Source organism: Juglans regia, chromosome 1 (genome assembly GCF_001411555.2).
Source record: "Juglans regia cultivar Chandler chromosome 1, Walnut 2.0, whole genome shotgun sequence".
NCBI lineage: Eukaryota > Viridiplantae > Streptophyta > Magnoliopsida > Fagales > Juglandaceae > Juglans > Juglans regia.
The window spans coordinates 9379219-9446072 of record NC_049901.1 but is presented as its reverse complement, the minus strand read 5'-3'; the positions used below and the strand labels follow the sequence as shown (position 1 = coordinate 9446072).

Genomic DNA, 66854 nt, shown 5'->3' with positions numbered 1-66854 from the left:
CCAAAGGTAAAAGTGGTTTATGATGCAGCTTTAGAGTTTGTGCAAATGAAATAACATTCATGATTTTGGTTTGGATATATATTTTTTTTATGGGTCATATTTTTCTTGAGCAGTTTTTCCAAATTCTGGGTTTTCTAGACATGTTGAAAATGCAACTAGCGCGTACAGCTGTTGAGGTTGTGAAAACATTAGATTTGAAGAAAAAGAAAGAGAATATAATAAACGCAGGAGGAATTTTGGGTTCTCGAGTTTCCTCCTCTATTTGTTTGTGGGTCATTTTCTATCCGAGTTGAAGCACACTGAAGACAAACGCGCCAAAGAGATCCTTGGCCGGAAAGGAATTGAATCAATACAAAACTAGTTGTTAAATCATTCTTCTTCTAAAGGGATGACTTGAAAACCATCATGACGTGGATCTGATGTGAAAGCATATATACTCAGGACAATTACCCATATTGCGTCTTGGACGTTGATATCTGAATAAATAAATTACTCAAGATCACGAGAGCGAGATTCCACTAGGCAGGCTTTGTTTATCACGCTGATATGTCATTGCATTAAGTTTGGTTTGGCATCCACTGATTCGCAAAGCAGCCATTGCCAATGGAGAGTGGCCCTCTGTCGAGAAGAATGTTTAAAAACACCTTGTCATGTGGCCCTGAGTTCTGTTTCACAATGTCCTGATTTGCGGAGTTAGGTTGTGTTTGGATGTTGAAGTAAGTTGAGTTGGTCGAGTCGAGTCGAGATGATAAAATATTATTAGAATATTATTTTTTAATATTATTATTTTGAGATTTGAAAAAGTTGAATTATTTATTATATTTTGTGTTGGAATTTGAAAAAGTTGTAATGATGAGTTGAGATGAATTAAGAGTAGTTAATCAATCAAACAATAAATCTGCTCTCAACCAAGTCCTTTGGTTCGGAAAAATTAATGTGGCATCTCTTGTCATGTTGTTTACAACGACATCGTTCATATGAAATTGAATCATCACCGTCGAAATTATTGATGGGAGACGGGATCTAAGCTGAATCCTTGCCAGGGTTCTCAAAATGAAAAGGAGATGATAGGGAGTAATCAACTACCAGTTGGTACCGCAGGAGTGGAGATGAAGACTCAAAACAGATTATCTAAAGAGGAAGGGGGAGGCGGAGGAGATCAACAAACAAAGTCGTATGTAATCTTTTCTAGTCAGCCATCGAAGTTACGTCACAGGCCCAAGATAAGATGCCGATGCCGATGCCGATGCCATGACATGCTCGAGGGGGGACACATTAGAAAATCAAGCAACTTGTTGACAGCTTGCTTAGCTGGGAACGACTCAAAATAGAGATGCGTAATGTGATGAGTTATGTAAATACAGCCTCTTTCGAAGACCCCAGCTCTTGGCCAGCAGCATGGTTTCTGACCGGACTCTAAAGCATGCACGCTTTAGATTCCCCATCCAATCATAATCAAATTTAACAAAATAACAATATCACTCGTAATAATAACCGCCACCGCCTTTGCTATGTCACAACACTCGTAATAATTAAGAAAGTGACTATATTAATGTATTGATATATTTTTTAAAAATATTTTAAAATAATAAAATAAATAAATAAATTTAGTCAGGCGACAGAGTAACACCGTAGCAATGAGAGAAATCGTGAAACAATTAGGCTTTTATATAAGGGCCTAACGGGAAAACAACACTCACAAGGCCACAAGTAGCACATGGGGTTAGGCATATATACAACCCAATTTAAATAAGATAAATATGGACGAAAGGCCCATAGACAGAAAATTGACCCAAAAGTCATGGGACAGTAACTCTTCTCGGGACACTGAGTAGAAGGGAAACCGGATGAAACTCACCGGCATCGTGGCTGTTGGAGCAGGAAAGATAGCCTCGGCCAACCCAAGTTTTCTGTGAAGTGGTTGTTGCACATCCAGGCGAACCCAAGTTCAACTTTCAAGGCTATGTGCGAGAAGCTGCCACATATGGCCGTGTAAAATTTCTGCTATTCTATAAGTGCATTTTCAAAGACAAGGACTATCAGGTTCATATCCCTATAAGTTGACAAATAAATCCTATACTAATTCCTTACCCTGCTGTTGCTGTCATCATCAGCAGCCCCTGCTACAGCCAAAACTCCACAAATTTCTAGAGCCATTTAATAACGATGTTGAACTTAAATTACACGTCAGCCTTCTTCCAATGCTCATTTTCAAATATTATTATCTCACTTCATTAAAGCGATGGTTTACTTCTGCATTCCCCGTCGAAAAGAATTTCCCACTAAACATCTTCTCGCTTTAAGCAGTTTAAATAGAAGTTGAAAGAGTGGCAGGGAAACAACGGCATACACAAAATTCTCATATGATCTCGTTTAATCTCATCACATTTTATTTCAAAACATAATTCAAATACAAAATTTTTAAATTAATCATTACAAGTTTTTTAAATTTTTAAATAAAAAATAAAAAACAATTTTAACTTTTTCAAATCCCAAACAAAATAATATTATAAAACTATATTATTACAATATTTTAATTTTATAATATTTTTTATTCAACTTTTTCTCTTTCCTCTCTCAAAACTCAAAAAATACTCAACTCAAACAATTTCATTACTATTCACAAATACTATCTTATTACTATCCACAAAATTTTCATCTCCTCTTACTCTCCCTACAAGCCGCCCCTTGGGGACTAATTCAAGCTGTTGTCCTCTTTTTCGACTAAAATATATGTAACATGAATGTAAAATATACTCCCTTAAAACGATAGCAGCTAACTCTTCGGCGTCTTCCAAATCAATCCTGATTCTTAGTTACTAAACCCATGCGGTTTTACAAGACAACTAAATCCTGACCTTGAAACCACAATATGGCTCTGACATGATGCTCCACAGGTAGCTGCCTGGACGTTTTGCTCCAAGCTCCTGTCTGCGGGTAAGCAACGGTTAGACACTACATAGGTAAGCAGTAAGATCGCAAATAGATACGCATGTACGTTCATAGTCTACTCCACCGGGTTATTATGTGAATGAACAAAGAGATCTCAACATTGGAACTTAAAAACTTGTCGGGAAATCAGTCGTGAGTATTTATTACATGTCTATAAGCTAAAAAGTGAGAAGTTAGGTGATCATTTGGAATAGAATATAAGCAATGACTGGGTAAAATGTTAGTAAAAATGCTTATGCAAAGCAATAGCCAAAAGGTAACTCCATCACAAACTTCCAGACATAGATTTTAAAATTCACTGCAGACACATGCTCACTTCAGGATTGCAGGAGTCAACCGATGATGACTGGGTTGATGCCAATGGAAAATTCAGCATTGCCCGGAAATTTTTGCTATCACTTCAAGTGGAAGAATACATGGGATAACTGCATGCAAGAAATGGAATATCAGCTCATTTAATAATTTCCAAGTTTTATTATGGTCATATAAACTAGAGCAATTAAACAAATGTATGTATCAGATCTTGAAATAAACTCCTTGCTAATGTAAGAGAGAAATCTTCAGAAATTTTCAATGCCATACACATATAAACCTCAGCAATTAGTTGGCTCTTCCTTTCTCTCTGGCTAAGGCTGGAAACTTTTTCTCAATAAACAGTATTACTTACCCGACGTCGTAATGTAAATTGTGTTGCATGTGTAATGCAGTTTCCATTAACAGCATCTTTGTGAAATGAGACTTTTAACATCGTAAAAAAATTGCAATATTTCTTGCAAACTACTAGATAAGTATTGGAGACTAGATGATTGTTGGGATGTGACCCTATTAAGTAATCATAACGAAAAAGACAGACAAGGCTCACAACACATGATTAGGCATGTACAAACTAGAGTTATCAATGCTTACAACATCACCAACACAACTATAAGCAAATTAAACAATTACTGAATTCAACAAAAACAGACACTCATGTAGTTTATGAGTAACCCCTGCAGCCAAATCGAAGATGAAAATAGTTCTCATGAGGGCATTTTCACCTTTTCAGGAGGGCAGACTTCAGACAAGTATGTAGTTCCTATTTTATTTTTTTTATTATTTGTTACATTTAGTTTTTCTTGTGTGTACTTTCTCAGATAGATAGATAGATATAAGAATAGATATCAATCCATAAGAATTGCATTGTCATTGGTAATATCAGAAGAGTAATGCTACATACAGTCGTAGAATGCGCAAATGCCGTGCAGTCGCTTTAAAAAATAGTGGGGTCCATTATTAAAAAATTAATTTCTATTCATGTGGGTCTCATATTTATTCACTTTTTTCAAAGCGACTGCACGGCGCTTGCACACTCACGACTGCAAGTATAATTTCTCTACAGATTTTCAAAACAATGAAGCATAAGAAGAATGAAAACTCAACTGAATTGATCCAATACACCATATGAAACCAAAAAAAAAAACTCATTAAAAAAAATGGACAAACTGGCTCTTTTCTATATTCCAATCTCTTGAAATGAAAAGGAGAATAATAATGTTAGAGAAAAGAGGTTGTGCGTACTTTTTACTCTTTTTGCTTCTATGATAACAACAGCTGAGAGTACATGGTGTCGACTGAGCTGGATGAATTGAATAAGTTATGTTCCTATGAGGTTACAAGAGAATAATCTCCCAATAAATATTCTGCAACTTCAGCATCTCCTATATTTCTTGAACTTCGAGAGAAGATGAACATACTGCCCCTTTTCCACCATATGTCTTATTACATCATGAGCTTCAGAAAGTTTTCCAGCATTTCTCAAATTACTCACTAGTGTGCTGTACACAAGGAAATTTGGATTACAACCTCTAGATTCCATTTCCTTAAGCATTGAACATGCCTCCTCAAATTTTCCTGCCATACAAAACCCACGAATCATGGAATTGTATGTGAATACATTTGGAAGATGTCCCTGGATTATCATTCCATCAAACATTTCCTGGGCTTTTTCAAACTCCCCAGCCACAATATATCCTGTGATCATCACAGTGTAACAAACCACATCTGGTGTACAACCATTCTTTATCATTTCAGTGAAAAAATAGTTGCAGGCATCCAGATTTCCAGCCCGGCTAAGTCCGTCTATCAATGTAGTGAAGTGAAGAACGCTTGGGTCAAAACCCACTTCCTTCATGTGATTCAATAGATTAAGTGCTGCAAGCGGTTTGTCTCCTTTACCTAGAACATGAAGAAGAATATTATACGTATGAAAGTCTGGAGAATATCCACTTCTACCCATTTCATCAAGCAGTCTATGGAACTGATCCAACTTCCCCAACCTATACTTTGCACACATGACAACATTATAAGTTAGGATATCTGGAGAATGACCCTCACCTAACATATGTTGATACACCCAGTCAATCAACTTGTATTGGTTTACCGTGAGAAGGGAAACTAGAATTGCATTGTATGAATGTTTAAACGGCCGATAATTAAATGTCTTTGATTTGATGAACCTCTCCACAACTTTCCTTGCCAATCCTGCCCCACCACAAGTACATATCAATATGTTAAATGTTCGTGCGGTAGTTGGAAACCCATTTTCAGTCATCTCATCAACTAGCCTCCACATTGCCTTAAACTCCTCACAATCTGCAAATATCTTCATTATTAAATGGTAAGAATTCAACGTGTGCCTGTAATTCTCCTGCTGATCAGACCACACGAAAAACTTATACCCTAATTTCGCACACCGCAACTTATTAGAATGATTTACATTCCGCAAAATCCCCAATAGAACTTCCCTGACGAGAAGCCCCGAAAGCCTTATATACAACTCGTCTAGAGCCAATTTCGTATCAAACCCTGGGCCATCTTGCTCGAGAACATCAAGAACCCTCCTAGCATCAATCTTGACATTATCAAAGAAAACCCGCCTCGCTGAGAAATGTCCCCGGACACGCGTTTCATCCACATTGGTGCTCGGTTTTTCTTCCGAAATAGGATCAAAATCTGAATATCTCCACGCTCTTTCCAAGGGTTCCTCAATTAATCGAAACCCATTATCAACCTTATCACCATCAAAGCTGCGATCGCAGAACTCCCGAGAAATTACCAAAAAGTAGGATATTTTGCGAAAAACTCTGGGACCAAATAGATAAATAGAGTTCATTTCTAATACCCATTATATCTGGAACTCTACAGTACCCAACAAACTGAAGAAGCTCACTAAAAGATCGAGAATTCTTAGTATATACAGATCCAAAAGGTTTGTACAATCAAATTTCGGGATACCAATTAAAAACGATAAGGCCCAGATACATAAAATGTGTTGACGCGAACAAGAAATGCGCATTGAGCAAGGACCTCGCTTGTGAAGTATATACTAGAGTCCGATCGGTGAAAAGGATTGGAGCTAGTGAAGGAAACAATGAATTTACCTGTGATTGAGCTGTTTGGTAGGGCGATATGTCTTTCTGAGCTAGTCCCGCGTGAGGCTCGGCTGCTGTGAAAGAGGAAGCGGAGGCCGCTATTTGGGAGAGAGAGCAGCTGCCCTCCGTGCGAGGATAAATGGGAAGGACATTTCGGTATTTCCAGTAGGAGTTCGCAATCAGAGCAAGCCAAGTCGTTAAGTTGAAGTTGAGTGGAAAACGGATTTAAAAATGAAAAATATTTACATAGCTTACTATTTACATTAGCCTCAACACATTTAGTATATTGAGTGAAAAAAAAAAAATCATAGTGTGTAGAATATATAGAGTGTGTAGGCTGATATATAGCATATCTCATTTAAAATTTGGAAAAAGAGCGGTGCTACTCCCTCCCATTGGGCTTTCGCTGGTTGTTTTTGGATGAATTTTTTTTTAATATTTTTTAACACATTTAAATATATTTTAAAAATAAAAAAAATCATAATATTATTAAAAAATACTTATTTAGTCATTAAATAAAAAAAATATTAATAAAAAATTCATAACAGTAGAAACTACTGATAAGAGTAATATTTTCTTTGAAAAAAACTACTTTGCTCGGTAAAATTTATTTTTTTTATTTAGTGATTATGAAAGTCATTTTAAGTGTATTAGTATATTTTTTTATTTTTTTAAAATATTTAAATATATTAAAAAAATAAAAATAAAAAGTTACAAAACAACTAGTAAATCAAGAAGAGTTAAAAATTTTACTTTTAAATTAATAATATTGTTTTACACAACAAAGAAATGATACCCTCACTTCACTTACACAACAGTATACAGAATAGCCTTACATGACATTTATCTTCTTCTTCTTCTTCTTTCTTCCCTTTCTTTTTTAAGTAATTTTAAGCGCTCGACTAAAGGTTTGGATAAGAGTACTCAGAATATCTCACTATTATTTATTATTTTATTATTATTTTTTACATATTGTTTACTACTATTCACTTCTATTCAATATATTTTTTTATTATTTTTTCACTACCATTTACAGAATACCTGAAGTACTCCCACTACCCAAACATAACAGCTCCCAGCGTCATTTCTCTTGGCCTTGTCTCCCCCAAAATCTCAAACCCAAATCCGATCACCACCTAGGTAAGTCTCTTTGCTTTCATTGTTCTCTCTCTTCTACAAAATCCTAATTTTTACTCTCAATCGTTGATCCTATTACGTCTTTATTCGAAAGTCCCCATTTTGGAACCGGAGAGATAGCAAAACAAAGGTATTTTGCACTACATTGATTGTCTCTCCCTCACTCCCACTTCTTTTTTGGTTTTTCCTTTTTTTGCCAATAAACTTTTTACATATGAGATATAAGATATGAAATAAGATACAAGATGAGATGAGATGATATACGAGGTGAGATAAGATAAGATAAGATGAAATATGAGATGAAATATGAGATGAAATATGAAATATGAGATACGATATGAGATGATGTAAGATATTAGATGATAAATGATATGAAAGATAAGATATGAGATATGAGAGAAAAAAAGAGATATGAGATAAGAGATAAGAGATGAGAAACTAAGACATGAGAGACGATAGATTATATGAGATGAGATAGGAAAAATAAACAATATTAAGGTACAATGGGTTAGAGCCACAAAACAAATTTCCCAGTTTTGTCAAGAATCCTTTACTTTGAAGTCCCTCTATTCTGTCAAGAACCCATTACTTATAGATACCCCGGGGAAAAGCTTTATTGCCACCACTAACTCTTAAACACTCTTGAGCACGCGCACACACTAGGACCAAATATTCAGATAATTTTCTTCATGCAAAGATATGAGAACCAATCTCATGAGTACATTAAAAATTTTGTTTGTTTCGACTAAAAATACTCAAAACGAAAAATCTCCCAGAAATACACACATACATATATATAATATATATATGTATATAGGTGCACATAATAAGTATGTGAAACGCTAATAATTTAAAAAAAAAAAAAAAGCCAAAAAAAGTTTATCGGCAAAAAAAGGGAAAACCAAAAAAGAAGAGAGAGTGAGGGAGAGACCTGCAGTGTTGTGCAAATTAAATACCACTATTTTTTTACTTAATGGTTAAAAAAGTAATTATTAGTAAAGTTGTATATTTTTTTTAATTTTTTTCTTAATAATTAAAAATGTTAAAAAAGTATTTAAAAGAAAATAATAAAAAAATAAAAATTTTAAATATACTATATATATAATTATAAAATGGTCGTACGAAGGTAGTAAGTCTATCGTTATAATAAAATAAAAAAATAAAACATATTATTGTATAAAGTGAAGTGGGGTATCATTTATCTTCCTATATATACACATTGAGTTATTAAGGAGGTCGTACTCATGTATATTATATAGTACTTTTCATTGTTATACGTGATGGTTGTGTGAACGCTAGCTTATGAAATTTAATGGAACAAAAATAGTTTTATTGAATGTTTTTTTTTTCTCGATCAAAGATGTAATAGGCTATATATGTACTAAGTTTTATTGTTAAAAAATGTTACAGATACAAAGAGATTATACGAAAATATATTCACAAACTGATATTACTTCACGTGAATAATTAGATCTAAATTAAAAGAAAAATAATTTTACAATTACACGTATCAAGACAAACTTAATTGTTATTAAAGAAAAAGTAATATCAGTATAATATGTCTCGAGGATGAACAAAAGTGAGGAACTAGCGCCGTCTAAAACTTGAGAATTCAAACTTGCCTAAACTGAATAAACCAATAACTAGCTGATGAGGAACTTGATTAAGTTCGAAGAATGCATTATAGTTGAGGGATATGTAAATAGTATCTCCAAAACCTCTTTTTAAGAAGTAGAGATAGAAAATTACTATAAGACAGTAATTAAAAGGAATTATAAGTAGCAACATATCTAGAAAAGAAACCTCACACATTAGTGTCTATGTATGTTTCTGTTGATCGGTATAAAACAATCTACGTTAGTTTTATTATTCTGAACTAAACGGTGAATTGGGCTAAATACACTTGGATTCCAGCAGCTTAGATCAATTTATTTATCAGAGAAGATATTAGCTTCAGAATTACACGTACAAAAGCACCTTAAATCAATTTATATTTGCATAGATGTGGAAATATAGTTACAAGCATCTTCCATGAACTTAAGTCTCACTACATATTATTACACACACCAGCAGCAGAAAATCTCATGCCTTACTGTTTTATTCACAACATCAAACCACGCATTTGAATGTAGAACAGACTTGAAAAAGGATCCAACTCTTCTGATCAAATCTCCTTGAGTCTTTTTCCCTCATCTGCTGTGGGGCTACTGTTTCCTCCATCTCCATTAGCAGAACGGGAAATAACCTCATCGCCTGCAAAGACACAGGATCAGGAGGAAATATAATTATTCCTAGATTGGACACACCCAGAATATTACTAAACGCCAGCAATTTTTCTGTTTGAGTACTTCAATTTAGACAAGACACAAAAGGCAGTAAAACTTCGATGACCTAAATCCTCACGAGTGCAGATGCAGTACTTTGTTACCAAACCTAGAAAACCATAAAAGAAAGCTTAGAAAATTACCATACGAGGAACCATCATGGGGTTGTGGAGAAACTTGGGGCTGAGATTCTCCCCCAAGCCCAAACCATGAACCGACAGCACCTTTAAACTTATCCACCACACCCTTCTCCTGGCTATTATTTACGTCGCTCGATTGCATCCCTTGGCAAGAATTGTCTTCCTTAGTGCCCAACTGCCTTGCCACCTCCTCTGACTCGGTCACCTTGCCCATAGGCCGCATCTCTCCTTCCCCTGGCTTTTCGTTGGGCTTGTGTAAAGTATCCGAGATCACCTCAGCTAACGCCCTGTCCTCATCGCCAGGCCTGGACTTCTCCATAAAATAGTCTTTCACTGACACTCCTTTGTCTTGTCCTTTAACGTCCGAACTCCGGGATTCATTGCCAATACCAAGGTCAGTGTCAGTAATGCCAGTGCCATGCACTTTTGAAGCAGGCTTTTCGTATACTGGGTTTTGGTTCTCAGTCTCCGTCGCAGCAATTTTCTTCCCATATTCCGCTGGTGAAGACTTGGCATTATCTCCACTCTGGCGGACTTCAGTCCCGGATGTCATATCCTTATCTCCGTATCCAAGCTTTGAAGCAACAGCATTCTTCGCAGATATTGCTTTGTCAGCAATGGTGGATGTGGCAGGCGAGACTTCCTCAGTGGAACTCCTCTGGTTCATTGGCTCCTCAGATATATCGCGCGAGTCATCCGGCAGTTTTGTTTTCGTAGTAGGTGAGTCATCGTCTGGTCCAGTTGGTTTTGGCTTCGGTTCACCGTATCCGATCTTTGAAGCAACAGCATTCTTCGCAAAGATTGCTTTGTCAGCAATGGTGGATGTGGCAGGTGAGACTTTCTCAGTGGAACTCCTCTGGTTCATTGGCTCCTCAGATATATCGCGCGAGTCATCCGGCAGTTTTGTTTTCGTAGTAGGTGAGTCATCGTCTGGTCCAGTTTGTTTTTTTGGACTCTGTTCACCGTATCCGATCTTTGAAGCAACAGCATTCTTCGCAGAGATTGCTTTGTCAAAAATGGTAGATGTGGCAGGTGAGACTTCCTCAGTAGAACTCCTCTGGTTCATTGGCTCCTCAGATATATCGCGCGAGTCACCGGGCAGTTTTGTTTTCGTAGTAGGTGAGTCATCGTCTGGTCCAGTTGGTTTTGGACTCTGTTCACCGTATCCGATCTTTGAAGCAACAACATTCTTCGCAGAGATTGCTTTGTCAAAAATGGTGGATGTGGCAGGTGAGACTTCCTCAGTGGAAGTCCTCTGGTTCATTGGCTCCTCAGATATATCGCGAGAGCCATCCGGCAGTTTTGTTATCGTAGTAGGTGAGTTATCGTCTGGTCCAGTTGGTTTTGGCTTCGGTTCACCGTATCCGATCTTTGAAGCAACAGCATTCTTCGCAGAGATTGCTTTGTCAAAAATGGTGGATGTGGCAGGTGAGACTTCCTCAGTGGAACTCCTCTGGTTCATTGGCTCAGAGTCACCGGGCAGTTTGGTGGCGTCAAAACTATGCGGGAGTTGAGATTTGTCTCGGACGATTTTGACCTCCGGAGGAACTGTCTCTGGAGAGAACTGGTCAGGGCTCCTGGTAGGTGATTTGGTAGACTGTTGTCTTATCGTAGTAGGTGAGTTATCGTCTGGTCCAGTTGGTTTTGGACTCTGTTCATCGTGTACTTTCATTTTTTCAAACGACTGAAGAATTGGGTCGATTCCTGCCTCCTCTCCGCCTGGTGCATTTTGCATAATTCAGTAAGATGAGAACTAAAAACTCGATTGAGTTCCTAAGACTACATAGAACATAAATACTTTCGGAATTTAAAGACAAATCTGTGGAGACCATATCATATCAATCAAATAAACGAGCAAGCCTGTTAATGCAACTATTGCAGTATAGAAAAAGTGGCCTGACCTGTGCCCTTGGGATCAGTGACTTTGGTCCGATAATTTGCAGGATTGTGGGGTTCAGATCTGTCCTTAGGCGCGTGACGATCCTCCTCCAAGCCCATCGGTCTTTCCAAATTGACTTTAGGTTGTCCCGTACCTCCTCGTTCGCCAAGAAGAGAGGTTTTAGTTGGGTCAGTGGCTTTAGTCCCATAATCTCCAGGTGGACGTGATACAGGAGTATTTTGCGGCGCGTGAGGTTTTTCCCCACTGACTATTGGGTTTCCAAATTTGGAAATGGGTTGATCTGTATTTGGCTCAATGCCCTTAATTGGCTTGATTATTTTGCTCTCGTGTCTCTCTCCTGGGGATGGAGCGTCTTCCCTCGTGGCTCCTAACCTCCCAAAATCGAGCTTGGATTTCCCTGAATTCTCAGTCTCTACAGGGATAGCACTCCTATTAGCAACAAACTCAAATTCTGCAAATAAAAAATCTATTTTTGCAACATTTATGAATAACAGAAATTTGTTTTACTGATTAATTCATTCCATAGAAATTAGAACATGCAAGTGCAGACTTTGTTAGCAAGTATTCTACTATATCAGACACCACCAAGGATCGATCGATCGCTCCGATAATCATTATGAGAATTGAGAAGACTAGTTGCGTCAATTCATGCAAGGTTCATACAAAATCCTACGTGCATATATACCATCCAAATTCCATATATCAAATGAAACGATCTATGACAAATTAGATCGGCAAGAAACAACAGACAAATCAAGTCGATCAACCATGGTAAGTTAATTGCATCTAATTAAGTATGCAAAAGAAATATACCTGTTCGGGGATGAACTTCGGGATCCTCAACCATTTCCTCATCCTCATCATCTTCCTTATCTAGATCATGATCATCAGGGATAAGGCGCTCGTCAGGATGATTTTCATGATGATCTTGGTCGGGACCTTGGCCATGCTTCTTGAGCGTATCCTTCATTCTCTTCGCCTTTGCCTTTACCTTCTTAAACATCGACGTCTTCTCATGGGGGTGCTCATCTTCACGACCTTCCGCTGCTGCAGAACCGAACACACACAGTCACGCGCACAAAAACCGAGCACACAGATGTTACATGCATGTTTACTTCCAAGAAAAAAAAGGAACTTACAAGGATGTTCTGTTCGTGAATCCATAATTAAAAAAAAAAAAAAAAAAAACTGCAATATCCAGAGAAAATGAAACGCTTGGTCGTTACGATGACTGTCACAATAAACAAGAGAGTGCAAGTAAGGAGTTAAAAAAAAAAAAAGTCGGAAGGTTTATATATAGAGGGAGCCAAGACACAGCAGTTTGCCACCTTCGCATGAATGTGGCGCTTTCAGGTGAGGACACGTGTTAACACACCGACATGTCTCCTATATGTGACACGTATGACATGAATACAAGTAAACGTGTCAGAAAATTGTGTGGTAAAAATTCTCTCTTTTTTTATTTGTTTGTTGTGGATGATCTTATCAGAGCGCATGGAATAACTCAAGACAGTTGTGCGATTATGCTTTGGCAATCAATGGGTCCCATACGGAGTTGTACGTTTAGGCTTCTGAGAACCAAGCGTCAACGAAGCATACATAGACCAATCGGATCTGTTTACTGTTTAGTAGACTATCTCGTCATCTATCTCCTGTGAAAGATATTAACGAAGTGATAATATCTTTGTTGGTTGTTAAGAATAATATCTTTATTAACAGTACGACATTCGTGATAATATCTTTGTCGGTATTTGTTAATATCTTAATTAACAGTACGACATTCGACACATCTGTCGGTATTTGTAGGCAAAAATATCTTTCTCAAGAGATAGATGGCGAAGTGATAATTCTACTAAACAGTAAACACAACTTTCTGACAAGTTTACTAGTATTCATGTCATGCGTGTCACATATAGGAGACGTGTCGGTGGTGTTACACGTGTCCTCACATGTAAATGGGTGAGGATTTTACTAACTTTGAAATTTGCATTCGGGAATTTTGAATTGTAATTTGGCTTGTGTTATGCCACGGGAATCTTGGCTAGGGTTTCTTAGGATTAGATTTGGGTTGCTAAGTGTTTAGGTCTCCTTGCCCCTTGGGAAGGAAGTGGCCGATCATGTAGGGTGATGAGTCTTGGGGTCTTGATCAAGTATGATAGTTTAGTGTGCATAGAACATTGCTTTAGGAAAGAATTTAACACGTATATAGAGGGTGTTTGGATAGCTTTAAGACTTTGGGTTTAGATAGAACTGGATTAGTTTGCTGCTTGGTTTTCTCAAAATATGCATAATATAAGATGAAGCCTTAGATGAAATCAACATACGAATAACTGATTTGAAGATGTTGGTTTTGTTGGGTTTAAGATGGTATTTGGATATGTACAAATGTCAATGTTTTATGGGAACTTGAATTCAAAACAGTGTGCTGTGCAGAGTGAGTAGTTGTCGAAGTAATTCATGAACAGTGTGTTGTTAGCTATCAAACGCAAAAACCAATGATAGATATTATCCAATTGATGGGTTTAAGTAATTTGCAACGCAAAATGGATTTTATCAAAACAAAGGATGATATGATCTATTTTTTGAAATGAACACTGAATATATAATGTGCTTTCTACTGCTTGCATATGTATTCTAATTAAGGTCTGCAAGGGATGCCTTTTTCACTTGCCTCATTCTTTCCAACTCAATTATATACAATGTCTTTTGCACTTGCATTGTATTCTGTTCATCTTATGAATGTCAAGTTTTTCCTGAATCTATTTTCTTGTCTGCATATCAGAATCTGTTTTTGTTTTTTAGTTTTAAAATAGGTCTGTTGTTGGACTGATTTTGTGTGCATAGCTAAGATACCATTTATTTATTTTTGCTCACACATTGCATCATTATTTTTCCACAGTGCTACTGACTTTATTCTATATAAGCTGAAACTGATGGGGAGGATAATTGCTGCTGAATTTATTTTACATGAGTTGAAACTGGTGGGGAGGATAATTGAAGCCCACAGTGCTGCCGAGTTTATTCTATATTAAGCTTAAACTGATGGAGAAGATAATTGAAGAAGATATTTCACTTGTAAATTTGTAATGGAAGAGTTTGAATATCTGGATGCTGATCTGTTTGGAACTCTGTCAGTGGGCTGATATAATGCTTGCTCAATCATTTACTCTGGTCAGGTGACCATACCATGAAAACTTGGTAATTGGTTTGTATACGTGTATGAAATACTTCTTGTAAAATCAACTTTTCATCATGAATATGTACTTGATCTTGGAGATGAACTATAAGCTGGGTTAGAATCATTTACCAAATGGGATTCTTGGAAATTGTATGCAGATGGACCACCAGTGCACCACAAATAAAAATTTCGAATTATTCACCTCTCTCTCTCTCTCTCTCTTACCCACTTCAACTTGCTCTGTTTTTGGGAAACAATAAACATTCATATTTGAGGCTGGCAAGAAAAGCCCGCTTACTTCCAACCTCTTGAGATAATTAATTGATGAGCATACGAGTAGTGGTGTGGTGATACCCACCTTCATTCATCTATTTTTGCTAATTTAACACTTCTCATAACCGTTCTACACTATCAATATCACGTGTTTTATATACATTTATAGGACCTATTTATTGCATTAAGGATTGCCTTTTGGAAACTCCTCTTCTCATTTTAATTTCATTTTATTTTATAAAATCATTATAATGCTATCACTATCATATAAACAATGTAATATGTGCTTTTCATATAAATATTGTAATATTATTTTATAAATAATATAAACAATTTTATTTTATAAAATTAAACAAATAGAGTTTGAATACTACATCAAACTTTTTTCATGAAAAAATATTTATAATATGTAGGCTTTTCTGTATAATAATAATCCTAGGTTTTTAAAAATCCGGATTCATCCGTTTCATTTGGGGTTCCGGCCCAGGTTTCGGAACCTGGTTGAACATTCTTATCAAATTCCTGACAGTGTCTCCTACGCTAGATGTTTATCACAAATGAGTGATCGGTAGAGGCCGGGCCATGCAAGCAATGTGTTGATAATAATATAGACTAAATATATTTCTCTTGATCACATCTACTGGATTACGGATCCTTGATCCTCTGCTGAGCATATCAGGACAATTCATTGATTTCCTGGGTAATCTTGTCCTGTCCCTGAACGGTGGGATGAGCAATAGATGCACGAGGAAATGTTACTTTTTATGTACTTGATATTGCTTTCTTGACCATGTCCTGCTGCTTCACCAATGAGTAGCTCCGTGCATGGCCCTGATATTCCATTATAGAATGCTAATTCTTCTTACCATTCTTGAGGTTGCGTACAGTCATCACTAGTTGTTGCCTTTCACCCTCTACCTCTGCAAATCTAAGACTTATTTCTGAATATCTATCTTCCATTTCTTTCAGCTCTTTTTCCATATATTTGTTCCTTTCCTTCAGTAATGCCACTTCAGAGAACATGGTGGCAGCGTTACAGTCATCCTTGGTATAGGTGCAGACTTTCAGCTCTTTCTCAGGGTGAATTTCTATAATCCTGTTGCAACACAATTAAAAACAAAAAAATGAAAACAAAAATAACAGGAAAATAATATGCAGACTCAACTTTGTCACCTATGACAAAGGGGCACCTAGTACAAGTTTAATGTGCGAGCGCTTAAAGGCTAAAGATATTGGTAACAGTTTCAGTGCTTGTACCTTTCATGTGATGCTACATTTATTCCTTTCTGCAATGACATGCCTTCTGTAGTGCTCATTTTAGAAAGCAGTAACTTTTCTTTGACATTTTCCTTTTTTTCAGACTGTCCATTGCAATTCATGAGCTTCTTCTCGATACTGGCGATTTCTTCTTCCTTCTTCTGTAGCTGATACTTCAGTTGAAATATCTGTTTCCTTAAGTTTTCTTTCTCCAATTCTTCTCTTTCCAGGCCATGTTTTAACTCATCATGTCGGGCTTTCAGCTTTTCCACTTCTGACAGCAAATTATTATTCATCGCTTCCTTCTCATCTTTTGAGGACCTCATGGTAATTAATTCTTCATGCATTTTTTCTGCTTCCTTCTTTGCTAAAGCTATTTTTTTCTCCAAATCATCCTTTTCTTTGTTCCAAATTTGCATGTGCATCTCTTTGTCATCAATTGGCTGATCAAAGAAGTTATACTTTTCTTTGGTGAGCCTTTCTACTTCTGCTCTAAGCATTTGGATCTCCATCGAGATAGCCTCATGGTTTTCTCTCTCATGATTTTGTGCAAATTCAAGTTGCATGCACTTTTGGTCTAGTTCCAATGATATCTTCTCTATTTCCTTTTCATTTAGATGTATTTGGTTCAGAAACTTTTGCTGTTTTGCTTCATTCTGATCTTTGATTACTTCAAGCTCTTCATTAGCTTTCTGGAGCATTTCTTCCAGAGTTCGTTTCTGCAGACGCAACTCATTGGCTTCTTTCAATGCTTTCATGGCCTGCTTCTCTTGCTCATCAAGCTTAGATGCCATTTCCACAGAAATACTTCTCAACTCCTCCTGGAGACGCTCAACCACAACAGCATTGTTCCACCTTGTCTTCCTCGAGGCCTCCTCTGCTCGGATGGCTATCTGCTCCAGCTCAGTTTTGGCACATGTCATGGCATTTAGATCTTCTTCAAATCTCTGAGCCTGCTTCTCCAGTTCTTTCTCTAAACTCTCAACCTGACCTTCGAGTTCATTTATGGAGATCAAAGATTCTGAGAATTCCTCTTCCTGCTGCTTGATTTTTCCTTCTAATCTCCCTATCTTGGATTCAAGTTCTTTTATTGTAGCCAAAGACACCGCACATTCACTCTGTGTCATCTGTTGTTTTATTTGGGTTTGCTCTAAATTCAATGAGATATCATGGTTTTGCTGCTCCAAAAGCTCATAGTCCCAGATGAGCTGTTTCATGTGCATGTCTAGCTCTTCCTTGTGTTTCTTGTAGAAGTCTATTTCACCATTCAGGTCTGTGATATTCTGCTTCAACAGGTCTACTTCCTCCGAGTAATTGTACTCTTTGGCCACTTCTTCCAGTGTAGGATTTTTATCCCCATTCAAATTGGTAGTGGAAATATCAGTAATTTCCCTATTTTTTCTCTCCAGCATTTCTTCGAGATCTCTCACTGCTTGAATTAACTCAGAGTTCGAGTCTTGTGTCTTCTGCAGCTGTAACTTAAGATCCTTGCTTATGTTCTTTTCATGATTAAGCTCTTGTCTCATTGCTTCTAATCGAGCTCTTGCATTTATGATCGACTGTGATGTTTTTGGAGCTTCTGCCTCGTTACTACGTTTCTGCACTGACTTGAGTTGTTCACATTCTATTTTGAGAGCATCTTTCTCCTCTTTAAGACTAATCATGTTTCTTGATAGATTCTCTCCTTGCTTCCTCTCTTTCACAACTTGTCTCCGAAGCGATTGCACTTCAATTTCAGATAATTCTGCTTGCCTCATCAGAGTTGCAATTTCATTTTCGAGTTTTTTTATGGAATCATGATCTGAAGCCTCCTGCAACTTTTCTCTTGGAAGGTTGTCCTCAAGGCTGTTTATTGAGTCGACTAAACTTCCATCTGAAGCTGAATCCACTGAACAATCCGTGTTCCATCTTCGATGTGCACGGTCTATTGTGGTGATCGAATCAACAATTCCCTTCTGATGCATCGAATTTTGTCTGAAATCTGAGGCAGGTTCATTATGGACGCGATTACTTCTGAATCCAAGATCTTGTTGTGTACTTTGTATAGGGCTGATATCCCAGCATGATGCTAATGTAGCACTAGAGCCAGTAGATGCTCTGAAAATGCCATTTTGTTCAGCAATCTGAGATGTGGTTTCATTCAGATGCTTATGCTGTACAGCATATATCAACAAAATGACAATCATTCCGGTGATGCCATTCGTTTATACTATTTTGATATTGTGATGTTTAAGCTTAATGAAATTGTTGTTCTTTCTACTCCCGAACTATGTTAAAATGAAAATACTAAAGGATATATATATATGGTATGAAACCTTACCTCAGCAAAATTGTAATTGTTTTCGTCTGCACTGCCATCGTCCGGTTGGTTCTTCAAGTTTTCATCGTGGGAAAGCGATGCAGCTCCATACTCATCACCATCTCTGAGTTTGGAAGCGTAAAATTTATGTAAATTTTCCTTCCTAGAGTAGGAGAACGGCAAACAAACAACGAAAGAAGGGAAGCAGAAAAAGTTCACTAAATTAAGTTCTCTGTTGATTTTATTTCCTACTTACTTTTGATCAGTAGGTTCCTCCATCTTCTGAATTGTCACCTGCGTCAACGATAAATTCAAATTGGAGGAGCCGCATAATTTTGATATTCATATCAGAGCTCATACGAGAGAGAGAGAGAGAGAGAGAGAGAGAGAGTTACATGGAGAACAGCGCCAGAGTTCGCGAACTTAAGGGGCAGAGAAACAGTCGATGGTGTGGACTCTGCAGCAAAATCTGAGAAATCAATGGAGCTTTCTCCGAGATAACCAGATTTCGATGATCCCTGCAATAACACATGAATTTCTATGAAAACTCGCAGAGAAATTATAGAAAAACAGAGAAGCTGCGTCCACTCCATACAGTTGAAACAATGAAATGGTAAATCTTCTCGTGGAGTTTTCCTGTTTTGGTATCCCTGATGAGCTTCACTTTCTCGTAGATAGGATTCTCCCATGAACACGTTCCATCCAGAACTGCAGTTTTCTCTAGTCTCAGCGTCGGCTTTCCAACATCCTCTGGCACCAAAGATATCATCAATGTAGATTTTTTCAACTTTGGCACCTGAAAATGGAGATACAAAACAAGGTAAGATGCTGTCCCAATATAATATGCTAATTGCTCCATCAAATTCTCTACACTATATACGTTTTCCACATTTAGGTATATATATCAGGGATCAAGTAAAACCAATCAAAATGCAACCTTAAAAAAACCCATCCGAACATATGGTAGCAGGAAGAAACATTGTTTTCTATAAGTACCTGAGTTGCCTGAAACTCCAATTTGAACACTGCTTTGACCTTCTTCTTCTTGCTCCATGACTTGAACATGTTTTTGGTTATTTAAGTACACTCAGATCTCAGAAAATATTTACCGCAAATCTCCCTCACTTCTCTGGGATTTAGGGAAATATGCTTTGCTAAGGTTATAACCAAAGAATGTCTGGTTTTCTCCTCCCGCGCAATACAAGAATATCATGAAAGCAAACAAAAGGCGGTGGTCCTGTTAAAGCCTATTTGCAGCCCAAAACAGTAAAAGATTCAGTCAGAATGTCTGAAGGTGAGAAGTTGAAGATGGTCTGGAAAATGAAGTGGTGGCAATATAGCGTTGCAATAAGGGAATGGCGTAGGAGGCTTCTCGTTATAATTATGTCAATCAAACCATTATTTCCATTTTCTAAGGTAAAGGGGACATGACTGAATTACTTCATGGTTTACTTTTTTCCTGCATAGGAAAGGAACAAGTCTCGGAGATATTAATTTCCATAAATAACCCTGTATTTCGATGGCGCGTCATCTTCACTTGCTAAGAAAGCCATCTTCTTACCGTTGTTAGTTAGGGTGTTAATGCCCCGCCCTTTTTATTTGCTATTTTTTTGTAATATTCTATCGGGAATTAGTTTTTTTTTTTTTTTTTTTAAATAACCTAAAATGGGCTTAATATTTTTTTAAAATAAATATCTCATCTTAAGTGATATAATTATAAAGAAAATGCATAAGATATCTTATATTAAATAATAAAAAGAATAATACTAGATACAATTTTTAACATAAATTATTCCTCTTCTCTCTTTCAACTTCTTTTATTTTTCTTATTCTCTTAGGATTTTGGGTGTGTGAAGCCTGGGTAAAACACAGAGAGGAGGTGATGATTCGGGATTTTGAGTGTGTGGTGTGGAGAAATTAGAGACCTAAGAGTAGAATTACTCATAATTGAAACATCCATCAAATCCTCTCCAACATAGCAATATACATAAAAGGCACTTTATTTTCTGAGAAAGATACATATAAGGCTGTTACAATTTATTATTTGGTGCCTCATTTTGGGGTCAACCACCACTTAAACTTGCTTTTTAAATGAGTGTGAACATGGCAACATGTGCTCTGTCTCTCACTCTCATTTGGGAGAACATGTGCTCTGTCTCTCACTCTCTCTTCCTCTACAAGACAAGATTTTTTTTCTTTTTTCTTTTTCTTTTTTGATGAAAATTCATTTTTCACTTAAAATTCGTATATAGTGGGATTAAATTTTAATCTATCAGCTACATGTTTTACACGCATCCTTGTCAGTCTAGATCTGTGTTTTAAGCTGGCTTGATTAAACAAGCATGAAAGCATATCTTTGATCTGGGATCCATTCTTGACTTCAAACGGAGGGTACCCAAATGATAGCTTTGTTCCTTTCTTGAGGTACATAAAGAACCAGAATGGCTTTGATTTTTGAAAATAAGAAAATTCTGTGCATCGTATGACATATATATGTAGGTTGTGCTTCCCTTGTATCAGTGTCGGTGCAATGTTGGACCACCACACCTTGGTTACCATCATTAAAACTTATTGGTACCATATATGGGTCATGAACGTTCGTTAGTTCTTTTCCTTGCTTTGGTGCCATTTCCGGCTCATCATAAACGTTTTTGTTTGGTGCTTTCTGTGGCTGTATTTGGGGCTGAGTGAGTGAGGTCCATTATTAATTTATTATTGGAAAAAGCCTAATTAATGGCCAATTTTCAATAATTGTTTGTTTGAGAGCAACCTTTTTTATTCATTGGCTTCGTATATTAAAAACTGATTTACACATAATATTTTTTATAATATTTTCTACAACTATATTTTAAATGAAAGATATTTTTATAAAATATCTTATAAAAATACCTTTATTTCGTAATATTATTATATAATATATTACGTGTATATCATTACTCTCGTATATTTGTCCTAACCTGCAAACAACTTCCGCTCAATCGTCACCCCTCTCCCTCCCCACATAAAAAAAAAAAAAAAAAAGTTCATAAAAACAGGAAAAATCTTTTTTCTTCTGGTATAAATTAGAGATTAGAAGTACTCTTAAAGCGAAAAATGACCACGAACTAAAAACATAAGAATCAACGTCGTTTAATTAATGAGTAAGGTTAGAGCACAGCTAACTAGTTTGACCTTTTAATTGCATTTCAGTTCAGCAACCAATTCATCATCCCCAGTGACTATAAAATAAAATAATAGGGATTCCTTCATTATATATAGCTGACAGCTGTCACTCAGAGAAGTAAAATTAATTAATAAAATGTGGTCAGAGAAAGAACACCGCATTGCTGTCAGATGTGAACCAATCATGAGTGAGAGCAAAAGCCCTCCAAAAAATAGAAAACAAAGAATCAAAGTTTTCTTGGTTGACCTTACTCATCTATCTTATAACAATCACTGTGATACCTTATTTCAATTAGTGATAACAAAAAATTGATGATATATCAAATCCTATATTATTTTGAAATAAGAAATTTTTATTCTTTATAATATTTCAATAAATTTTTAATTGTATCATTTAATAATCTTTTTACAATATAAATCATGTAGTTAAAACTCTATTGAAGCGTTATAAATGATATCAAAATTTATCTTAATTAGAAATGTGAAATTTGAGTTGTGTCACATATAACGAATTTGTATAAAAAGGACGCGAGGAATATAAAAAAGGTGATTGTGATACTCCATTCTAATAAGTGATAGGAGTAGATAATATATGTAATTCTACATTATTTAAAAATGAAAAATTTTTACTCTTTTTAATGTTATAATGGAACTCTAATCGTATCATTAATTAATATTTTTAGAGTATGAGTCATGTGATTTAGATTTTCTATTAGGACACTATAATCACAATTTTTTTTTTTTTAAGAAAAAAAATGTGACATGTTTTTTTTTTTTTTTTTTATAAAATCAGCTTTAAATAAATATATTAAGAGAAAAAAAATTAAAAAAAAAAAGACATTTTAAACTGAATTTCAAATTAGTAAAATATTTACACGTTTAAAGAATTCACGAAGAAAAAGCCAAGCAGTTAGAAACAAGACCATCCTGTCTAATGGGATGAGTTAAAGCTTTGTTTGAATATTCCCAAACATATCCTAACTGTAGAATGAGTAGATAGCCAGGCCTAAAAGTCTCTATCCGGATTTGTCAGTGTCTCCAGTGAATGCAGTCTCGGATTTACTCACGTGGGCTTCAATTGGGCCAAACAGAAAATTGATGGTGAGCTTGTACTCCAAACTTCTTTTTTCTTTCCAGAAACATAAAATTGAAGGCATCCCTGCTGGAAGTAAAGCTGGGCAACAAACCATATCTGATTTGGCGAAGTGTGTGGGAGTGCTACCGGGTTTTTAAATGAGGGTTTGAGAATGGAGGGTTGAAAATGGCGACAACATCAGGATTTGGAGTCATAAATGGTTATCCTCCACAGCCTCCTTCAGGGTACAATCTCCTATATCGATCTTGAATGAAAATGCAAGAGTAAATGAGTTTATTATTTAGCAAAAAGGTGAATGGAATGAATAATTGATAAGGAACATCTTTAAGAAGGAGGAGGCAGAACAAATCTACAGTATTCAGTATTCCATTAAGCAATATGGATGCATAAGAAAAACTTATCTGGGGTCCCTCAAAGAAGGGTCTATTCTCAATTAAAGGTACATACTATGTGGAAATTGAAATGAAAAAAGCCATACAAGGTGAATCATCATGGGAGAGTGAGATGGACAGTAGATGGAAGAACATTTGGGGCTTGAATGTTCATGGGAAAGTGAAGATTTTCTTATGAAAAGCAGGGAATGACTTGCTTGCTACAAGAAGGAATTTGTTCAACAAAAGATTTGTTGAAAATCCCTACTACCCTATTGCCTCCAAGAAGATGAGTCTGTGATGCATGTCTTATGGTAATGTCCTGAAATTAATGATGTATGGGCAGTGGCCATGAATCCAGCTCACAAATGGAAAATTGCAAAAAAAAAGACTTGCTTGATCTATCAGAGAAGCTAAAAGTGAAGCTAAATAATTCAGAATTGGAAGAAACAACTACAATAATGAGGGGTTTGTGGATTAATATGAATGAGTTTATTTTTTATAAAAATTTTCAAAGTCCCAGTAGAGTGATCAGATCGTCAATGAAAGGACTGCAAGAATTTCAGTTAGCCCAACAATCCTTTAAGAGTCCCAAAAGACCAACAAATACAAAGAGAAATGATCTGCAATGGAGAATTTCGTAAAAGTCAATTGAGATGTAGCTTTGGATAAAAAAAAAAAAAAAAAAGTAAGATGAGAATAGAGATCATCATCAAAGATGAGAAATGGGAAGTGATGGCTACAGCGTGTGACCAAAGAAGATATGTTGAGAGCTATGCTTTATGGAGAATAGTGGAATTATGCAAAGATTTGAACTTTACCAAGGTTATCTTAAAAAGGGACGCACAAGTTATTATCAATGCAATTAATAATGATAATGAAGGTATTTCATACTATGTGAACATTATACAAAATGTAAAGAATTTCCTTTATGATAGAACTGATTGGCAGGTGAGGTTTATACATATAGAGAAAAATACAGTAACACACCTTAGCAAAACACAACTCTATACTTAAACTCTGAAAGAGTGTGGATAAAAAAGGCTCCAGAGTATGTGACAAGTTGCTTAGAGAAAGATAAGCATTGTTATTAATGATTTTACAGTATAAATACAAGTGGTTTCTTACTCCAAAACAACAAAAAACCAACGACGTAATGCGCACACAGTTTTTTGGAACATAATTGTTACGGGCCTTCACAAGAGTGTGTGATATCCTTATTTCTTTGTGTGTGTGTGTTTTTTAAACATTGCACTATTTTAAAGAAGTAGAATTGAATAAATCGACAAGATTCATAAATCCATGACCATCAATTAATTTTTAAATGAAAATTTAATTATTCTTAAACATATTTTTCAGAAGAGAAGTGATAGAGTTATTAACTCTTTTACAATTTTTCAACAACCTTCAAATAAAATTATATATTTTTACATTTTTTTTAAATTTGGTTTTAATTTGATGTATTTGAATTTTAAAAAAAATATTATTTTATGGATAAATGGTAGGTAAAATGTAATTGAGTTGTATCTCTATCTACTAGGAAAAATTTTACTCATCATTTTCACACCACATATTATATATTATTTTTTATTTTTTATTTTTACTAAATATATAATATATGAATGATAAGTAAAAAAAATTAATTTTTAAAAAATAAAATAAATATAAATATAGTATGTAATAGCAGCACTGCTAAATTTACCAATTAATATTGACCCAGAACATTAGAAAGCCCAAACAATTTGTGGATAAAGGTGGCGCGCATCATCATCCTCACAGCGATGCTAAGGACCGCAGGATGTCTGTCAATTGAGATTTGATAGGACCCCACCACACCCAACAAAGCTCATGACGTCACAGATGACCTAAGCTGCAGTCCTCTTTATCGTAAAGGAAAATGCTAGAGCTCCCGCTGGGAGCTCCCGCTGGAGCTTTAGTGTATTTTTTTATGTGTATTTTTTAATTCTTTTTTTTTATGTAGATATTTTTAATGATTTTAAATATTTTTAAAAAATAAAATAAATTTATAATATTATTAAATAATACTTGCTTAATCACGAAGTAAAATATAAAATATTTTTATATAATTTTTTATTTTACTTCGTGATTAAAGAAGTATTTTTTAATAATTTTTTTTTACTTCTTGATTAAGAAAATGTTTTTAATAATGTTCTAAATTTATTTTATTTTTTAAAAAATATTAAAAAAATTATATAAAAAACAACTTAAAAAAACACATATAAAAATACACTACAGCCCCACGGGAGCTCCAAGCGGGAGCCCCCAGCGGGGGCTGTAGCACGATCCTTATGGTAAATTTGTCCAGGTCCACAATCATTCACCTGGTGTCGAAACTTAGGACATATAAAAAATGATAAAATGGAGTTAAATTCAATAATTTTATTTATTTGTTCGATATATATAAACAAAACTATATTATTTGTTTATTTTTGCTTAACGATTTATATTATTTATTCAGATGCGATTCCAACAACCTATAAAGTTGAGCAATATTTTTAGAGTTATAAGAGGTAAAATAAGGAATACCACATCGAGTCTTTATAAATTTAAAAGTAAAATTAATTAGAAGATTTAATTTAAAATAAAAAAGTTAACATTTTAACGAAAAACATAATCTAATTAATTAGCATAAAAATCTAATTAATTAGTTATAAAATAAGTAAACGTGTGGTATATTTTTTTTCTTATTATTATTAAGAGATGTGATATATACACAAAGAAATTATATAAAAATAAATTTATAAATTGATGTGATTTTATAAGATTCGTTAGATTTATTTTACAATAAAAATAATTTTACAATCAGACGTATCATATCAAACCATATCAATTTATGAATTTATTTTTATTTAATTATTTTGTATCTAAAGTATTTTCTTATTATTAATCCATAAAAATATATCGATTAAACTTTGAAACTTGAAAAGCAAGGGCAAACGGTAACAAAAAATTTACGCAACTTCTTATTATTTACATAACTTTCAAACATCATATTTTTTTTAATTTTTATTATTTTTTTCTTTTATCAAATATTTAATATATGAATAATGAATAGAAAAATTAAATTAATTTAAAAAAGTAAATTTTTAAAAATTTTTAAAAATTTTAAAAAAATATAGCGTATAAAAATTAGAAGGTTGTGGTATTGCTCAACCGGTAAGTAGATCGCGAACGGTAGACGAAAAGAGACGAAGCAGGGAAACACGTGGGTCCAGAAAGTCTCCAATCAGAGTGAAGAACGTGGCACCTGGTAATGAGAGAGATTTTCGTCTTAAGGTCAAATCGGCTTCAGTAACTGGCCGGATAAACGACAGGCTGCACCAAGCTTCAAATTTATATACGTCTCAGTTTGGACTACCATCCATATTTCTTTCTTTCAAGCTTGGAGAGAGAGAGAGAGAGAGAGAGTTTTAGGAAGAGAAACGATGGCACTGGGTGTGAAGGCTATTCCATTCACCTTTGTGGTACACGTGCTGGGAATTGCAGGTCTGATTTTGGTGTTGGTTTGGACCATAGATTTCAGAGGCGGTTTAGCATGGGAATCTACCAACAAGAGCCTCATCTTCAATGTAAGTCCAATCTCTCTCTCTCTCTCTCTCTCTCTCTCTCTCTATATCTCTGCGCTTCATGTCTGTATGATTTTTATAGGTAAAATACTCTCGGAAATGGTTCTATCTTTCTTGTTCTGGTTTCCAGTATCTTCTGTTTGGTAGAAGGTCTGTCTGTGAGTGTTTGCGTGGGTGGGTGCTGGTGTTGTAAATTTGTTGGAATATGGGCGTTTTCCCGAGAGGTAGGTCATGTCTATCGAGTAGGATTGCTGTTTATCTGTTTGTTTGCGTGTAGGGATTGGGATCGTAATGGTTTTTGGTTCAGGGATTTGGGCACCCCTTACTTCAATCATTTGGACCCTTCTGTAGAACGAACACAAGAAATCGCCCTAAGATCTCACTTTTACTTTATAGAAATGGCTCATGAAGGAGAATTTTGGCTTTTTCTATCTGCCGAGCCGGGGTGCCCTAGGTTTTATTCCCCATCCTTATTGTCATTTGGAATTTTAATGGATTCTCTCTCATTGTTGAGAATGGTATTTTAATGGAGAGCAGTGCTCCAACTGGCTTGGACTGTTTCAAACTTTGAATCACATATACTCTTTGGTGGAAAATGCTAATATGCCGTTTAGTTTTTTCCCTTTATTTTGACGGTTCATACTTTTAAATTTTTTTATTTAATGATTAAAGAGTTGATATTTAGTATATTAATATATATATTTTTTATTTTTTAAAAATATTTAAAGATGTTTAAAAAATAAAAAAAATAAAATAAAATATAAAATTTGTAATAGTGGGCACACTAGCATCATTCTTTGAAAATTTAGGTTTAAAGTGGTTCGCACGCTTAAACAAATGAGTGATAGGGATTATATAAAAATAATTTTATAAATTGACATAATTTTGTTAGATTCATTAAATTTGTTTTATAATAAAAATAATTTTATAAATTATGTTAAGTCACGTCAAGTTATACTAATTTAAAAGAATTTTTGTTTGGTTAAAGTAGGTAGCATTTTGCCGGGGGAAATATTCACCTGCTCGAGGCAACACGAGTCATCGTCCACTCTGTTCTATTCTGTTTGCAATTACTAGCAAAATTCCACTCCATCCCGCTACCCTTCAAACAAAAATCTAGCTACCGGTCAAATAATAGTTAAGACTTTTAAGAGAGAATTTGTTGTCTTTACAATTGTACGTGTTGTTAAATTGTTGGAGCACGTTGCAACCCACCCTTCTTCATGTACGATAATTAAGGAGGTGTCAGATTTCTTCACGATCGACCACATGGTCCCCTCTGCATATGCTTGTCTCTATAGGAATGATACACCTTCCATTTCTATAATTATTTTATAATTCATCTTCAAATATTTAATGAAATCATATCACTCCATTAAAAATAATTTTTAATATTATAAAATTATTATCTATTTTATGTAGAATTGTAAACTAGTTATAAAATAATTGTGAGATTATCATTTTCCTTATCGATATGTCATATGTTAGATTTACTTTTTAAATATATCAAATTTTTTTTTTTTTGTCTTAAAACATTTTTCTTTTCACATTATTCAATATTTTTTAAAGCATATAAATCTTCGGTTTACATTATTTTATATAAAATCATAACATAAGTTTGGTAATGGAAAAAGTGTCACAAAAAATAAGATTTTGTTTATGTATACCTAACAATAGAAAAAAGTCTGATGACATGTCCATTTGTTTGTACAGATCCATCCTGTGCTTATGTTGATAGGCTTAATCATCATAGGGGGTGAAGGTAATTAATTAAATAATGGAGGATCGTTAATTAATTTCTGACAAATATGAACTAATTAGCTTTGGTGGAAACATGAATTGCAGCCATAATCAGTTATAAATCACTTCCTTTGAGTAAAGAGAAGAAGAAGTTGGTACATCTGGTGCTCCATGCTATTGCTCTGATACTCGGTATCATCGGAGTTTATGCTGCTTTCAAATATCATAACGAGAGCTCCATCGCTAATCTTTACAGCTTGCATTCCTGGCTTGGAATTGGTATTATTGTCCTCTACGCTATTCAGGTAATTAAACTACTACTGCTCAATCCTAACTCTACTCTTTGTTTATTTTCGATTATTTTACTTCTTCAAAAGATAGCAGCTGATCATTGCAAAGGTGCTAATCTTAGTGCTCAAATATGATTGGCATAATCATATTGCAATTTGCATGTTATACTTTTTGGTGGGCCTGAGTGTTTTGTTATGGGTTTGGAAATGGGAATGTGACACAAAATATAAAATAAAATAGAAATTGAAAGAAGATAATATAAAATCAGATATAATATTTTAATCATTATAAAAATCAGTTTTTTTTATAATAATCACAAAATGCGACGGAGATCTGTATAACTATTAACATACGCATGTAGCTTTCTGGATTGCTAATTGGGCCTAATAGTGTGGACTCCAGTCTCAAACTACTGGGCCACGTTTTTAGTCAGGGGCCTGCACAGTAAACTCATTCAAATGGTCTGTGTACGTTTCTTTTGGATATAATGGATTTTTATCATGAGTACACACCTGCCGGACTGAACTCACTTGGAAATGTAAATTGTAGTGGATATACGGGTTCCTGGTCTTCTTCTACCCAGGAGGATCTGGTGAGCTTAGGAGCGCCTGTATTCCTTGGCATGTGGTATTTGGATTGGTCGTGTACGTGCTGGCGGTGGGCAATGCTTCATTAGGGTTCTTGGAGAAGCTTACTTTCCTGGAAAATTCTGGGGTCGCCAAGTATGGCTCGGAGGCCTTCCTTGTCAACTTTACCGCCGTTATCACGATATTGTTTGGTGCCTTTGTTGTGTTATCTGTGCTTTCTCAGGCTCCAGCAGAAGATGACCATAGCTATTCGGCTATTTAGTGCATGTGTCATGTTTTTTTTTTTTTAAGCGCATGTGTCATGTTTTTTAGTATTGACCGATCGATGCAAGGATTTCCCATGTGGTTTGATTATTAGTAAAAACGATGCGTACTTAAATATATATATATATATATTTATCTGTATTCTGTGGACATTAAATTGCGACCTCTAATAAATAAAATGATTATTGTTCATTGTCTTGTGGATTGTAGATTTAATGCATTAATGACCCTTAGCAACATTGTAGATTTAATAAGAGTCTCAACCTTACCATGCTCCCTTGAAATAAATAGACATAAAATCAATCATGTTTAAGATATGCATGATAAATATATATTTGGGCGTAATTACAATTAGCATCAAGGAAAGATTGCTAATTAAGCTATTTTTATGATTTTTCTTTAGGGAGGTGTCAATAAATTAATAAATCGCTATTTCCCCTGTTTTCGCGTACAATTACGCCACTGGTTGCTTGAGTTGAGTACGTAGTGGAAAGAGCAGAAAAAATTAAGCCACTGGTTTCGATCATCCTCGAAGGATATCAATTAAAAGGTCTGAACTCTAAAGCCTCGTTTGTTTTATAGAGGTCAGTTTCATTTGGATTTTCTTAATTTGTATGCTTGAACTTTTGAAATTCGTTAAAAGTAACCTTTTATTCTATAAGGGAGAAGAATATCGGTTGGGAATTAAGATGGTAAGGAGTCTGCACGCATTATATAAAGGGGTGAAAGGCAACTCGATTTGTTGCCATAAATGCATTGTATCCAAATCCAAAATGTAAATGATTAATCATCATCATGTGTATAACTTTTTGTAGTTCTTAAGATTGACAATAATATTTCATTGCCCCCGGTCGAGCTGAGAAAGAGCTAACCATGGCTGAGGCAATATTACCCGATTGAAGAAGATGAAAGCATCTGATCATCTAGAAGCCATGCATGGAGATTCGAGAAGCAGCTTGAGGTAACCATCTCCATTGGTGAATTGGAGAGTGGATGAAGGTTATATCTATAAATTTCTGCTAGAAATTAATGCTAAATTATTAATGTGGCCTTCATCACCATGTGATGAGTGGATGAAGGTTAAGATGCACTGAAAATTTGATGCTTGACATATAATTTTACACGTACATGCAGGCCCCTTTTTCTAATTCGCTAGCTCAAGATTATCACTGAAAATTTGACCCAATTGAATCTTTCAAATTTTTCTTTGAAACCATCCGATCGAATTGAATACAGATACAATTAATTAATTTAATGATATCATGAATGGCCGGCCTATGTTTCTCAGTCATACTTTTTCTTAATTTTGGTCTGTTGGTGCAAGAACTTCCAAAGAAAGCTTACTTGACAATAAGGCGAAAGTGAAAGAAAATGATGTTAGTGTGCAAACAAAGAAAATATTGACTCTCTATTAAACTACACACGACTTTAACTTGCTTATCCTAATATTTAAAGTGAGTAAAGCTTGCTTTATGTGAATCACTTTTTAATGGTTTTGTTAGATTAACAAGCCAAGTTAAACCCTTTATCAAAGAGTCAAAGACTATCAACCATTCGTTAAATATACTTGTATGCATAATTATTTCATTAAATATTATATAAGAAAATATTTAGGAAACTTATATTCTTTTTTTTTTTTTTACATAATGTGCATAAATATATTTATATAGGGATTAGCTAACTCCACTACAATAAATTAGACTTTTTCCTGCGAGCGATTTTGTAACAATTAGTCCATATTTGTGTCAAAAATGGCTTTTTTCCGCCACTTCGAGTTGTAACTAACTCCCCAGAATTACGTCTTAAGATATAGTACTTAATCGTGCGAGCAAAATGTTCCTATGAAATAAGAGTATTTCCTGCGATTCTTTTCCTTGCAAAAGTGCAAACTTTCATCAAAAAAAATATGCCAACCATGATTAACTAGGGTTGGAAATACTTATCTGACGTGGTGGAAATAGCAAGAAATATGGATTTGCGACCAAAAAAATATTTCCAGCCATTTATGATTGCCGAAAATGGTTTTTTATGAAATAAAAAAATACTGTTAAAATAATATTAGAACTTTATACCTAAAATATAAAAAATGTGAATAATATATTACCAGTACCAATAATATTTACAATTGTAGAAAAGTAAAACTAGAAAAATTTACAACTGCATTTGACCACATTGACTAAGTACACATATATGGAAATCTCTAGACCTACAAATAAGAGACGACAACAAATTGGAAAAAAAAAAACTACTTTGAACACAAATTAGATAAATGAAGTACTTCGATTATCGGGTTGGCCCACCTTGATCCCTCTCATATTCCCACTTTGATTGCTAGCTATCGACTGCAATAGTCCTTACACCAAAAAAAATAAATAAATAAAGAAAAAAAAGCATTTTAATTAAAAAAACTTAATCACAATAAATGTAAAACTTTCAAACTAACTTTATTGATGTTCAATTGACATTGACCATCCAACATAAAAAATAGGAGTATAAAAGATGGACTAATATACAAGGCATAAACATGTACAATTTAGCATCTAAAACCAAATAAAAGGGAAAAAAAAATCTAGCAACTATTAAATTCGAAGATTAAAACAACCCAAGCTACAACTTTAATCAATAGGATTTATTTTTATCCCAATCTAGATTATCAGAGCACAATCCATCATTACAAAAATAACTAACACAATAAGAAATTAGTCTTAAGAGGGCTGCTTTATTATAAGTGATTAACTTTACTTCTAGATTTTTACCCATTTCTCGGTTATGATCAATTTGAGCCTAAAACCTGTATTGCAAAGATATTCTTCCATTACCAGGGACAAAGTAACTAAGATTTGATCACAATAAAAGAACATGCAAGTTTGTTTGTGCACACAACATCATGTCATCATATTCAACTAATCATTCATAGTATATACATATTCAACTAGCACAATTAGAGCACACTATTCACATATGCAATTTACAACGTAACATAACTTATGAAATATGCATGAAATGCATTAGACAACATTAACAAAATGATAATAATTCATCAAGAAGCTTAACTTGTTTTGAAATAGTAATGGTTCTACAAATTTCTTATCCACACTAAAGATTTCATCTGCACAATTCACCACACAATAAAAAATGAGTGTGATAGAACTACAAAAACAAAATGGGTGGTGGATGCCGTGACACACATAGGAGAGGGAGAGAGAGGTATACACAGATCTGAGAGGAGAGGGGACTCGGGCTGGCCATGGGGGAGTAGAGGGGTGCCAGTGGATGGCTAGTATCCTCGAGGAGGTGGTGCGGCAGGCATTGGCGGCCGATCTAGGCCGTGCGACGGCATAGAACATGTGTAGAGAAGGGGCTTGATTTGGTGAGGAGAGAGAGAGAGAGAGAGAGAGAGAGAAGAGAATGCATATGCATATGCCAATTTCGTTTCTAATAAATGCATATGCCACTGTAAAAAAATATTATCTACAAACTTTTTTTGATGATCTTAATTTTGTGGAAAAAAATCTTTAATTTTCACAGATTAAAACTTGTGACAAATAAGATTTTGTCCAATATAATTATTTGCAACAAGAATTTTCTAAAAATGTAAATTTGGTGGTAAAACTTAATTATTTGCTACCAAATAGTATTCGCAGGAGCCGTTAATTTTTTGTCACCAACTGATTCCGTCACTAATGAATGCATATGTCACTATAAAAAAATATTATCTGCAAACTTTTTTTAATGAGCTTAATTTTGTGGAAAAAGTAAAAAATATAATGTGCAAACTTTTTCTGATGATCGTAATTGGTGGAAAAAAAACCTTTAATTTCCACATATCGTAACTCGTGACAAATAGGAAATTGTCTAATATAATTATTTGCAGCGAGATTTTTCAGACAATGTGAATTTGGTGGCAAATTGTATTCATGGGAATTGTAAATTTTTTATCACCAACTAATTCCGTTACTAATAAATGCACATATTGTCCTAAAAAAATATTATCTACAAACTTTTTCGGATGAGCTTAATTTTGAGGGAAAAAATCTTCAATTTTAATAGATTGTAAATCGTGGCAAATAAAATGGTCCAATATAGTTATTTGTGGTGAGAGTTTTTCAACGACGTGATTTTGGTGGCAAAAAGTAATTATTTGCTACCAAATAGTATTCGCGGGAAAAATTTATGTCCCAAAAACCACTATTGAATAAAGGAAATTGCTGATTTTTTGGAGACTAAATACATGGAAAGAGAAATAGATGTCAATACTCTCCCTCAAGTTGACGCATATAGATCTGTAATGCCCAACTTGCGTGAAAAATGAAGAAAAAGTTCATGGCCTAAAGTTTTGGTGAAGATGTTGGCAACTTGGTCATGACAGGAGGTATGAATGGCTTTGAGGAGACCTGATCGGATTTTATCACGAACGATGTGGCAATTAATCTCAATGTGTTTGGTAAGCTAGGGAAATATGAGATTGTGTGCGATGTAGAGAGCAGATTGATTGTCACAATATAAGGTGAAGGGTTCGAGATGAGAGATGTTAAGATTGGTTAAAAGCTGCTTGAGCCAGGTGAACTCATAGGTGGTGACGACCATAGCCCGATATTTAGTTTTAGCAGAAGAGCGAGCCACGATAGTCTATTTCTTTGTATGCCAGGAGATATGACTGGTGACTAATTGAATAGAGTATCATGTAGTGGAATGACAAGTGGTGGGACAACTGACCCAATCAAAACTAGTATATGTTGTGACGTGTAGACTGTTAGAGGAAGGAAAGAAGATGCCTTGGCCAAGGCTACCTTTAATGTAACGGAAAACTCTAGTAGCCCCAATCATGTGAGGAACCTGATGAGCATGCATGAACTGACTGAGGATATTAACTGCATAAATAATGTCTAGTCTGGTGATGGTTAGATAAATGAGGCGGCCAACGAGACGACGGTAAAGGCAAGGATCAGGAAGTAGGTCATCGTTTTGATTATTGAGCTTCAAGTGTTGCTCTATGGAAAAAGAAGCAATTTAGGCACCAAGTTGTCCACTGTCAGAGAGGATGTCGAGAGCATATTTACGCTGATTATGAAAAGATGCCGTTGGGTGACCGAGCAACTTCGAGTCCAAGAATGTACTTCAGAGAACCAAGATCCTTTGTTTTGAAGTGAGTGGAAATAACTCTTTTGAAGACCTTAATCTGAGAAATGTTGTTACCAGTGACCAAGATATCATTAACATAAACAAGAACAAGAGTGATGCTGGTGCTGGTGACAAGAGTGAACAAAGAATGAAGTACCTGAGACCGATGAAAACCTACATTAAGAAGCACAATAGTTAGTTTAAAAAACCAGTTTCGAGAGGGTTGTTTAAGGCCATAAAGGCATTTTTTGAGGCGATAGACACGGGTCTCCCCCTTAGTGCAATATTCAAGTGGTGGGGTCATGTAAACTTCTCGACATGCAAGAAAGCATTGTTGACATTAAGTTGATGAATGAGCCAATGTTTGGTGGCGGAAACTGCTAACAAGCACCGTAAAATGGTCATTTTTTGGGCCGGAGCAAATGTCTATTGATAGTTAAGGCCTTCAACCTGTGTATAGCCATTGGCAACTAGTCGAGTTTTGTACCTCTTGATGGAACCGTCAGCCTTGAGCTTGGTTTTGAAAATCCATTTGCAACTAATGAGTTTCTTACCAGGAGGAAGTGGCACAAGAGTCCAAGTCGAATTGTCTTTTAAGGCACGAATTTCAGAGGACATGGCCTCATCCCAATGAGAGTAGCTGGTAGCCTCAGAATAACAGGAGAGATCAATACAAGTGGTGAGAGCAATTAAATAAGAGATATGAGAGGAAGAAAAATGTGAATATGAAAGAAAAACAGATAAAGGGTGAGCAATACCTGAGGCCGGTGGAGCATGTGAGGATGTCGTGGGCTTCGTATGTAAGGTCGGACAGACATAGTCGTGAAGATATGTAGGTCGAGTAATTGTGCGGCGAGGACGAGGAACATGGGGGATGGAGGGGAAGTAGGTGGTGGAGGTGAAGATGGTGATGGAGATAAGGTGGTAGGGGAGTCAGAGGATGAAGAAGAAGACACTATGGGTTCTGGAATAGGGATGAGGGATGAGGGTGCTGGAAGGAGAGGAAAAATCAAGAATATCTCATAAATGAAATTGCTAATCATGAAATGTGACATCGCGGGAAAAGAAGATGGACTGAGTGTCAATATTGTAGAGCTTGTATGTTTTATGAGTAATGGGGTAGCCTAGAAACACACATTTGATAGCACGAGGAGAAAATTTGTCATAGTGAGGACGAAGAGTTTAAGCATAACAAAGGCACACAAACACACGAAGGTGATTAGAGTTTGGTGTTTTATCAAAAAGTGTTTCAAAAGGAGTTTATTTTTTAGAAGACTACTGGGAGTGTGATTGATGAGATATGCATCAGTGAGAACACAATTATCCCAAAATTTTAAAGCTAGGTGTGTTTGAGATCTGAGACTGTGAGCAACATTCAAAAGGTGCCGCTGTTTACGCTCCGCAAGGCTATTTTGTTTAGGAGTTTCAATATATGTATGTTCTTGAATGATGGTGATCCCGAAGATAAGTTTGAAATTGATGGGAGAGAAATTTTTGTCTATTATCAGTTCGAATGATTTTAACAGTGATGTTAAATTGAGTTTGGAAAAGAGCAAAAAAAAATGCGTTAAATGGGTATAAACTTTGGATTAAAAACACATGAGATATATTCAAGTAGTGCAGGAAAAATCATCAACAATTGTGAGAAAATAATGAGCCCTGCAAAGAGAAGAAATATGATAACCACCCCAAATATTACAAAAAATACGATTAAAAGAAGAAACACTTTTACTAATAGAAAGAGAAAGAAAAGCAATCTGGTGTGCTTAGAATGAGTACAAATGTTGCAATCAGAAATAATATAAGGAGAATTAAAAAGACTAGGAATAGTAAAACTGGAAGGATGACCTAGACGTTGATGCATAAGGTCCTATTAACGGTGGGTTGTGCAGCGAATGTAAGTGGAAGATCATATTGGTACACATAGAGTCCATTGCAAAGATCACCTGCTCCAATCAGCCTCATCAATTGTGAGTCCTAAAATAGACAAGTGTTAGAAAAAAATAAGATGACACAAGAAGTTTGAAGTGTGAGTTGAGAAATAGATAAAAGATTAAAGAAGAAAGTGAGGACATAATAGACATTGGACAGTATAAGAAAAGGGGAGAGAATACAATTCCCAATGCCTTCGACAAGGACATCGTCTCCAGTGGGGAGCCAAACACAGTGGCTAGAATCTAGAGTTCTCAAATTAGTAAAACAAGCTTGCTGGTGACAAATATGGTGGCTTGCGCCACTGTCCACCACCCGGTGGTGATCCTGATTGAAGAGAGGAGCAAGGGGGAGAAAATATTACCAACAAAATGAGCGGATGAAATCAAAAGGGAAGGAGGCGCTGGTGCTAGTAAGGAGAGTAATTTTTGATAGAGCTCTAGTGAGAGACCTGGAATAGGACTCGACATCGAGGTGGTGGTGATGGCTTGGTTCACAGTCGGTGGGGGTTGGCCAAGGATCGAAGGCAATGACTTGGAGCGCGGTTTGCGACTAGGTGGGTAACCCACAACGGTCCAACAACATTCGCTAGTATGACCCTCCTTCCCGCAGACCATGCACTTGAAGGCTGATTTTCGACTTCCAGGAGTGCAAATAGCCATGGCTAGGCTTTTAGATGGGGTGGTGTGAAGGTGGAGCAATCGTTGTTGTTCTTCTTGGAAGAAAATAGAGAAGACCTTGCTGATGGAAGGAAGAGGATCCATGGCCAAGATCTCTGTGCGGAGAGGTACATAAGAGTCGTTGAGGCTAATAAGAAATTGGAAAATTTTCATCTTCAGCTTGGTGTTGGAGATCCTTGAGGTCGATTCTACTTTGAAGATGTCGAAGTTCATCCCAAATTTATTTAATTTGATTATAATAATCATGGATTGAGTTGGTGGTTTGTTGTAGGGAAGAGAGAGCTTGTTTGAGGTGATAGATTCTGGCGTTGTTGCCATGGTATAAGCGAGAAGATAAGTCGACCCATACATCACTAAGATCGGAATGGTACTCAAGAGAATTTGTGATGGATGGGCTGATGGAGTTAAGGTTCCAAGTAAGAACTATGTCTTTGGTTTGGTTCCATTGAGGGTAGTCGGATGAAGTGGGATCAGGAGGGTTGAGGGTGCCATCAATAAAGCTTAATTTATTTTTTACATTCAATGCTCGTGTCATGACTTTATTGCCATTTGAAAAAATTGTCACCAATGAGGAGACCATTGACAAAGATGAGGATTGGAGAATCTGATAGGTGAAGGAGATAGGGTGAGGAGATGGGTGAATTGGAGGTGGCGGCCATGTGTGTAGAGTTTAGGGATCGATTAGGCTGATATCATGTTAAAATTAAGAGAAGAGATTTTTTTTTAATAACAAAATAGAAGAGAATTGTTTGTATTAAATCTGTGTATAGAATTACAAATAAATATATTTACAAGAGACAAGTATAGAAATATATACATATAGTAAGTGAATTAATTGGACTAATTCTTAAAATAAAGGAAATTATTGATTTTTTGGAGACTAAAGGGTGAGTTTGGATCTCAAACTCATTTCAATTTATTTCAACTTATCATTATAACTTTTTCAATTTTTAATACAAAATATAATAAATAATTCAACTTTTTCAAATTTTAAAATAATAATAATATTAAAAAATAATATTCTAACAATAATTTATCATCTTAACTCAACTCAATTTAATTCACTTCAATATTCAAACACATTCTAAAAAGTAAATAGATGGAATGAGAAATAGCTGTCAATAAATCAGATAAGTACGTATCAAAGCAGGCATAACGACACGTCATATTTCGCATACAGAATCTAGAAGTATCGAGGGACCACAACGTGGCAGCTGCTGCTTAACATCCTACAACCGCCGACACTGCTCAACGTTCCTGTCGGCCGAGTTTTACTCCTACGTATATATAATTCGCCGAAAAGTCCCGAGTCTCGTATATATGTGCAAAGAGCGTGCAAGAGGGCAAAAATACAGAATTAAACTCCACTCCTCTTTAAAAGAAATACACAATACTTACCTAACCAATATGTATCTAACATTATTTTAATTATTAAAAGCAAAAAAAAAAATAAAATTGATATCAACATATTTTATAATTATAAATATAATTTTTCTTAAAATTATTACGGCAGAAAGATATTTAGAAGATATTATTTACACATTTTAAAATTACAAATATCTTCCCTTCGTCAATTTGGAATTGAGTTTGTGAGAGGCCGTGACCACATACATGACATGGCGGGCAGTGGTGGATTTGTTGGTGGACAAGAAAATGCGGCACATAACATCAAGTGTTTACTTAGTGAGGCCCAGCCTAGCTACGAGAGACAGTACCAGTAGTAGCTTAATTAGAGATAAGTTTATATATGTCGCTTGAGATGAAATAATTTTAAATAAAAATAAATATTATTATAATATTATTTTTTAATATTATTATTATTTTAATATTTTAAAAAATTAAATTATTTATTATATTTTATATAAAAATTAAAAAAAATTATAATAATTAAATGAGATAAAATAAAATCGTTTCTATATCTAAATAGTAACGGTCCAACATGTGCCGTATTATAATAACTACTATAATAACGCATGCATGATGCCATGTGTAGTGTGGAAATCTATTTGGGTTTAGTACTTGTCAATTTTTCCAATATTTTCATCTTTTACGCTCTTATGCAGGTTACTCGATTGGAACAGGATTGTTCCTCTACAATATTTACATGATGGTAGTAGCATGATTTTTATTATACATGATCGCTTTCAAAATATGTATGTCTAATTAATACCAGTATTTGTACGTTCCACGATAATTTTATGACATGTAAATCATCAGTACATATTTATATACATGAATGATACATTATTTGCCTACTCATGATCATGAAAGACATGGTCCACATGCACGCGTCATGAGCTGATCAGATTAGCCATTATGAGAAAGTTAAAGGTCTTATTGCGAATAATCTAAGATAAGATATCTGTGAGGGTTTTGCGAATAATCGAAGAAAGTTAAAGGTCTTATACGTACGTACATACATATATACAGGCGATCATGTACGTATCATGTATGTATAATATTCATGAGCCATTCATGTTTTTCAAAAAAAAGATCTAAATCATAACATATATCATAGATTAATAATATTTATAATCATAAAATATATAAACGTTGTGTATTTTTTTATTTTATTTTATATGTGATTCCATATTTATTAATTTTTTTAAAAAAATTGTGCGTTGTACAGCTCAAGACTAATGTATTATTAATTTAGCAGGCGTTAAACAGGCCGATCGATACGGTGGATCTGGATTGATAAGGATAAAAGGAATAGGGCCACTTTACGACATGGCCCACAAAGATTCCGTCATTAACAAGACAGAATTAAGAATCTGGCCGGTGTATATTGTACTGTACTATTAATTATTGAATCTATCGGGGCCGGCGACAAAACAACCACATGGTCGCCGATGTAAGTTGCACATATATATATATATACCTCATCCATGCATGCAGACAAATGTTTCCAGTTCATGTGAAAATAGGGAATATCTAATATCTCTCTAGCGTACTCGTCCTATTGATCGATAACCTCTTCGTAAAATTACAACACCATCATTTTCGTATTAAAGCTAGCTAGCGAGATGATTCACGGACGTTGGTCGTTCGGAGAAGATCGAAGATGGTACGCACGTAACGCCCCATGGGTCGCCATTCTTCGGAATTAATTAATAACCTTTCTAACTGATCAAAGAATTTTAAATTTTCAATATGTTTTCATTTACGTACACTCTCAATTAAGGTTATTTATTATTATGATGAAAATTAGGAGACACTTGTTAATAATTTGAGAAAAAGTGAAAAAAGTACATATAATTAATGTTCGTACCATTTTAACATATATATATATAATTCTTCACCGGCTAGCTAGCTATTGAGGACTAATAATAGAAAAGGATCCAGATCTAATAAACTGCATGGATCATAATTCCTAGATCACATGCTACTTGTAAAGAAAAAAATGGCCATATTTGAAGACTTCACGCAAATAGTAAATATCACCAAGTAATTGCGGTTAAATTGCAAATGTCATAACGGATATAATTATTTCACACTATAAAACATCAAAGATGATAAATCCTTTAGTTACAAAAAGATTTCTTAAAAATAAATTTATAAACTAACGTGATTTGTTGTGATACATGAGAACTAATACTATTACTCATCATCTATTTTATTATTATCCTTTTATCATTTCATGATGTAGTATTAAATTATTAGAAATTATTTATTATGTTTTATTTATGTGTCTATTATTTAATAATATATCAAGAAATATTGAAAAAATGATGATAAATAAATGTTTATTTTTATAAAATTTATTTGCGGCCATACTAATTCTAAAAAAATATTATTGGGAAGAATTTAGATTTTAAAAAAAAGAAATATATGTATGAATACATACGTACATAAGAACAAGAACTTGCTAACGGATTTGTACTTTATAACGGAAATGTAAATATAGATAAGAGAAAATTCGCCATATTTTTTATAATTTTGAAAATTCGCCATATCTGTAGACTGTGGATTGGTAGAATCCGATCCCATTAAAATAGCACTTTACCTGAGACTTGGAGTCGGAGGCAGAGCCATTTTGCCAATGCCAACTCATAATAGGCCATCTGTACCTTATAATGACATCCCACCCAAAACCCTCCAACTTTATTCTAATTATATTATTAGCCCAACCAAGCTGTTATTCACTCTCTCAAATTCTCTATTTCTATCTCTCTCTCTCTCTCCCCTGTCTTGTCTTCGTTACTGATTTTAGCAGAGACATGGCAGACCAAGAACCCGCCATCAAGTTCGAGCCCGAAGCCCCCTCGGTGCCTGCGCCTTCGCCTCACCCTCCGGCAACAGAACACCTCGAACAACCTCCCAGAGATGTCACCGAGGAGAAATCCGTAATTCCACCTCCTCCTCCTGAACACAAGCCCGATGACTCCAAAGCACTTGCCGTCGTTGAAAGTAACTCTCTCTTTCTCTCTCACGTTTTACCAATTTTTCTCTCCCAAAAAAAAAAGTTAGCTTAAACTTCAACGTCTGTTTGGTTGATGAGAAAATAAGATAAAAGTTCATGTCTCTTTGATCTTATTTTGAGCGTTGCCTATTTTTTATCGACCGTTTTTAGCTGGACCTTGTCATGTGTTTGGTTGATGAATAAAAGTAAAGTACGGGCCCATCTTTTTATGTCGTTTCTTTTCGATACGTATCTTTCATTTTTTTTTTTTATTATTATTTTTTACGTATCTTATAGTCTTAATTTGTGTTGAGACTCGAGAGTGTGTTTTTAATACCCTGGAATCTTAATCTGATACTTGGAATTTGAATCTTTTGGTGTCCTACTTTTTCTAGACAGCCAGATGGAGCACGTCTTTGTGTTTATATGGATTCTTCGTTGTTTCAATTTCTCTGAGATGGAAAATCTTTTGTTATTTGGATCCAAACAACTACTTTATAGCTTCAGATGGTGTCTTCCTCATCCATTTATATAAACAATAATTTTCACCTTTATTTTATCAGCATAAACAATAATTGTCACTTTTATAATCAAAACTATATAAAACCCCTAGTATAACCGATGCTATTATGTGAAAGAGAAATGCTTGGTTTACTAGACATCTTACAAAAATAAGTTTACAAATTGACGTGGTGTAATACGTCAAATTGTAAAGCTCTTTTGATTCAAAAGTAGATCTGATGTCCAATTTGTAAATTTCCTTTTGCAAGATCGCCATGTAGACCTAGCATATCTCTTTGTAAAATCATAATCCATGGTATTCCGATTGTCTTCTCATATATAGGTTATTCACTCTTTATATGCAGTTTCTCTATTAGACTATTATCAGTATGTGGATCAAGCTCTTGGGCTTTAGCAATGTTTGTAATTTGCCTATTTTTCTAAAACGAATCAATTTTGCCAGAGGCTCCAGAGTATGCCGAACAGAAAAATACTGAGGGTTCTATCGAACAGAAAAATACCGAGGGTTCTATCAACCGAGGTAATCTCAAATCTTAATGTTACCTTCCTTGTCCTTGTACCTACCTCCAATGTATGTATTATTGTAGGATTAACTAATTAACTCAAAATTATCTCAGACGCTGTGCTTGCAAGAGTTGCAACAGATAAGAAGATATCACTAATCAAGGCATGGGAAGAAAGTGAAAAGTCCAAAGCAGAGAACAAGTATGCACTTTCTTGAGCACTTGTTCTTTTTAGTATTTATGGGAAGGTCCTATCTGTATTACTCTCTAATTGTTACTGAGGAACTAAGCAAAGAACCTGAGAAGCAAGCTTTGACCAAAACCTAGCACACCAGCAAACGACCCTGTGTTTTAGCATAGTTATTCGAGTCTCCTGTGCCATGGTGCCATTTTTTGTGAAGACATTGATCTTGTGAATACTTTTCAAAAATTGATTTGCTCCATAGAAAAGAATTAGAATGCAATTGGTGAGTTTTTTTAATCAATTTGGCAAAGCCTGTTTAAGATGAAGATTCAAAAATTGAAGTGTAGCATCGTCAAAACCATTGGTACAGACTATGTTACATTGAAGATTAAACAGGTGCGTATCATGCTTGTTTGCGAACCAATTGAATGGAAATTCTCACCTCTCAGAGTTTTTCTCTTACTGCATTCATCTAACCTAATTCTTGGTTCAGCTAAAAAAGTGTGCGTAATGTGCCTATATCTTAATAATATCGTTTTCAGAAAATTCATCATTCATGTTTCTGAAGATTCAGCGCCCAACTAATATTTGTTACCTAGGTACAAACGGATACAATTTATGAAATCTGAAAGCTAATTTGTTAGTATTTACATAACATGAAGTTTAACTGAAAACAAATCAGATAATTGCATAACTGATTTGGAGTTGTATTGAATTGTTTTTGTTTTTTCTGCTGATTGGTTCTCATGGCTTGTTTAGAAAATAATATGAGATTGCAGTTAATAACTTGTGTTTTTTAGATATTTCGATCTAAATTTTGCGTACTGAAACTATGTTGAAATTATTGAAAAGGGCTCATAAAAAGCTATCTGCCATTGGGGCGTGGGAGAACAGCAGGAAAGCATCTATAGAGGCCGAGTTGAAAAAGATTGAGGTAATGAGTCTTCCTTCCAAGGTGTTCTTAGAACCTAATGTGCTGCAACCAAGTGGAAACCCGAGGATGCCAATAGAATTGCATCAAACTATAGGAGGCATCAGGTGTATTTTACCTAAAGTCTTACTCTATTACTTCAAGCCAATCTCCAACCCCTAGCGCCCCAACAAAAAAAAAAAGAAAGAAAAAGGAAAAACAAAAACAACTTCAAAGTGTACTTGTAGTGGAACGTGCTATTTGATCAACCTAGTAAGGTCTTTTAATTTACACTACCATGCTGTCAATTGGATCCGGTCAACTAGAACCACATTGTAATTCTATGACTTAGGTTTTATAAATTGATTAAAACTAAATAAGAAAGTGAAAGCAAATCATGTGTTACCTCCAAACTGAGTTGGTGGTTTAAGTACAGATTATATTCTGCCAAAGAAAAGGAGTCCAGGTAAAATCAGAATCGCCAGCATAGAAAACAACAATGATTATGAACTTGCTTCATGTTGTAATGACGTAACACATTTCTATTGTGAGCAGGAACAGTTGGAGAAGAAGAAGGCTGAATATGTGGAGAAAATGAGAAACAAAGTGGCTATGATACACAAGGCAGCAGAAGAAAAGAGGGCAGTGACTGAAGCTAAACGCGGGGAAGATCTACTCAAGGCAGAGGAAATGGCTGCAAAATACCGGGCCACTGGAACTGGTCCAAAGAAGCTCCTTGGTTGTTTTTCAGCCTAGAAATTTCAGGTCTGGTTGAAATATATTTGAATTATTTGTAGTCTTTCTTCGTTTGGAGTTCATTAATTATATGTGATGTTTGGTTATGTGGTCGGGAAATTGATCAATACGTTGTTGTGTCACAGTGATTTATGTGTGTGTATATTGCATTTGAATTTTGAAGAAAACCTAACTTATTAGTTTGTAAAAAAGGAACATGTATATTATTGGATGATGGAATCATGGAGTTCTCTGAAACCCATGTTGTAAGATTTGTTCGCATTTATTTTGAAAAATTGAGTCAATACCGTTTATATACGAACGTTCTTCCAACTATATTTATCTCTGGAATGTAATCCATCATATATTTTTAGGGTGGCTCTACAGCCACCGCTTCCGGTCCCGCTGGGAGCTACACATAGTTTAAAATGTAGTATTTTTTTATATTACTTTTTTATAATTGTATTTTTTTAACACTATAAAATATTTTTTAAAAAAGTAAAAAAATTATAATATTATTAAAAAATGCTTACTTAAGCACTAAGTAAAAAAAAAATTAAAAAAATTAAAAAAAAATACAATGAGACCGAGAGCGGTGAGAATAGTATTATTCTTTTTAGATAGACTGAGGTTGCGTTTGGATGTTGAAGTGAGTTGAGTTGAGTTGAGATGATAAAATATTGTTATAATATTATTTTTTAATATTATTATTATTTTAAGATTTGAAAAAGTTGAATTGTTTATTATATTTTATGTTGGGATTTGAAAAAATTGTAATGATAAGTTGAGAGATGTTTGTCATCCAAACGAAGCCTGAGTAGTTGAAAGTCGGTATCGCCCCTAAATATTAAGTCACTCGTATCAAATCATAAAGAGCTTTAATTTTGGTATTGTGCCCCTAAAAATGTTGCCTGCGTCAAAATACAGCTTTCCCCACAAATTCACACCCTTCGTTTGGAGGAACCTGAAAGAAAAATTAGTAGCAATTATATAATTTTTCGGGTAAAGCATCTCTGACATGGCACCAGTCAAAGTGAATATACCAAGAGCTTCTACTGTGCTTCTGGGCCCATATGATTGATTACAATGAAGCTGTCAGCAAGAGAGACAACTTGAATTATATCGACCTTCTGTCCATGTAGTGTTTAATCTCTTCTTCCCGCATCTTTTGAGAAAATCAAGAGGAGGAATTGGCGAGAAAATTTAGGAAACCAATTGGACTCGAAAGAAGAAACACAAAACAAAAGGTGCCAAACTATCTGCCTAGCTAAAAACTAATTGCTCTTCCCATGGTAATTACACTCCCGCAATGCAAGACCGGAAAGAGGCATCTTGTGTTCACATTTTAGTGTCGAGCCAAATTGTCTACCCTAGGAAGACATCATCACCATCTGGGAAATCTAGCAATAGGTCGAATGCTGCAGTATTGGAAGAATCGATGAGATTGTAAGAGCTGAGAGAATTCGGGCTGGCCATTGCGTCTTCTATCATTGGTCTATAGCTGTCTTCTTCATGTTCTTGAGTCATGTTCGTGGCGCCCCAGGTCCTGGTACTGTTTTTTGCTTGGACTGTGACATCAGAACCTGAACCACATTTTACAGATGAAGATGCTTGAGAGACGGGGCTTTGGCAGGCTTCCCCATCTTTCCCATTCATCTTCCGAAATGATTCTCCAACTTCAGTATTCCATAGACGGAGGAAGTAATCAGAGTCTGTCCAGCCCATCGATGACGGCTTGTGCAGTAACGATTCCTTTGACAAGCGAGCCTCAGCCTCTACTCTGGCACTCTCCCACTGTACCATGTGGCGGGTGGAAGGAGATTCGGATTCAACATTGCTTAGGTCCAGTTTGGATGAGGGCTTGTGCACCCATGGTCTCTGGACCGAGCAAAGCGGACGCTTCCTCAAATGAGTGTTCCAGAAGTTCTTAATCTCATTGTCTGTTCTTCCGGGCAGTTGTGATGCTATGGCAGCCCACCTACCGGGAAATTAAAAACCACAAGGTCCATTTATTGGTAACAGAATCCATAGAAAATTTTTAGAACAAATCAACCGAACCATTCTGATCAATACTAATTTCAAGATTTACAAACCTGGAATTAAAGTAAATTGATTTTGATATCAAAATTTATACAGAAATATTGCAAGCCGGAGCAACCTGGTTCTGATGTCTGTTTGAGACAATTATATTTGGAAAATGAAGAGAGCCCAAATAATTGAATCATTTTATATTGCCATCTAATAAAATACCACCTAGTAAAAAAAAAAACAAAGGAATCAGTTAAGAATGTTCAGGAGCTTTGCATATGCGGTAATCCAATGTAGACCCAGGAGCATTGTGCCATTGTGTGGTAAAATGCATGTCTGAATTAACCCTCCAAATGTACAAAAACTTGATTTATCACAAACTCGAAGCTCAAGTTGAGTTCATTGCCGAATCCACCTTTATATATACAAGTAACAGCTATCAAATCTACATGGTGATTTATGCATCAAGGTAACATCACCCATATCTGAGACGGAGAGAGTGCAGAAATATAATTGCCTAGGAGTTTTGAGGAGAGCATAACGTTATTCTCCAAATAGACACTAAACCCCCAAGCGAGAGCTAGCAAGAGAAACAAAGAATGATCGCTAACTCGTACCTGTTACCGAGCATTCCATGGAGCTGAATGACAGTATCCTCTTCCTCTGGAGAAAAGGGACCACGTTTGATGTCAGGACGAAGATAGTTTATCCACCTAAGCCGACAGCTCTTTCCACATCGAAGGAGACCTATGCCAAAGCCACATTGGTTCATTAGTTAGGTGCGGTTTGAATAGTAAAATTAGATAAAGATGGTTTTGACGAAAATTTATTAAAATATTGTTATAATATTATTATTATTATAGAGTTTAAAAAAATTAAATTATTTATTATATTTTGTATTAAGATTTAAAAAAATTGTAATTATGAAAAAATTATAATTATAAAATGAGATAAAACAGTTTTACTGTACAAATGGCAGAATATCCAACCGTATGCTACTCAGAAGGAAAAAAGAAGAAGAAGAAGATTATAATCTCTCTCTCTCCACACGTTAAAGAGAAAAGGAAAGAATGCGCGTCACCTTTTACCCGTCAAAATATGTCTTCCAACAACAGATTACAGCATCTAAATAGATGCTAATTAAGACGACCGCGTTAAAGCATCAGATTAGCAGCCCAACAAATGGATACATCACTCACAAACCCACAATCCGGATATCAAAATAACCTTTAATTAGTTCCAGCTTGGGAGTACAAAAGAGAGCTTTTACTAGCAACGCAATTCGATCCAGAAGAAGAAAAAAATAAAAAAGAAGATGAAGAATTACCAGCATGCTTGGGGAGGGAACGCCAGCTACCATGGCCGTGGTTGTTGATGTACTGCACCAAGATTTGGTCCTCTTCAGGAGACCAGGTCCCTTTCTTTACTCCCTCCTTGTCACAACACGGTGCCCTTCCCATCCTTGCCACCTAGCTCATTTACACAATGTCGAACCTCCCTTTCCGATTTTGATATACTTGTAGCCCACAGAGATATGTTACTCCCATGTTTAAGAGCAAGACCGGGAGACAGAGAATCGAAGTGACGGGATTTATCACCTGCACGTGACGGCCATAAATGCTGGTGTATTATGTTGATCCTATGCGGTGGAAAATCGGGCGGCTTTCTGGACCCTGCGTTGCATTTATTTGTACTTGTCAGAGTTGGCAAAAGCTCTCATTTGGTGAGGTTGCTATCAGACAAAAGGGAAAGCAAAAACACGAGAGGAAGATGATAAAATGAGAAAAATGTTGATCAATTCTATTCGATGTGTAAATTAAGCCGTATAGTATGCTATTTATTTAAGAAGAAAAGAATATTATGTATAAATGAATATACTAAACTGTCCCTAAACAATTATACACATTTCAGAAAGTTTGTTGAAATTTCGGGAGGCACAGTGTTGTTAGCATAACTGTTAAGTGATCTGTTTTGTTTCTTATGTGTAGTGACAGAATAATCATCTAGTAATCTCTTCCGCAAGATGCATCTTCTATAGAAGAGATGCTAACTGAGATGAAGGTAATACCTTTGTGAGGACATCCGCAAGTTGTAAGGCTCATTACAAGAAATTAGACTTTTTCCAGCGATTTTAAGATCGTCGTAAAAACAATCGCCACAAAAAATTCTTATTTGTGGCGACTTTTAAATCGCCGATGAATTTCAGCGCAAAGTTGACAAATGCCGAAGTGAAATTTATTGCTTATTTTTTTGCGGCGATTTATGGCGTAGGAATAAAATATTGTAACTGTAGAGGCTTTTTTTTCCAGCGAATTTTAAATCGCCATAATAGATGATTTTTCCAGCAAGCAATGTCAAAATCATTTTCTTATTGCGGCGAATCAGTAACGTTGAAAAAACTAATAAAATTAAATCCCACGAGTTTTCCCCTCATTCCTCTAATTCCCTCCAGTCGTCTCCTCCCCCCCTCCCGTCTCTTCCCAATCCCTCTTCTCCCCCAACCCCACTTTTCATGCCTCCACGCAGCAGCCACTTCAAGCCGCCGTCGACCCACCCTCACCGTCCACCTCCATCGTCGCTAGCCAACCCAGCCAAGCCCCTCCCTTGCAGTTTCTCTCTTCCACAGTTCTCCCTCGCTCTTCACGATCGAAGTGCTTTCTCCCTTGGGTTCCCAGTGCCCCCGCGTCCTCAGCCGCCACTCCACGTCCATATACCGGCGTAACTACCCCCCAACGGTCCCCAACCCCTCCACCGAAGCTTTCCCTCTCTCTCACCGTCGATCTGCTCTCCTTCTCACGGATCTCGCTCAAGCTTCTCGTACAAGTCCTGCGCCGCCTTCCTCCAAGGAGCAGGACCGCCGCTAGTCAGCCCTCCACACGGTCGTTTGGCCACCCCCATGTTCCACTGCCTCCCCTTCAACTCCGTAAGCCAACCCAGAACAGTGCACTGTTTTTGTTTACCAGCATATAGGAAAGTAGTTTTTTTCTCCAATCAAACGAAATTCTTAATTGGTTTGGAGAAATTCTTAATTGTTTACAGAGTTTGTATCTCCCATTTTACTCAAGTTGTTGATAGCAAGTGATGACTGATATTGTCGTGGAAACAGGCTTGGTTTTCTCTTTCATTTCTTGTGCCAACTGTGTTAATTGTTAATTGTTACTCAAGTTGTTAATTGTTTACAGAGTTTGTATCTCCCATTTCCATTTCTTGTGCCAACTGTGTTAATAAAACTGCTTGGGGATGTGATTAGAGACATTACAAATTTAGAAAGGTTAATTGTAAGAACCAAAATAGGATATTTTACCCTTCTATATACACATATATATATATACATGTGTGTATGTGTGTGTTTTTACTGTCCGTGGCATGCAGACAACAATGGTGGTGATCAAACGTGCATATAGTTCAAGCTATAGTATTATTTCTTGGGTGCAAAGACTACGTAACAATAGATCTGCTCTCTTTAATGGAATTGAGGAGGGTGGCATCAGGGCCTCATCTTCTTACTCTTCCCACGAAATTGATGAGCATGATAATGAAAGAGCAATAGATGGATTGCAAGACAGAGTCATTCTGCTAAAGAGAGTGAGTTTTATCTGAGCTAGTAATCTTAATTGTCATAGCATAGTTCAGTCGTTGTGGAAGTTCCTGACTAGCCTGAATATCATTTATTATATGGTCAAACAATGGACTAGAGCTTTTCATTGTTTCTCTTCAGTTGGTTTTATGCGGAGATGGGAAGTTGAAAAAAAAATAGAATGTTGGAAATCTATCTGGAATAGAGAAGGGAATTGTTTGTGTAAAATCAAAATTTTTGTGGTGCTCACCCATCTTCACAAGAAACCAAATGGAGTAGCTAGCATTACACGACCTCAAAATGATTATATTAATATCAATGATTCCCTGTTAAACTTATAAGCAGCTAGCGAGATTTTCTTCCATTTTTTTATTTCATAACATATATATATATATATATATATATAACTATACAAGTGCATAGCTACCTATAATTGGCCCATATATTATATGCATATAATTAATTAATTAGGATTATCTGTGTTGTTACAACTGGAAATGGGGACCTTGGGAAAGTACAACTGGAAATGTGGAGATGCTATAGAATTCAAATTTTTGTTTACTAGCATATAGGAAATTAGCTTTTATCTCAAATTAAGCGAAATTCTTAATTGATTTGGAGAAATTCTTATCTGTTTACAGAGTTTATATCTCTCATTTTACTCAAGTTGTTGATAGCGAGTGATGACTGATATTGTCGTGGAACTGTGTCTGTGTATCTCCCATGTGTTTGTGTATGTATAATGTAACTGTGGCCATATAGTGTAAATTAAAAGATTTAGCTTCTCACTTTATTTCCTTCATTGCTTTCCTAGATCTTCTTTTTATTTGTTTAGAGGAAAGCATGAAAGGAAAGAACAGAATTGGTACTATACCTGGACTGTCAGTTATGGAACTCATTCTCCTAGGTAATTTTACTTTTATTGTGCTCTTAGATATAGTCTCGTACCACTGGCTAAGAATTAAGATAGGGAAATTTTGGTTTCTAAGGATTTGGTCTTTGATTTTTGAAGGTAATCCTTATCAATGATCAATTTCTCGGACCTAGACTCGAGGTGGTGACTAACGACAACATCATCCTCAACCTCATTAACAAGTTAGACCAGCCATTTCTGTTGACATGGTGAGCTTTTCCTGTGTATATCACCTGTTTTAAAGCTACACATGATCTTGTATTGAAAAACAAGTGTTCAGTATATGCTTCCGTGATGTTAAAGAGGAAGATACTATCATACTCTTGATGGGTTATATATAAAGGTTATTAGTAAATTACCATCCCCTGGATACTGTGCAGATGAGTAGTGACAATGGCAAGACCTTGACTGAAAAAGGAAATTCGGACCATTTCAAAAAAATTTCCCCTTTTCTTTCCCTGCTTGGTCTCTGCCTCCTTGCTACTCAGCTTTGTAAAATTAAATTAAGATATTCCCTACATCATATATTTAACGATGTAGGTTTGTAGTAGGATGATCTCAAAGTCCACATGATCTTGCAGTTTCTTTGCTTTCAAATTTGAGTATTTGATTACGGCATCGAAACCAATAAGGTGGTTTACTGAGAACCTGTTTTATGAAAAAAAGGAATGGTATTAAACAAAGGAAGAACTCATGGCAAGATGGAGTACTGGTGTTGGACATGGTTCTTCGGGAAGGTTGAAATATTTACAGTTTTGTGTTCCGGTTCAACTTTGACAACATCCTCTTTACATGAATTGAAGTCTTTATTTTTTATGGGCACGAAATGTCTTATCCACATTACATTCTCTCTCCCTTTCGTTATTTACATTTTCCCAGTAGACAGTAGACATAGTTATCATTTCAGTGGACATGCATACCAATTGCTTTTCCTGCAAAAGGATTGTCTTTAGCTTCTTTTTTTTTTTTTTTTCCATATATGAGGACCAATGCATGAGAGACTGAAACTGTTTATTGTTTATTTCAAATCCTTGGGGAGCCATAACTTGTTTGAGGGAACTGAAATTGCCTTAAACAATGGGCTTTGCAGATGTTTAAGGAGAGAAGGCTACAATGAGGAGAAATTGGTGGTGGAACCATTACACATTACCAGTGGCCTCGTTCAAATTTAGACACCCTTGGGTTATGGCTAGAAGTATGGAGTTTGTGATGGAAAAGGCTATTAATAATTAGTAACTTTGTGAAAATGTACCTGTGTTTCTTTAATGTGTTATTATGTGATAATCCTCTCTTGAAATATGTGGGAAAGGCTAAAGAGAGTTTCTGTATGGGGATTTGAGGCTGAAGAGGGGAAAAAGAAGAAGAGAGAAAAGCATGAAAAAGAAGGTTTGGTAATTATTCAGGTTGGAAGGGAGAACGAGGCAAAAAGGAAGGTTTCATGAGTTGAGATTCCCTGACGGGAAAGATGACATATGAAAGTGTTATTGGGAGAGGAAGAGGGTGGGAGGGAAAGGGAATAGAAGAGAAGCAAATGGTTTGTCTGGTAGCGCAGCAAAGGAAGATAAAAAGAGGCAGTCTTTTTTACTAGGCAAATGGCATGTACTTTCATTAATCCCAAGCTCCTCTCTCTCTTTCTCTCTCTCTCTCTCTCATACTGTGAATATACTTAGTTGTAGTGGCAAGGAACTTTGCCTGCTGCATGCCCCATTCCTTTATTTGGAATGGTATATGGATCTCTAATATGCATAGTTTGGTTATAGTTCATCAGGGTTAATCTTGTGGATATTTTTTTATTATTTTGTGAACTATCTTTTCCGGCGATTAAAATTCGTCGAAAATTTTTTTGTGCAAATTAAAATTATTTCCGGTGATCTAATATCGCTGAAAATTCTTTTTACCTACGATTTTTGTGGTATTTGCAGCGAATTTAAGTCGCCGCAAATAGTTTTGCAACGATTGAAATTGTTCATTGGAATAGAGCATATTATTAGCGGTGATTAATAAACTTTTAACGACGAATATAATTTGCTGCAAAATTTTGTCCCGATGATTTAATAGACAAATGCAACGGGTATTTGCAGCGTTTGATTTTGAATTTGTGGCGAAAAAAAATCGCTGGAAAAGATAACATTTTTCGTAGCGATTTTTGGCTTCCGTTGGGATAGATCAGAAGCGGAGGGATAATACCGGCGAACATGCAGCGATTTTTAAATCGCTGAAAAAAGTCAATGACGACGATTTAGAGACTTTTCCCAGCAAAAATAATCGCTAAAAAAAGTCACTTCTGTTGTAGTGGTAGCATGTACTTCTGACCAATGTTTTAAATTCCATTATAGTGATTATTCTAGTTTAAGTATTAAAATGAAATATTTCGATACCAGTATATTCTGGTGTACCGTTTCAAGAATAATTATATATTATATATAAATATTTATTTATATATATAAACTAACAACTAATAGAATATATATATATATATATATATATATGTAACTGTGTATCATGTGTGTGTATATATGGAAGAATTGAAAATTTATAAAATGAATATACCATGAAAAAATCACAAACCTGAATTGAGACACAAAAACAAAGAAAAAAAAAGAATAGATAAATTATTGAAAATAATGATACTTAAAAAAAGAACGAGGGGACATATTTAAAGTTACAAAAAAATTAAAATGATATAAATACATTTTATATTCTATAATTAATTAAATATCATCTGAATTTAAAATTTACAAAAATGCTATCAAAGTACAAGAAAATTATAAAAACAGAATGAGGACTGAAATTTGACCGGAATGATCGAAACGAACTTGAATTTGGAGCGAAATGGAACGATGAGGTATAGTGTACCAAATACTACATCGGAACGGAAAATTGCAGCCATTCCAGTCAGAACAAAATGGAATTTAAAACTATGCCCATGACCCATGAAATTCAAATTTTATAATTTTCAACATATCATATTTATGGGTTTCTAGAAAGCCATCACATGCAATCATGTTTTTGTTAATATTGGTAGTATTTCAATTTATTAATTGTGCACAATCTGGTTAATGTGCTCTTAGAGGAAGGAGATGTAAGAGTTTGAATTGGCATTGTGCAGAAACTAATCTCTAACAATGTAAACAAAAACTAAAGAAGCTGATCATCATAAGCCATAGCATACTACATTCACCAAATGTCATAAGCAAGCAGGGATCGATGATGGTATTTCTCTATTTTTCTTAATTTATCTTTTGAGGTTAAGCTACTTGGTGGAGAACGGTATCTTCTCCATCACATTGTACGTACGGATTCTTCATATCTAAGAAAACTAGCTTTTCATCATCTACAAGACTTGCAATAGGACTTGGAGAAGATTGGCAAGCTTTGCATGTGATCTGGTCAAAACGATAATTATGCTAGTATTAGAAACTCAATCAAACTAGAATATATCTCTCGAGATATTCTTTTGTCCAATACTGCGTCATGTTGCAATAGTCACATACTTAGGATCGATGTTTTTTTTTCTTTTGAATACACCTCTGTATCTCATATATGACTTTCTTGCATACATCTTCTATCAAATTCCAGACTATTTACAATAAAAATCTGGACCTGTTTCTATCCAAACTTTTTCCTCAACTAAGTGTAAAGCAGCCTTTGCTAAATTGTGTGCAACACTATTCTTTTCTCTATAATCAAATTGTAAATACCAACTCTTTCTATGGAATAAAATATTCCTAATGTCATCAATTAAACAACCAAAATAAGAAAAAAATTCTTCATCCCCTTTTACTGCCATTACGATGTTGAACAGAGAGAAGAGGGGTAAATGCGAGATTCCAATATATATAATGATTTGCCTATAGTTTTTGCTTTTTATTTTTTGGGTTGCAAGAGAATGGCTTCTAATGTCTCCCAAAATGAATGCAAGCCAATTGTTGCATAATTAGCTAGCCATGGTATGTGACCTAGCTATAGAGTCAACAAAATTAGCCTTAAAACCTATTCTTAATTGGTTTGTATAATTTGGGGGCTTTCGAGGACTGGTTAAGATCATGGTGAAAGGAAACCCAAGTTGTAATGCTATTTCTCTTCAAACCAGTTTATAGGTGGACCCCTAACCTCTTTGCAAGAATCATTGCTGCTAGAAGTAGAAGGAAATATTTCTTTTGTATTAATCATCTCAAAACTTACAATGAGGCACTGCCTCTCAATATATACTTCTACAAGAAAAGGTATAAAATGAGAATATGCTCTATAATAGATTTACAAAAAACTACAAGGTATTGTTGGACAATGATGCATTGTAGACTGGAATAATTCTGGAGGTTATGGTGGAGTGCTGATGTGTAGCAGTGGCAGTATTCTGCTATGTAGCAGTGGCAGCGACCGTATGAGGCAGAGGTGATGGGTTCTGTGCTGCATGGTTTGCATGCAGTGCGTGAGTAGCATGGTCTGCATGCAGTACATGAGAAACCTTGGCAGTATTACATTTGGGTGGTGGCCATGCCTTGTGGTCTTTATGGCGTGCATGCAATGTACAAAAATGCTTTAACAAGCCCCCTCAAGTCAAGTTGTAATGAACATAAGCATAGACTTGAACAAAGTAACTGAAACCTTGCTGCCGGCAATGGCTTCGTTAGAACATCTCCTAGTTGGTCTCTTCCTGAGATAAAAGCCACTGTGAGTGACTTATTAAGCACCTGATTATGTACAAAATGGAAATCTATTTCCATGTGCTTTGTCCTTGCATGAAAAACAGGGCTGGAGGATAGGTACGTTGCTCCTAGATTATCACAGTAGAGAATTGGTGCAGCAGTAAGGTTAATAGCAAGGTCTTTGCACAGGTTTTGTATCCATATCACTTCGGCTGTGGCATTTGCCACTGATTTAAATTCTGCTTTAGTAGATGACTTTGCAATAGTGGCTTGCTTTTTGGATGACCAAAAAATCAAGTTTGATCCTGAAAACAAGCAGTAAGCACTTGTGGATTTTCTATCGTCTGGACAACCCGCCCAATTGGCGTCCGAAAAGGATGTAATGTTCATTGATGATGATTTGGAGAGCTGTAAACCAAGAGTAGCAGTGTCTTTCAGATACTGTAATATATGTTTTATTGTTTTCCAGTGAGGGGCTCGTAAAGCATGCATGTATTGGCAAACTTTGCTTACTACAAAGGCCAAGTGATCTGGCCTTGTGAATGACAGGTATTTAAGAGATCCTACAATGCTTCGGTAGAGAGATGGGACCCGAGTGCATGCTCAATTTTTCAGAGGCTACCATTGGTGTTTTAATTGGTTTGGCAAGTTGAATTTTTGTCTTTTTCAACAATTCAGCAATGTATTTGCTCTGAGTGAGGAGGATTCGATCATTGTTATAGGTTACTTCAATACCGAGAAAGAAGCTGAGCTTGTCGAGATTGGTAATTGGAAAATCTAAGCTTAAGTCATGAAGCAAAGCTGTTATATGACTCATGTTAGAACCAGTAACAAGTAAGTCATCAATGTAAACTAAGACATAAAGAACAGAGACACCATTAATTCTAACAAACAATGAGGAATCTGCAAGTGAAATGGTGAAGTCAAGTTCCTCCAGCTTTTGGCTTAGTCGAGAATACCATGCCCTTAGTGATTGCTTCAATCCATAAATTGCCTTTCTGAGTTTACAGACATGTGTGGGATATTGTGGATGAGTGAAGCCTTAAGGTTGTGCCATAAAACTGTTTCCGAAATAGGCCCGTGGAGAAATGGTTTGAACGTCATATTGTTGAACCGACCAACCATTTGTTACAGCAAGAGCTAGCACAAGTCGTATAGTTGTAGCTTTCACCACAAGGCTAAAAGTTTGATCATAGTTGATGCCGGATTGCTGCAGAAAACCCTTTGCCACGAGACATGTTTTTCTTCTTTCAATGGTGTAGTTTGCTCGTTTCTTTGTTCTAAAAACCCACTTGCAAGACACAATGTTTTGAGCTTCGGAGGAGGGAACCAGTGTCCAAGTTTTGTTGGCTAGCAAGGCATTGAATTCATTTGACATGGCCTCTCGCCAATCTTGAAATTTTTCTACAATAGTGTAACATGAAAGGGTTTTGGGTATGGGAATGGAAGAGGTTGTTGAAAGATGAACCTGTGGTGGTGGTGGTGGCGGCCATCGGAGGTGCCATTAGTATATTGATGTGGGCGGGAAGATGTTGTTTTTGAGCATGTGAGTATAGTCCTTGATTATGGCAGAGGCAGTTCATGAGTATCAGATGTTTGTGAATTATGAGGGAGACACGAAGAAGATGGAGATGTGGGTACTGGGCCTAATATTGATTGGGCCGACTGGTTGTGATTGAGAGTGGAAGTAAAGAGAGGAAGGAAGGTGTTTGTGGGCTCTGCTTGAATTTTGTGAATTTGTTCATATGGAAAGGAGGCTTCATCATGTTTGATGTATTTGGAAATGTATACCTGTTTGGAAGCAATGTGATAGCAAATGGAGCCATGGTGGGCTGGGCTAATGCCAAAGTAAACGCACTGCAGGGCTCGAAAGTCAAATTTGTGTTTATTGTAAGCTCGTGTGAGTGGCCAGCAGGCCGATCCAAACACATGTATTTGCTAGAAGTCTGGTTCCTTTTTGTGAAGAGTGAGAAAAGGTGATGAATAATTAAGTGAAGAGGAGGGAATCATGTTGATTAGTCGTACAACATGCTGAAAAGCATATTGCCAAATGTGTAATGGAACAGAGGCATGTCCAAGTAAGGCTAGTCCCAAATCAACAATATGTATATGTCTTCTCTCAAAGATGCCGTTTTGGGTGTGTGTGTGTGTGTGGATAAGTTATTCGATGTATGATCCCAGAGGTGGAGAGTAGTTCAGTGAATGATCTAAACTCCCCTCCCCAATCAGTTTGAATTTGTTTTATTTTAGTTTAGAATTGCAACTCAACATAGGCTTTAAATCTGACAAAAGTTAATAAAGCTTGAGATTGGGCTTGAAGAGGAAACAACCAAGTGTATCTTGAGTAGTCATCTACAAAAGAGATATAAAATTTGAAACCATCCTTAGATATGTGGTGATGGCCCCCATAGATCACTAAAAACAAGCTGAAAATGTTCAACATATTTTGTTTTCCTAGTGGGTGCTGGTATGCGATGGTGTTTAGCCATTGCACACGCATTATAAAAGTGCATAGAAGACCATCATCAAAAGGTATGCCATACCGAAGAAGAACTTGACAAACAATCTTGAGTGAGGGATGCCCTAAACATGAATGCCATAAAGAAATGGAGTGCAATGTGGTTGAATGAGCTTGAGGAGACTAGTATGTGAAGGTGTAAAGGTCATTACTTGTTGTGCCTTGGAGTAGAAGTTTCCATGTGTTGCAATCCTTAACATAAAAATGATCAGAGAAAAACTCAAAGTAAACATAGCTGTCTGTGCAAATTGCTTAACCGAAATTAGATTTTTGTTAAAAGAAGGGGCACATAACATTTTTGTTAAAAGGAATGAGGATGAAATTAAGGGAAAAATAGATGAACTAGTTTGTGTGATAGGAACAATGGAGCCGTCAAAAGGTGATCAGAACCTTGGTAGTTAGCTGAGTGGAGGTTAAGATTGGCTATCTCACTGATTACATGGTTGGTTGTCGTCGTGTCGAGTACTAGGCATCATCTGTGGCATAGAGAGAGGAAGTATAATGAGCTGAGGCAAGTGCAGCTGTGGTGCAGGATTGGTTGGAACGGTATATGCATGTGAGTGTAGTGTGACTAGTTTTGTTACACACTTGACACATGGGGCGAGAATCAATTTAAGGGATAAATGAACCAGTTGGAGATATACTTGGAAAGGATGATGGTCCACGGCCATGGTAATTGAAACGGCCTCCTCGACCAAAGTTTTGACGTCCACGACATTGAGCAAATGATGGACTGCGAGCTAAGAAGTTGGCTGAGGGTTCTGAGAAAATTGTAGTGTTTGTTGCATGATGTTGTAGTCGGGCCTCGTGAGCTAAAAGATGTCTTAGTAGTGAATAAGTTGAAATGGGGTCAAGGCATGTGGTAATAGATGCGACTAAGGGGTCATAGTCTGGCCTGAGTCCTGCTAAGAGATAAGACACAAACTTAGTTGATGGGAGTGGTTTGCCTACAGCAGCCATTGTATCAGCTAGGGACTTAGCACAACAACTATTTACTGATATAGAGTCTGTGCCTTTCTTAAGAGAAGCTAGTTGGAGCTAGGTTTGTACAATACGAGCTTGAGATGAGGAAGCATAGGCTAACTGTAGTGATGACCAAACTTCTCTAACGGTGGCACAACCAACTACTTGGGCTATAAAAGTCGACTCGGATAGGGAGGAGATGAAAGCTGACATAACCAGCTAATCTTACTGAATCCAAGTTTCGTATTCTGGGTTTTGTGAGGAATCAGGGAGTTGAGGAGGTGGGGTTGTACAAGACCCATTAACAAACTTGTAGAGTCTCTAGCCACGAAGGTAAGGGACAAGTTGGACTTTCCATCGCAAATAGTTTTCTGGGTTTACTTTGACAGAGAGGATGTGGGAGAAGTTGGGTGAGGGAAGGGAGGGAAGAGATGAGGGAGAGGAAGAAGGGAGTGTGCCATAAGAATCAGACATGTTTGGATGATTAATCCTAGGTATACTCTGATACCATGCTAGAAGTACAAGGAAATACTTTCTTTGTATTAATCATCTCAAAACTTACAATGAGGCACTACCTCTCAATATATACTTGTACAAGAAAATGTATGAAATAAGAATATGTTCTATAATAGATTTACAGAAAACTACAAGGTTTTGTTGGACAATGATGCGTTGCAGACTGGAATAATTCTGGAGGCTGTGGTGGAGTGCTACTGTGTAGCAGTGGCAGTGTTCTACTGCATAGTAGTGGTAGCGACTGTATGAGGTTGAGGTGATGCATTCTATGCTGCATGGTCTGCATGCAGCGTGTGAGTGGCATGGTCTACATGTAGTACGTGAGAAACCTTGGGCAATATTACATTTGGGTGGTGGCCATGCCTTATGGTCTGCATGGCGTGCATGCAATGTACAAAATGTTTTCAATCGTCGTAGCTTTAAAAAGCTTTGCACTAATATTGATGAACATATATAATATTTAAGCTAATGGCAATGAAAATCTGTGGAGTCATATATATATATTCATTCTTCCTTGAATTTCAGTTCTAGATCCATGCTCAAGCTTGAACAAACCATAATATTACAGAAAGACCATCTCATCAAGGACCACATGATGAAGTTCTCAATCGCATTCTAGAAGATTTATACATAGGAAAAAGCAGCACAAGAGAAGACATAGGAAAAGTATTGGGCACTGTCTTATAAAATAAATTACAAGGGTTTCTCCAAAAGCACTTCAATAGAAAAATAGCCACTAATTAAACTTATCTCCAACGGCTAATTTCATAGTCAAAGTAGTAACTTTTCAATAATTTTTAGAGGTATTTTTATCAGTGCCGATATTATTATTAATAAAGAATAATTATTAGTTATTCTTCCATGATGTCGCCTTGGAAACCTTCCCTAGTTATATATACATCACATCATTGTTCATATTGAAATCACGACATACATCATCCCCAGAGATAAATTGATCCTCAAACTTAAATTGCGAATTAAACATCTCTGTGGATGAAGCATGGCTTTGCACGTTGTGAAACTGGCCACCATATGTTCCATCATTTGATGAAAAGCCATGCATGGGAGTGAACTGGAAGTTTGGATTATGAGAATTAGGAGCATCTGATCTGGAGATTAGTCCCTCACCTGAATCTGCAATATTGTTCCAACCATGAACATGATCTAGGGAAAGCCACTCAGCAAATAAAACCTTTGGTAAGAAGTTGCTACAGTTAGCCTGATCCCCAGGAAAGTCACAAGTCTGTGGAACGGATTCCTGATCAGTACACTTCAGTGATTTTCCCACATGTCCAAGTACTGAATTGTAAATTGGAACTCCGATTGCCGACATTTTGGGAGAGGGTGAAGAATCCATATTAATGTCTGAGCTTGAACTTGTATACTGAGTTTTGATGTGAGCTTTCATTTCTTCAGCTTTGGCCACTTTCTTCTTCATATAAGAATGCCAGTAGTTCTTTATCTCATTATCTGTTCTTCCAGGTAAATGTTGCGCTATCTGAGACCACCTACTCATTGAACAAAAATACGTACGTACATGATTGGCTTTTAGAGAGAAAATTTTAAGTATGTATTTGGATCAAAATTATTTTTTTTTTCTAATCAAGCATATTATAGAATAAAAAAGTGAAATTACAAAAAGTTTAAGGTGGATTTTTTCCACTATCAATAAACAAAAAGCATCTAGGGAGATTATCTAGAGGTAAGCATCCAAAAACATGATTGGTTGCTGCCCATTACGTTGCTGAATGCGCACATTGATTTTGAGATCGATAAATTTTTGCTAATTTCCATCTTTGGTGATAGCGGAAAATTTATTGAAAATTTGCAATGATGGGAGAGATTTACCAAAAGGGTGATGAGTCTGAACTTTCAATAGATCAAAATTAATAAATAACTTGTCTTTGTTTTCACCTAATTTGACCATGGAATTCATGAGATATTAATAATGTACTAGAATTTGAGGCACTAAAAACCTAATTTTAAAACATATATAAGGGAAGTACTGCATGCACCCTTCTTAGTTGCTTACTTGTTGCCTAACATGCGATGAAAGGTTAGGATTGTGTCCTCCTCTTCCTTGCAAAACATCCCTCGCTTTAATCCTGGCCTTAAGTAGTTAATCCACCTTAATCTGCAGCTCTTTCCGTTCCTCTGCAAGCCTACGTGTAAATTAATTTGTAGGATGAGGAAAAAAAAAAAAGTGATCAATTGATGAGGATCATGTATATATCCAACGTAATTTTGGTCGGCTCTGCAAGCAAAAAGTAAGTTTTTTTTTTGTTCGTCTTTTCAGGATGGTAAAAAAAAAACTAGCAGTCATCATCAATCTTTCTAGAACCAACAATATTAGTTTCACATTTTATCACGAATTTTCTGGCTGTTGGCTTGAGATCTATCCTATTATATCTCCCTAAAAATAAATTAATTAATTATCAACTAATTATGACAGTGTAGGCTGCGTTTGAAAGTTGAACTGAGTTGAGTTGAGTTGATGAGATAAAATATTGTTAGAATATTATTTTTTAATATTATTATTTTAAAATTTGAAAAAATTAAATTATTTATTATATTTTAAATTAAAATTTTAAAAAATTATAATAATGAATTGAGACGAGTTTAAAAATCCTAATTAAAACGTAAAATAAACGTACAAGTTCTAGTAAAACACCCAAAAATAGCAAGGGTACTGTCTCTTATCATATATATCATGAACTAGAATCACTTTCACAAAATATATACGTACAAAAACAAGCAATTTAAACAAACAAGCTACGTAAAGTAATTTAATCTTATATTACCTATATAATTTCGGAAACATTCCCTTTTTATGTTTCTATTGTTAAAAGTAGGCACTAACTCGAGTTTAAAGATCTAAATGAGTGCTTATTAGCTGGGGTGGATCAGCGAGGCAGCTAGATCGGCCTGATGAAGTCAACGCGCGAATTCCAGGCGGCCTTAATTTTAGCAAGCAAAAGCCCATGATATATTCCTTCCAAACAATGTAACAGTAAATATAGGCCTAGCTATTGACAAATTTGAAACAATCATTCATCGATATATTTCTGTAAAAGGATGATAAAGCTGGGGAGAATATTTAAAAAAAGAAGGAAATTACAGTACACATTTAAATTTGTCATGCTATTTTTTCTATATTAAGAAGTTTAGCACCCATAAGCAAGACGTACGGTACGCACCATGGATCGCAATGCATTAATAGATCACGACTTTATAAGGAGTACTACAGCGAACTCACCAGCGTTTTTGGGGACGGAACTCCAGCAGCCATGCCCATGTTTGAGGACGTAGTTTCGAAGCCTTTGATCTTCTTCGGGTGACCACAGGCCCTTTCTGTGTTTCGGCTTTATTGGCTTCTCTGATGACTTGCACCCCATTTTCCAAATTGAGTTTTAACAACGGCTAGCTAGCTAGCTGTATGATATGTGCCTGTATGATCTGTATCTGTTCAGTTTGTATCATGTGTCTCGGAGAGAGAGAGAGAGAGAGAGAGAGAGATTCTATATGTGATGGGCTGATTGGCAGCAGAACAGTATTGGCCAGCCGACCAGAAAGACTTTGGTATTTAAAGCAATGATTAGTTGAAGTCTACTTCTTTCCAAAAACCAGAGGAATTAACAAAGCGTTAAAGAAGCTTGAGTTGTTTTTGTTTTGTTCTTCTCTGTTTAACTTTAACCTACATATAAATAGTTCTCTTTTTTTTTAAAAAAAAAAGGTCTATGCTACCATAAGGTTTATATCAAACTATAATCCAAATTTCAGGAGGTTCAACTCTGTCGAAATATATATACACACATGGTACATATACACATGGGATGCTCATCATGTATTAGGTTAGGTAGCAAGGCTTTTCTGTACCACTTCAGGACTAATTTTTTGAGACCAGCTGTCCTTGAATTTTAGGGAATTTATGGGCTGTTTATTTACCTCAAGTACTCTCACTACTATTCTTTACTTTATTATTATTTTTTACTTATTTTTCTACTATTTATTACTTTTCACATACTTTTTATTATTATTTAATATTTTATTATTATTTTTTCATTACTTTTTCACTACTATTCATAAACATTCTCAACACTTCTCACTACCCAAACGTACCTTTAGGCTCCAATAGAAATTATTTTCTTTAAAAAAAATTTAATTCTCTTTGGTATGACTCTAAATTTTAAAAAAGTTTGAAAGTATCTTCTCTTAACTTATTGTTTAAATAGGAATAAATGGTACTATAAATATATAAACACATGCAAGTGCAACTTGGACAATACAATTGCCCGCATACGACATATATAAATACAATTAGAATTTTAATTTTAGTTCTGTCAACTTGTTTAGGATATACTCAATATCTGTAAATTTTCGTTTTGAATGTTAGATTTTGATCGGATATATATGCCTGGCAATTGGCATCATATATATGCTCCAGCAATGCAGACCAACCCGATCGAAGAACCTCCAATATTCCTGTCTTACCCATCAAAAAGAGGGTGAAAGAAGGAAAAACTTGTTAAGAGTACTACTGGCGTTGCTCTTTTTTGAGAAGCCACAACTTTCATGTTTTGGTTGGGTTTGTATTCAACCAAGTTCCTCAAGTACTGCACCCTCAAGAATAAAAAAAAATTCCCTAGTCAGATGGGTTGGGGGGTGGGTCCACCTTGTCCCGCACCATGCGGATAACATCCCTATCTAGAACCACTATTCCATCCGTTGGATTAATTTATAACCAAGATTTAAAAAAACAAACAAAAAAAAAAATGACATATCCTACAACATTTACCCGCTAGCTAGGGAATTACAATCACCATCATTAAATACAAGACATGTATATATATATATATGTGTGTGTGTGTGTGTCATACCAAATTGCAAACTCCAAATTTAACTGTAATAGCCCATTATGTGCTGACTTTAAAAGTATTGATCAATATTACAATATTAATTTAATAGTACTGTATTAAAATCACAAAACTTCTCTCAAATTAGTAATAATTTGTGATCCCAGTACTCACCCCGATCGATCTTTTTATGCTCAATCCAGAATATTATAATTGTTACCTTAATTTGTAGATTCTCGAGCAACAATAAAAATTCAATAAATACTCATTTTGTATCTATATATTGTTCTACAGACCTTAAAACTTGGACATAAATCGATCGACCTTGACGCCGGTAAGAAAAATCTAGGTTGATTTCCTGAAAAGGTAGATTCCGTATTTAATCTCTTTCAAAATGTACGTAGAATTCGGATGGACGTACGATCTCTGATTGTTGGTCTAATTTTTCTCGAAAACCTAGAAATCCAAGAAAAACCTAGCTAGCTATCTCGCAGTAGTTGTTGGCGTCATCTCATTCCTGCTCCACCGACAAGTTGATGTCTCAAGCCAATGCATATCAGCTCGATTCCTATTGTATTCGCAAATATTAACCCAACCACCCAAAATTTGATTACATTTTTTTCTTTTATATCGAAATGGCTTGCGATGATGAAACGTGGGAAATTCAAAGTGGAACAGCTGCAAAGTCGTGTTAACTGACTTAAAAAAAGAAAAAAAAATCCCCTTATTCTGATAATTGTGAACAATGATATTATCTTATACGATATGTATACCTGCAAGTAATCATCTTCAATCATTATAGGGAATCAGCGTTTTGGTTCGCTAGTTCATTAAGTAAGGATTAAAGGGTTATGACAATTAACAAACATGATATCATGTGCATTTTAAAGTTGTTTGACAGACTGTCTCCACTATATAAATAATGATTGACAGATTATTATTCCTTGAAAAAAATAAAAATATTATGGGCATGGATCATCCAAAAGAGTAGGGATCATAAGAAGGAAACTTCTCCCTCAAGAAAATTAGGAGTGTAAAAAAACCGTTTAAATCAACCGGTTCGATTTGAACCTTGTTCAAACTGTTGAACTAGCCGATTATATATATGTGTGTACAGGGACAGAACTAAAATTTGATGTTTGGGGACCGATCAGCAAAGTGTGCGATATGTATCAGCATAAATAATATATATTTTTTACATGTGATTATATAAAAAAAATAATCATGTCATAAAATTATACAATTATTCTCCGCTAAGTTATATTTTTCTAAGCTTTAAGAAAAAATTATAAATCAAGAATAAACCTAAAAAGATATCTAATAATATAAAAGTCATTAGATTTTTATTGTATAAATGTATTACTATCAATACGTGAACAAAAAGAAAAGCATATGAATAACTAATAAGTTATTCACAAAAGAAAATAAATTATTCACATACTCTCTCTATATCTTTTGAAACGTCTCATCAATCATCTAGCTAAATAAATCTGCTGCCTCCCATATGCAAGAATTTTTCAAATTTATTTTAACTATTAGATAAATTCTATTGAAACTTCTAACTAGTTAACTGATTAATATGTAGTTAAAAACATATCAAAGGTTGTAAAGGAAGATTATGTACAGGTGATAGACAATAAACAAAATGAAGTCGAGAATGACCCAAATGAGAAATAAAAAATAAAAAAAAAATCATGGAATTATGTAAGCTCAGAAAGACAAGAAAAAGTTATATAATATCATTGATATGAAACTAAACAAACCGCATAATGCACACCAAAGGCAAATAAAGAGAGATATAGATGTCAAATCAAGGCTATTATGTTAATGGACTTAAGGATATTTGAGTGATATATTGTGTGTTTGAGTGTTGGGGGCAA

At 35.5% G+C, this 66854-nt stretch overlaps 8 protein-coding genes across 13 annotated transcripts in view; 3 read left to right on the top strand and 5 right to left on the bottom strand.

Moving 5' to 3' along the window:
* The window catches only part of LOC108998576 (heavy metal-associated isoprenylated plant protein 39-like), a 1045-nt gene extending 968 nt beyond the window's left edge, over nucleotides 1–77 (top strand). For both annotated transcript variants that reach the window (XM_018975147.2, XM_018975148.2), the window contains exon 3: nucleotides 1–77. This exon is cut by the window's left edge and continues 388 nt beyond it. The gene's annotated coding sequence lies outside the window, so the exon portion shown is untranslated.
* Nucleotides 78–2602: 2525 nt separating this feature from the next.
* On the bottom strand, nucleotides 2603–6514 carry LOC108998575 (pentatricopeptide repeat-containing protein At1g55630-like). Of its 3 annotated transcripts, XM_018975146.2 has the most exons (4): nucleotides 5326–6514; nucleotides 4510–5166; nucleotides 3269–3377; nucleotides 2603–2931 (listed from the first exon to the last, which is right to left on the bottom strand). In XM_018975146.2, the coding sequence occupies exons 1-2, from the start codon at nucleotides 6101–6103 to the stop codon at nucleotides 4640–4642; spliced, it is 1305 nt and encodes a 434-aa protein (XP_018830691.2). In that variant the 5' UTR covers nucleotides 6104–6514; the 3' UTR covers nucleotides 2603–2931; nucleotides 3269–3377; nucleotides 4510–4639. The 3 variants fall into 3 exon arrangements, with proteins under 3 accessions (XP_018830691.2, XP_035550861.1, XP_018830687.2); XM_035694968.1 differs by having other exon boundaries at nucleotides 4510–6514; XM_018975142.2 differs by having other exon boundaries at nucleotides 2603–2927; nucleotides 4510–6514.
* Nucleotides 6515–9477: 2963 nt separating this feature from the next.
* LOC108998574 (low-temperature-induced 65 kDa protein-like) lies at nucleotides 9478–13124 on the bottom strand. Of its 2 annotated transcripts, XM_035694965.1 has the most exons (6): nucleotides 13003–13113; nucleotides 12677–12910; nucleotides 11865–12275; nucleotides 11402–11682; nucleotides 9967–11203; nucleotides 9478–9752 (listed from the first exon to the last, which is right to left on the bottom strand). In XM_035694965.1, the coding sequence occupies exons 1-6, from the start codon at nucleotides 13025–13027 to the stop codon at nucleotides 9664–9666; spliced, it is 2277 nt and encodes a 758-aa protein (XP_035550858.1). In that variant the 5' UTR covers nucleotides 13028–13113; the 3' UTR covers nucleotides 9478–9663. The 2 variants fall into 2 exon arrangements, with proteins under 2 accessions (XP_035550858.1, XP_035550854.1); XM_035694961.1 differs by having other exon boundaries at nucleotides 9967–11682; nucleotides 13003–13124.
* Nucleotides 13125–15897: 2773 nt separating this feature from the next.
* LOC108998573 (interaptin-like) lies at nucleotides 15898–20200 on the bottom strand. 2 transcript variants are annotated; one of them, XM_018975137.2, is made up of 7 exons: nucleotides 19867–20200; nucleotides 19466–19666; nucleotides 19266–19388; nucleotides 19127–19164; nucleotides 18892–18994; nucleotides 16572–18724; nucleotides 15898–16410 (listed from the first exon to the last, which is right to left on the bottom strand). In XM_018975137.2, the coding sequence occupies exons 1-7, from the start codon at nucleotides 19933–19935 to the stop codon at nucleotides 16167–16169; spliced, it is 2931 nt and encodes a 976-aa protein (XP_018830682.1). In that variant the 5' UTR covers nucleotides 19936–20200; the 3' UTR covers nucleotides 15898–16166. The 2 variants fall into 2 exon arrangements, with proteins under 2 accessions (XP_018830682.1, XP_018830683.1); XM_018975138.2 differs by having other exon boundaries at nucleotides 16572–18694.
* Nucleotides 20201–26675: 6475 nt separating this feature from the next.
* Nucleotides 26676–30160, top strand: LOC108998649 (transmembrane ascorbate ferrireductase 1). Its single transcript, XM_018975275.2, has 4 exons — nucleotides 26676–27089; nucleotides 28800–28848; nucleotides 28932–29131; nucleotides 29667–30160. Exons 1-4 carry the CDS (start codon nucleotides 26946–26948, stop codon nucleotides 29964–29966), a joined length of 693 nt encoding a protein of 230 aa, XP_018830820.1. The 5' UTR covers nucleotides 26676–26945; the 3' UTR covers nucleotides 29967–30160.
* Nucleotides 30161–41734: 11574 nt separating this feature from the next.
* Nucleotides 41735–45275, top strand: LOC108998646 (remorin-like). The gene is made up of 5 exons (XM_018975272.2): nucleotides 41735–42111; nucleotides 43068–43145; nucleotides 43243–43330; nucleotides 44165–44246; nucleotides 44778–45275. The coding sequence occupies exons 1-5, from the start codon at nucleotides 41778–41780 to the stop codon at nucleotides 44976–44978; spliced, it is 783 nt and encodes a 260-aa protein (XP_018830817.2). The 5' UTR covers nucleotides 41735–41777; the 3' UTR covers nucleotides 44979–45275.
* A 695-nt stretch (nucleotides 45276–45970) lies between these two features.
* Nucleotides 45971–48467, bottom strand: LOC108998541 (transcription factor MYB17-like). The gene is made up of 3 exons (XM_018975106.2): nucleotides 48313–48467; nucleotides 47603–47732; nucleotides 45971–46935 (listed from the first exon to the last, which is right to left on the bottom strand). The coding sequence occupies exons 1-3, from the start codon at nucleotides 48443–48445 to the stop codon at nucleotides 46323–46325; spliced, it is 876 nt and encodes a 291-aa protein (XP_018830651.1). The 5' UTR covers nucleotides 48446–48467; the 3' UTR covers nucleotides 45971–46322.
* A 12543-nt stretch (nucleotides 48468–61010) lies between these two features.
* On the bottom strand, nucleotides 61011–63530 carry LOC108998523 (transcription factor LAF1-like). Its single transcript, XM_018975092.2, has 3 exons — nucleotides 63378–63530; nucleotides 62154–62283; nucleotides 61011–61629 (listed from the first exon to the last, which is right to left on the bottom strand). Exons 1-3 carry the CDS (start codon nucleotides 63514–63516, stop codon nucleotides 61011–61013), a joined length of 888 nt encoding a protein of 295 aa, XP_018830637.1. The 5' UTR covers nucleotides 63517–63530.
* Between the last annotated feature and the right edge of the window lie 3324 nt (nucleotides 63531–66854).

Excerpts from the sequence above, each read along its gene's own strand:
- LOC108998523 (XM_018975092.2), bottom strand. The coding sequence starts at position 63,516 with ATGGGGTGCAAGTCATCAGAGAAGCCAATAAAGCCGAAACACAGAAAG. Across the intron at positions 62,284-63,377 it reads TTCCGTCCCCAAAAACGCTG|GCTTGCAGAGGAACGGAAAG; the intron begins GTGAGTTCGCTG and ends ATTTACACGTAG. Across the intron at positions 61,630-62,153 it reads CATCGCATGTTAGGCAACAA|GTGGTCTCAGATAGCGCAAC; the intron begins GTAAGCAACTAA and ends TTCAATGAGTAG.
- LOC108998541 (XM_018975106.2), bottom strand. The coding sequence starts at position 48,445 with ATGGGAAGGGCACCGTGTTGTGACAAGGAGGGAGTAAAGAAAGGGACC. Across the intron at positions 47,733-48,312 it reads TTCCCTCCCCAAGCATGCTG|GTCTCCTTCGATGTGGAAAG; the intron begins GTAATTCTTCAT and ends GCTTTGGCATAG. Across the intron at positions 46,936-47,602 it reads CATGGAATGCTCGGTAACAG|GTGGGCTGCCATAGCATCAC; the intron begins GTACGAGTTAGC and ends ATTTCCCGGTAG.
- LOC108998649 (XM_018975275.2), top strand. The coding sequence starts at position 26,946 with ATGGCACTGGGTGTGAAGGCTATTCCATTCACCTTTGTGGTACACGTG. Across the intron at positions 27,090-28,799 it reads ACAAGAGCCTCATCTTCAAT|ATCCATCCTGTGCTTATGTT; the intron begins GTAAGTCCAATC and ends TTGTTTGTACAG. Across the intron at positions 28,849-28,931 it reads AATCATCATAGGGGGTGAAG|CCATAATCAGTTATAAATCA; the intron begins GTAATTAATTAA and ends CATGAATTGCAG.
- LOC108998574 (XM_035694961.1), bottom strand. The coding sequence starts at position 13,027 with ATGGATTCACGAACAGAACATCCTT. Across the intron at positions 12,276-12,676 it reads CGAAGTTCATCCCCGAACAG|AGACTGAGAATTCAGGGAAA; the intron begins GTATATTTCTTT and ends CTATCCCTGTAG. Across the intron at positions 9,753-9,966 it reads CCATGATGGTTCCTCGTATG|GCGATGAGGTTATTTCCCGT; the intron begins GTAATTTTCTAA and ends GTGTCTTTGCAG.
- LOC108998575 (XM_035694968.1), bottom strand. The coding sequence starts at position 6,103 with ATGAACTCTATTTATCTATTTGGTCCCAGAGTTTTTCGCAAAATATCC.
- LOC108998573 (XM_018975137.2), bottom strand. The coding sequence starts at position 19,935 with ATGTTCAAGTCATGGAGCAAGAAGAAGAAGGTCAAAGCAGTGTTCAAA. Across the intron at positions 19,389-19,465 it reads ACCATTTCATTGTTTCAACT|GGATCATCGAAATCTGGTTA; the intron begins GTATGGAGTGGA and ends GTGTTATTGCAG. Across the intron at positions 18,995-19,126 it reads GAGGAACCTACTGATCAAAA|AGATGGTGATGAGTATGGAG; the intron begins GTAAGTAGGAAA and ends TTCCAAACTCAG.
- LOC108998646 (XM_018975272.2), top strand. The coding sequence starts at position 41,778 with ATGACATCCCACCCAAAACCCTCCAACTTTATTCTAATTATATTATTA. Across the intron at positions 43,331-44,164 it reads AAGTCCAAAGCAGAGAACAA|GGCTCATAAAAAGCTATCTG; the intron begins GTATGCACTTTC and ends ATTATTGAAAAG. Across the intron at positions 44,247-44,777 it reads CCGAGTTGAAAAAGATTGAG|GAACAGTTGGAGAAGAAGAA; the intron begins GTAATGAGTCTT and ends TATTGTGAGCAG.